This window comes from Motacilla alba, chromosome 3 (genome assembly GCF_015832195.1).
Source record: "Motacilla alba alba isolate MOTALB_02 chromosome 3, Motacilla_alba_V1.0_pri, whole genome shotgun sequence".
Taxonomy (NCBI): domain Eukaryota; kingdom Metazoa; phylum Chordata; class Aves; order Passeriformes; family Motacillidae; genus Motacilla; species Motacilla alba.
Window position 1 is genome coordinate 90,411,627 of NC_052018.1, and position 66,855 is coordinate 90,478,481.

General features: G+C 40.9%; 2 long non-coding RNA genes across 2 annotated transcripts; both read right to left on the reverse strand.

Moving 5' to 3' along the window:
* Positions 1–7,069: 7,069 nt before the first annotated feature.
* On the reverse strand, positions 7,070–21,842 carry LOC119699659. Its single transcript, XR_005256495.1, has 4 exons — positions 21,733–21,842; positions 20,918–21,013; positions 16,286–16,358; positions 7,070–15,932 (listed from the first exon to the last, which is right to left on the reverse strand). It is a non-coding gene; the product is annotated as an uncharacterized LOC119699659 (long non-coding RNA).
* Positions 21,843–22,814: 972 nt separating this feature from the next.
* LOC119699658 lies at positions 22,815–49,785 on the reverse strand. The gene is made up of 8 exons (XR_005256494.1): positions 47,908–49,785; positions 38,647–38,751; positions 37,998–38,122; positions 32,967–33,100; positions 31,025–31,123; positions 26,250–26,438; positions 25,365–25,458; positions 22,815–22,903 (listed from the first exon to the last, which is right to left on the reverse strand). It is a non-coding gene; the product is annotated as an uncharacterized LOC119699658 (long non-coding RNA).
* Between the last annotated feature and the right edge of the window lie 17,070 nt (positions 49,786–66,855).

Consider the following 66,855-nt stretch of genomic DNA (forward strand, 5'->3'; position numbering starts at 1 on the left):
GCACCAGACAAGCACACGAAAGGATGGTTCCAAACCCATATGCCCTAGAAATACAGCTCTAGGGCTTCAACAGCTGCTTGAAATCCAGTGGCATGGCAGAGATAAAGGTTGAGTAGGAAATGTCTGCATTGAGAAATACAACTGTTGTGCAGTCTATGTTGCTTTAATGGGAGCTCCTACTTTACTGGGTTTTATGTAGCAAAAGGCATCTACTGCAAAGCTTCTTGTATTCGGCATGACCTTTATAAAATATCTTTCTTCAAAATCAGGAAAGCTGAAGAGAAAATCTATTCCAGGAACAAGTAGAGCACATGTTCTACATTACCTGAAGGGCCAGGGTAAGGAGTGACCCTGATTGCATCTTAGTAGAAAATGTCAGAGATTTCTTTTGAAATGCCATAGATTTCTTTTGAAAATACATACATATCATTGGGACCAACACGCATTGGGGAACACTCAAGTTCCCCTTCAGAATGGATAACTGTAAGCAGTAATTTTTAATGCAGGCATTGGTGCTTTGTTCTAGTGAACCCATGATGACAAGAGAAAGTATCAGATATTACATCTGGTCCTACAGACTCCTCTCGTATATGCAAATCTCATTGCACTGGCAGGTCACACTCCTGTGCATAACTCCCAGAAGAAAAGGTGCATAAGTGAGAGCAGTTTCTGAGCCCCTCTAGAGTTGCCTTTGGTGGGGAGGAGAGAAGGGAAGAAATTGTGAATTTTTCAGAATTTTTCAGTTTATCCCTAATCCCTTAATTCTGTCATTCTGAGGGCAGAGACTTTTGCTTAATGGCAGTGCCAGAAACAACAAGCTAGAATTGCATGTTTATGAAATGGGGCCTTAGTTACTTATTAGGATCAACTGAGCTTGAATTAATGTTGGGTCACATTCAAGATCACTGAGTGGACTGAATAAGCATCACAGTTTTAAAACTCATTAATGGTTGTTTTTTGTGTATATTTAACATACTAGAAACATCAAGCACATTAGAACTATACTTTTCTTATAAACTTACAGTTGTAGAAAAATATGGCTAATACAGAATTACATTCTTTGGACTTGTAGCTCTACTTACACCAGTGGTTGATAGATGAAGGTAATCCTGAATTTGATAGGACACGTTATGTTCCCAAATCTGAGTTGGGCTGGGGTGGATAGACACATCACACTATTACCAACTGTGCTTTTATCTCAGAAGATGAGTACATATTTTACAGGTGATAAGGCAAAACAGGGAAAACATCAAGTGTGTGTAGAAATGCAGGTGCAATGCAAGTGGAAAAGAATCCAGGCCAGGTAAACCTGACACTGTAGATAGCATGGGGATGTGAAAAATTACTGCTGAAGGCTACTGAATACTCAAAAATAAATCCACATTTTGAACTGATGAAAATGCAAAATACTTGCTCCAGATGACCTGTATGTGATCTGAAACATGGGATGGACAACCATTCACACAGTTTTAATGTACTTTGCACATGAATTCCTAAAGTACTTAGGTTTTGATTTTGGGGGGGAGGGGGTTGTTTGTTTTGTTTTTGTTGTTGGGTTGGTTTGGGTTTTGGTTTTTTGGGGGGTTTTTAGATGTGTAAAGGTCAAAAATGTGTAAGTTTGCCTGAGACCACATGTGCATTTCTGAAGATTTAACCATGCAAAGGATAATCCCATAGAGGCCAATGTGTCAGATATCAGTGAGCACAAGAAATCAAGTTCAGCTCCACTCATTTTCTGTTTCAAATCAAGAGCAAGCTTTGGAAGCAAATGCCACCAGCATCCCACTTACCATCCTTTGGTTTGCACTTCAAAGAGCCTCAGGGCTCACAAACGGGGTATGAAACGAAACTGGAAGATCCACTCCAGTGGTGCATCTACTGCACTGTGACAAGTTAGAGGATGAGCCTCCAGGAGCAGACTGGAAACAGCTCAAGACAGGGAGCCTGAAATGTGCTCCATGCAGACATCAGCTCCACAGCTTCAATTGCTCTGCTCACACAAGCAGAATGTGGGACCAGAGGGAGGGGACACAAAGTGCAGCCTGACAAGTTAACCCTCTGGTTTAAGGCCAGTCCTAGAATCTGTGTCCTTGACACATTAATCAAGCCCCTCCTGAGTTCATTTCACCCCTACTGAAGGACAGTATTCTACCAAATCAGACCACAAAAAAAAAAAAAATCTATTTCAAATTATGGTCTCAAGGCAAAACATGCTTCTGAAAATAAAACCTAAACAAACTCAGAGATTTTATTGAAAACAATAGCACTAGCAACAACACATGGAAATAATAATAAAATAAACATTACAGGATGTGATTTTTCATCTAAATATTAGAAACAATTTAAAGCACTAATCTTGTCTAAGCACAAAGTTTTTCTAATTTTGCTTTGTTGGTTGGTTGGCTTTTGTGGGTTTTTTTTTTGTTTGGTCAAGCTTTTTGCTGGGGTTTTAGGGTTCTGTTTTTGAGAAAAAGAAGTCCCATTCTTTCATCCCCAAAGGAAAGGTAGGTAAGGCCAGACTTCCCTCAAGATGAGACACATGTAGAATTAATGTGTCCAAATAGGACACAGCCCTGTCATGCATACTCTTGACTATTTTCTACCAGAAGCAGAGGAAATTCTGCCTATTCTAGGCTGCATGGCCAGAAGCTTCAGGGAAAGCAGTGTCATCTTCCTCCTCTTCTGGAAAGAAGGGAAACCTGCTACAAAGATGGTTTCCTTAGCAAAGGCTTTCAGTCAGGATCAGAAATCAGAAAAGAAGAACAAAAACCTAGTTTAAAACACCAAATAAATTTACTCCTATACTACAGAAAATACTGACAGGCAATGAAAATCAGGAGTCCATGGTACCTTCCCAAACACAAGTAGTTGTATTATGATTTGAAGGCTTGCTGTCCCATTTTTCAGCACAAAGAATTTTCTTTTCTTCAAAGAAAGCAAAAGTTTCTTGTTCTCCCTGCTATTCTTCTGCGTGCTTCAGAACTATCACCTGAAGAGAGCTTCAGAATGAAGACATTGAGAATGGTGGGGAAATGGGAAAAGCATACATCAAATTATGAATATAAAAGAATATAGTATCTTTTAAACCAAAGCAGGTTTATCAAAGCAAGTAAAATAAAGGTTGGTGAAAAATTTGAAAAAGGTGATTCAGGTTGTTTTATGCAGCCAAAAAAAAAAAAAAAAACCAACCCAGCATCATTCAGATTTCTCATCAATTAAAAGACATGATGACAACAAAACTTAGATTTCTCATCAATTAAAAGACATGATGACAACAAAACTTAAGGGCATGCAGAAGACTGCACAGAACAATAAAAAAGGCAAACATCACCATCCTGAAAATCATTTAGAGACGTAAGGCTTTTTGGAATCAGAGTGGATGACTTATCCACTCTGCAACATCTGAGCAAAGAAGCAGATTTCTTGTGGTTAAAGGGTTTCAGAAAGGATTCATCAGACCCAGCATCATTTTGCAATCCCCCATAACATTGATTTCTTCATAAAGTCATTTTGATTCCCTCATGGTTCTGGCAGTAATAAATCACAGCAGTTTAAAAGAAGGTCATGTACACATTTTCATATTTCATACACGATCCTGTTGCACAAAAAAAATGATCTGGGGTAATTTGCTTGAGGGTTGTAAAGTCATCAGTTCACTTTGGATAGACTTTAATATGTCTCTATGGAATACTCTCATCCTTTTCTCCTTCAGAAGGACTCTGTACTCTCATTTGTTCCCTATCTGCTTTCAGTAAAGCCCAAAACTCCAAAATTTCACAGACCACAAAACTTTCTCTTGCATTAGATCACAGGGTCCACCTCACTGCTGGCTCTCAAGTGGCATCTCTAGCCCTCTTTTAGGTATCTCAGCTACCCATGTAGTTTGTGAGGAGGTGAAAGCACCCAGGAGTAGGACACAAATGCCTAATACCTGCACCTAGCTGGAATCCTCTGATCTCCAGTATTACCACCTGGGGGCTTTCATCCCACTGCTTCAGCATGATACAGCCCAGCAAATCCAGCCCTCAGGTGCTCAAAAAGGCTGCTCGGGTTATTATTATTTTATAAGACCAGCACAAGGCAGAGTAACAGGAAACATGGTATGCAGGGACCTCATAATCTCAATGTGACCAGGTTATGCTCAGCAGGGCTCGTGTTGGACAAGAGTTAAGAGTTTCAGCTGTATCAGACCTGGCTCCATGCTAAGTCAGCCCAATACTTTTGCTCCCCTCGTGCCCTAGGGAATCTCTGCTATTCTGGTTTTCCCATCAACCGTGGCACACCAGTGCTTTGTTAGGGAGAGCTGTGTGTGGTGCTGCACACACAGAAATGATGTCTGCTGTTGTAAGGCAGCTACACAAGATGACTCCAGCATAGAGCCCGAATGTGAGCGTTCTGCCCCTGAAGTATTTCCATTCCTTTTTGAGTTTAGTTTTAGCTTTTGATCTCCAGGTTCTGTAATTGATAATCAGAAGATATTATTACTCTGCGTCTGGCCATTTACTAAAAATTTTGTACAGTCTCTTACAATTACTACTGGCTTTGTTTGGAAATATGGCTGCATTTACTAATTTATTTATAAAGTATCAACTTCCACATAATATAAAATACAAACTAAATTTTTGCATTTCAGGAGCTTTTCCTTTTTTTATTTTTTTTTTTTATTTTATTATCATAGAAATACAGCTGCTTACATTTTTATTACATTTTTAGGCCCACAAGAAAATTAAAGTCAAAACAATACCAAAAATGAACACCACTACATAGGATAGATACTATTTTAAAACAGAGGTTTGGATTTCATAATTTAAGTGCCTTTTTTTTTTTTTTTTTTTTTTTTGCCAGACCAAAATATTTTACATGCTACTAACTTGAGCTACAATTTTTATTGTGGTTGAAATCCTGACCCCTCCTTGCAGCAAAACTGTCACGGTCCATGCTATAAACCCCAGAGCTAGCAAGAGATTAGGGGCCAAGGGGATTGCTCCAGACCCCATTTTCATGCTCCAGAGAAGAGTTATTGTACTATTTCTGCTACTGCTGTCTCCTTGCTTCACACATGGTCGAGAACCCTCCCTGCTCCCACTCTCTCACGCCTCCAGCCCGTCAACAACTTGTAATAAAAAGCTGATGCCAAAAATTAGAATCATAACCATATATTGAAACACTCCTCTGAAGTGCTTACATCCCCAAACCCATATGGACCCAGCAAAGGATGTCAGAGAGAGAGAGAGAGAGGGGAGGAGAGAGAGACGAGAGCGTCTAGCTGAGAAGCACGTGGATTCATGCTAGCAGCAGCCCAGCAAGCTGCTGGAACTGATTTACCACTAAAGCTGTTAAGCAATGACTGACTTCTTCCAATTATTGGTTTCACAAACAATAATCAGGTTAAAATTAGTCATCTGAATGTAAAACTTTGCTTGAAGGATAGGGAGTGCTGTCCTGTGGGAGTAAGGGAAGAGGGAACACTCAGAAAGGGGAGACATGAGAAAGCACCCTAGAGGTGGGAAATGTGTTTTGCATCAGGACAGAGCTGCAGGACACCATACAGCACACTTTCAGCTCACTCTCTCACCTCAGGGACTGCCAAACGCCACTGTCGTGACAGCAGGGATGAGCTGGATGCCAGAGTATGAGGTCTGGGGACATGTGCACACAAGAGAGGGAGAGAAAGAGACACAGAGAGATGGAAATTTAAAGGCAGACATTAAAGTCTCAAACATATACTCCTGTTTTGCATGAATTTTCCTACTCTAGTTTCAGTTTGCAATTACAAACCAAAATTAACAACCTACTTTACCATCTGCGCATTTATTTCTGTAGATTTTACCACTGCACTGCAAGCAGCCCAGTCTGTTTTAAGAAATATAGCATCATCGAGAGCTGATGGATCAAGAAACAGAGGTACAAAGGTATGGGATAACACTTTCAAAAGCAAGGGGGGGCAGGTCCTGACTCTGGGGTGACCATCTAGTTTATCACAAACCAGACACTTTTTTTCTAAGCTTTGGTTTTGGTGTCTGCAGCCAAATAACAAGAGAGAAAACTGGAGCCTGAGCACAAATTTCTGGCTCCTCTCCTTTTCTTGGACCACCATGCTGGATTACCACCACTGCTAACAGCACTTCCACTGAGAATTGGCAGCTGGGCCCCCCGACAAAATATGGAGATATGCCGATGGGCTTTGAGCTGAAAACACTGAAGTATTTGCTCCATTTAATAAAGAAAAGCATCTAAATCTTTTAGGTTGAAAGTTCTACTGGGAAATAAGCAATAGGCATTGCTGTGTTCCAAATGTCAAGACTTCCATCCTTCTATAAATCGTAGTCAGGGCTCAAGCACAAGAGGGAAAATTCCCAGCACAATCCTGCACACTGCACACACAACAACTCTGGAAAAGGACAGAACTGAGCAACTGTCCATACATACAGTTTTCCAGCCTTTTCACATGCCCAAAGAGAAAAAGCCCAACCAGGAAAGGAAGTGATTTTACTTAGCAAAGTAAAAATTAAGATACAAATTATGGGGAATACTTGTATAAGAATTCAGCTTCCAACACATGGAGAAATATGACTGACTGGGAAACAATAATAGTAGCTGTTCAGAGATTGCACCACCCCTCCTAATAATTCTGTGTTTGTTTCAGTCTGCATGATTCTGTATAATTTTGAAGCCTATTAGAGGTGAAGGAAGTGAGGACCACTGACTATAAAACACAAAGGTCAAGACACAACCCCTGCCCCGGGAAGTCTCTCCACTGCAGATTAACAGCTGTTTTGACAGTTTAACAACTAAAGCATTACTCCAACAGTGCTCTGATTTTACACATCTTCTCAGCACACCCACTATGGAGCACTGCATCCTGGACCAAAATAAAGGGCATCGCCATTTTTCTCAGCCATTCTTGAATTTTTGACCCATATGTGTTTTTGCTTCTAGTCATATTTTTTTTCCTTTTTCAGCAAGTAAAAAATTTTAAGCTGGCAAGCAACAAGAATTTCACAGCCCTTATTTAAAAAAGCATATAGGAAATGAGGTTTTAAAATCCACATTTATGTAATGACTCTTAATGAGGAAGAATGACACCTAATCAGAGGAAGTCCTAGTAAGATTCCCTGATGCGCTGACAGACAAAGATAAGCAGTACCAGGATTGCCCTATACTGATTTCAGACAAGAGATTTTCACATGAGGCTTCTTGCCCACAGTGTCACCACTTCCTGCCCCTCTTTGTTCCACGATATAGGAGACTTCATTAGATTTGCAACCTCAGGCTCATTTCCATGGCAACTCATGGCACAACAAAACACAAGACATTAAGCACGATACTCTGATTTCATCAGGAGAGAAGGAACTGGGCTGTGAGCTGTCAGAATCGTACAACTCAAAATAAGTAAGTGCAACAAAAGAAATCAAGAGTCACAGCATGCTAAAGTGCCCTGGGGATAAAGGGGATTCAATCCATGCTGCACAGATCCCCATCCAGATCAGGATCTTAGCTGCCCCACTGGTTGGCATTTTCAAGAGTCAGCGCTTCAACCTGTGGCATTGGGACTCAGGGGAGAATCTGTTCTCCAGAGAGAGTATCAGACCTAAGTCACACTGAGGCTCAGGGTCAACTCACTCAGAGTTCAACCAACCCAATTATTTCTCCTAATTGCACCTCTACTGGAAATGTTTCCTTATCTGAAGGCCCAGCTGAAAGATGTCTTTTGAGGGCATGTTAAAGAGACTGCTTATTCTTATGCTTCACTCATTTGAATGTTTTCATTTCCACTCATAATACAATTTTATTCCCTGGCTTTTCTCTCCCTCTGAGAGAAATCTGCATCAGCACTAGAATCTTACTGATGATGGTGGCCTGCTTTCAGGTGGACTTCTCTTTAAAACATTTTCAGAGTAAAAGACATTGCAAGACTCACATCTAAGTATTTTTTGCAAGGATTCAAGTTTTTAAACTTGCATCCACTGTTCTGGTTTCAAAAGAAAGTCATAAGCATTTTTTTGGATGACAGAATAAATGTCAAGACAGAAGCAGAGGAACAATACATATTTAGACATACCAGAAAGGTTTCAGACAGTGAACATTTGAATCAATTTTATACCTACAGCTTGAGCTAAGACTAAGAATTCAATCTGTGGGAAAAGCCCCAAAGCAGTCTTTGATAATAAAAAATTCACTGTGCTATATCCTTCGAGTAAGTGTAATTCATTCCCCTAGTTCAGATCTCCTCAGACCTGTATAGAAGTTCATTTTCTTTGATCTGCTGTATAAACACAATTGCACATTTGGGGTTAAACACATCTAGGAGCTATTCCTGCATCCTGCTGGCATGGACATTTCTAAGCCATTCCCTACAGAGGATTTGTTCATTGACACATTTCTCTCACTTAGTGTTCCACTGCATTGGCTTCAATAGGAAGAAAAAAAACCCAAATTTTTCCAATAGGATGTTCCTAGAAGCTGAATGAGGTTTAGACAGCGGTTTTTAAAAAGCATACTCTCCAGAAGGCAAAATTTTAGAAAGACTGAGTGCAATGTGAAACAAGGTAAGCCAGGCTGGAAGACTCCATTCACAAGGACTGGTGAAAATCAGTCCTTAAGTACAGCTTGCAGAACTTTATACCTATGAACCTCATGCCTGCATACTCAGAGAAAAACAGAAAGATAGCGAAATTTCAAAATCTGGAAATCCCATAAAATCACTGAATCCCACATAGCTTCTGTTCAAATGTATAAAGTTACTGCAATTTGTTTGAGAGTTCCGTCAAAAATCTGTGAACAAGTCTAGTCTGAACTTAGCAAGAGACACTTCCTGTGCCTGAAGGACCTAACAGCAATCCTTGAAGTTTGGAAAATATCACAGCAGGCAGCTGCTCCATGGAGAGAAGCTGATGAGAGCAGCATAGCCCTGCTGAACGCCAAGTCCTGTGGAAAACCCAGGAGCTCAAACACAGCACTGATGGTTTCCAAATTCCCTTGAAAAATGAAATGAGCTCTTCTGAATTTCCCCTGCAGTGACAGGCAACTCCAGAGCCATAAACGATTGCTGATGTGGTAAGAAAGTCACAGTGATTTCACAAGCACTGGAAGCATGGCTTGGGAAGGCATTTGGGAAGCAAGCTCTAGCATAAAGCACACTGCCTCTCCAGACTTCCAACCAGAGCACCTGTCTGCCAGCTTCCCAAATGAAATTTACTTGTGCACTTTTCTAGCAATTCATTCTCTTGCATCTGGAAGGACACTGTAATACTATATACACTCTGCTTTCACCACACCTGTGTGGCAGTGTGTGCAAGAGCACAGTTATACCTGATACAGTCTCACAAGGACAGAAGACATGAGAGCTAGACCAGTGCAGCACTTCTGTGTCTTTTCAGACTGGATATGTAATGCAAGTGTACAAATTTGACCCAGTGGTAATGGTTGAGGATGATGGGATATGTGTGGATAGTTTGACAAAGTGGAGGGAAATCCTGACTTCATTCCTCACTCTGCTGTGGATTTCCTACATTAACTTCTACTAAAAATAATCCTGCAGCAAGAAAAATCAGCTGGTGCCTTGCCTTTGACATCAGGAAAGGTATGATGTTATCTTTGGTGTAATAGAAAATTCTTTTCTGTAGAATAGAGATTATTATGAAGTGCTCCTCTGTTTCCCAGAGGTCTCCATAGATAAACATCAAGAAGTCAGATGCTGTGACTATACAGTCAGACAAGGAAAATGTTACTATAGTCACATCTTAAAACTTGACAGAATGAACACTACATGTTCACCTATGTGTTTTTTGAATCAGTTATTATTTTCTTTTTCTGGCTTTGCCAATTGCAGTCCAGTAATTTTGTTTCTAGCACTTTTTCCCTAAGTTATCTTCATGTGGCATGAAAGATATCACTAAAGACGATGCCAGGCTGGAAACAGTCATCTGTTTTCTAGCGAAATCCTCCTACAAAGACAGCAACCAGCAACTGGGATGTACAGCAGCTGAAACCGTAATGGTGCATGCAATGTTTAATTGTGCATATGTGATACACACTATTTAGCTTTCTCATTGTTCCATGCAGCACAAAGAAATTCTCAGGAGGATGAGAAGGGTCATATCCATGGCTGAATGAGAAAATAATCATTTAAAATTATCATTATAGGCCTTCCTCCCTCTGACTTAGCTGGGTGAACCCTAGAAGATTTAGAGTTCAGGTTCAGTTCAGATAAACATCCAAAAGTTCACAGGTTTACCCAGATTATCTGAATCTCTAGAGCACCGAAATAAGCTGGAAATCTCCAGAACTGCCTTTCTTGGGATTTCCTGCACTTCCAGTTTTGGACAAAAATCAGAAATGGGAAAAAAGCCCCACAAAGTGAACCAGATATTGCAGAATCTCAGCAAAACTCATGTTATACTTTGAAAGTCATTGTCTATTCAAATAGATCTATTGTCATTGTCTATTCAAATAGATCTATTAAGTGTTTTGATTATTTTTTTTAATATCAGCTTTTATGGCTAAATCAGAGTGTATTAACTTTTTCACCTGACTTCTTCAAGTCTATTCTACTCATTTTTACCATCAGATTTTTGTGAGTGGAACCCAGAGCAAATGGTAAAGGGAGGTTCTGTTCTACACATTTACAGTTCATCAACACAGCAGGTTTAGGTTCTTCAGAGAATATCTCTCCATCTAAAATATTTATTAAAGCAGCGACTAAGAGGTAAAGAGAAGAGACAAGGAGTATAGTGAAGAAGTTTACAAAGTACTGACATTGGTAACAGATATCCCTCCCATTGGCACATGAGCTGCTGGTTTTCCTCTTCGACACTGATATGGAAAAAACATCAGCAGCCCCACTATCAGCAAGAACATGACCCTCTGATCAGCTGTTGCTCACTTTCCCAGAGCAGACTTCCATCTCCCAAATTAGCTGTGGCCAGTCATTTTCTCTGGTGTAAAGATGTGGTTTGAATCACTTAAGGCAGATGATCAAACAAAGATCACATTGCTTGGCAGTACTTTCCATCATCCTCTCCACTTGCACAGCCAGAGAGGAGCATGGGCACCCCTGCCACATGCCTGGTTCCCCTGGCAGGCTGTACAGAGCCTTCCTCCTCACTGAACACCCTCTCCATTCACTCAGTGATGTGTTGTATCACTTGTACCAGGCCAACAAGAAGCAATTTTTTATCCTACCTAGTGGGGGAAAAAATATATCTCATAATTTGGCACTACCATCTGAACCAATCAAAGGCCTACAGAGTTCAGTTTAAAAATATCTACGAGAAAAAGGGGTATGTACAGAGTAATTCTTTCCCTGCTATATCCCTCCAGCTCCCAGGAAGGTACCAGCTTAGAGACTTCATGAACTGAGAGCTGGCACCTGCGCCATCATGTTTGATAGGTACTCACAAACCCATCTTCCTATAATTTGCCTGATCCCTTTCTGAACCTGCTAATGCTTTTTTTCCAGGACAAGATGTACCAATGAGATGCACAACTCCATTGCATTTCCTTTTGCTTGTTCATAGTCCTTGTTTAGCGAGGAGCAATGAATATAGAAATAGTTCCTTATTTAATTTCTCTATCCTTCATTCACTCTTATGAATCTTATTTTTAAAATAGCTATCATCTTTCCCCTACAGTCACTCTTTTCCAGCCTAGAAAATCCATTGAGCCCTTTGTCATGTAGAAGTCACTCCATACCATCCTTATGATCCATATCTTTGGGTTTTTTTCTGAAAATGCTTAGGATTTTTAAATTAAATCTTTCAAAACTTCACATAGAAGATTAGGTGTGAATGGTCTGTGGCAGGATGCTCTTGTTCTGTACTTTGATTTCTATTCCCCTTCTACCAAATCCTAGCATTTTAGATGACTCTGCCATCATTTTGTGGTGACACTCTCAGAGACAGCCATAATGACACCTGAGGTGTTTCCCCCCAGGGTGGGAGTAGCTATTTCCTGCTAGTCATGGCATATATGTAGTTTATGCTTGTTTCATCACTCTTCATTTATTAATATTAGAAATAAGCTGAGAAAAGAGATTCGGTCATTCAGCATCCTAATAGTATCTACAGTTCTCCAGAGCTGATTAAAGTTCAGGTTTTCCTGAATAGTTTTGTGTCATTAGCAAATCTTGTCCTTTTACTGCTTGTCCCCATTTTTAGATCAGGAATCATTTTAATAGCATGGAACAGATTTTTGTCACTAACCTTCCACTCCTGTTGTTGCCATTCCTTCTATTGCATCATTGTGATGTACTAGATAATTAGGGAAGTGTTTTCTACATTGTTTTCACCCATTTATTGGAGGCTTTCCATCCCCATGAAAGCATGAAATACCTCTTAACTGACATAAGTTATGAGTTAGAAGAGCAATTCCTTTCTCCTTCTTCCCTCTTGTCGGGTGTCCATCAATGCTGTGATAAATTAGCTCTTTTAAAAGGACCTGTTATAGGAAGCTCAGCTTCCTACATATATTTTATTTTTCTTTATTATTAATTTTTGTTTGGGTTTGGTTTTGGAGGGGTTTTTTTCAGACAAGTTCAGTGTTGATCTCAGGCTTGCCTCCTACCAGCATTGGCTCGACTGCCTGAAGTTGTCCAACATCCCAGAGATGTTCACAGATTTTTGGTCCTGTCTCTCTGCCTGCACAACAAACCTCGAGGCTCCTAAAATTTCACACCCTCCTGAAAAAACCTCCCAGTCAATCAGGCAGCTGAAGCTGCTGTTTGCTGCACCTCTCCAGAGAAATGTGTCTCACGGGGTCTGTGCAGCCACTGATGAAAGGCAGCAGGTTTAAGCATGAAATGCACTGTGGCTGTGGCAGCAGGTGGGAGTGGCTGTCCCGGTGTGCTGATGCTGGGGAGGAGGAGGGGCACACCACACATGAATAGCCAGGCACACACGGGACATCTTCTCACCAGATGGTGCATCAGACCTGCTGGAGCTCAACTCTTAATTAAACTAAGAACTAAGGGCCCCACTCAGTCACAGCATCAGTTTCCTCCCAACCAGATGTCGGCAAGCCACCACAAAAATTGCATTCAGTGCAAGCCCAAACCCAGGCTGAGGGTGGCCACTGCCCAGGCCTCATGTACCATCTCTGTCAGGATAAGAGGTTTTCTCCAGCAGGGAACTGACAGCCCCTTTGTTCTGGGTCATCGTGCCCTGAAAGCCCTCTTTCTCCTCCATGGCAAACCTGAAACCAGCACTCCTGCAGCACAGAACTGTTGCTAAGCAGGTATAGAAAACAGCCTGAAGCAGAGCAGGAAATTGTCTGTAGGGTTTACTCAAAGCTTCCCAAAGCATCCAGCTACATTAATTTTTCCTAGTAGATCATCACATTGACGAAGATAACCTATGTGCTGAAATCCCAGAGGTGCACCTGGCTAAGAGCAAACTGGCAACAGATGTCACAATGGATAACCTTACTAGGCATTTGGAAAACATGGATAAATCTGTGGAACCTTCAAAACCTTTGGATAGCATTTCAGTAGTGCATGGACAGAAATGAAAAGAGACCCAGGCCAAGATGCATGGCAGCCCTACATCTTTGCCTCTCAATTGCCTTCAATGCAATACAATGATTTTAGGGAAGTAAGGTCCATAAGCCCCAAAGAAGCAATAATTATTTAATTTATTTGGGTAAAACCTGAAGCCAGCAGCCTATATGTAATTTTATTTGTCAAGCAATGGTAACAGAGTAGTACGGATTTTTATATCCTGGGCAGTGACTCAGCATCAAATATTTAATGAAAAAAATACCAATAAAAATAAAAAGTAGCTGATCCAAGGACTGGCAGTGACTGTACTCAAGGATCCAATCCCTCTCTTACCTCCAGTCCCCTCCTCTCACTTCACCCCAACTTTTCCCTCCCCCTCAGCCTTTCTCACTTGGAAGATGTTATTGTTTAACATGGCACATTCCCAAGCTGCTAGACCAGGACAGTAAAATTATTCACTGACTTTACTGTACTCTTCCACCAGTCACTCATTTTTTAAGCTTTCAGCTCTCCTTCTCTCCACCCCCACCTCCTCCATCTCCCAATGAAATTTGCTTTTTCCCTTCTCTCCCTCCCTTTTTGCTAGGCAAAATCTGGAAAAAAGAAATCAAGGCCAAACTCAACAAAACTACCGCTGCGTAAGAGCAGTCCTTTTTCACACACAGATGGTCGGTCAGAAGAATGAGCGCTTTATAAGACAGACATCGTGCTGGTCTTTGGAATCCTGTTCCCCTGGACCTCAGCAGGAGTTTTTCATCACCAAAGTGGATAATAACTCTGTCAGACACCTCATACACACAGGTATTAATAAAAAAAAAAAAAAAAAAGAAAATACCGCAGTGACTGATTTTACAAGAAACTGGGAATCTTAATGTGATGGCCAAAAAACGCGCACCATGATTACGCACAACCAATAGCTCTGTCAACAGGAGTTTATGGCAGGTTGCTAATCAGCAGGGAATGCACTTATGTATACAGCCATGGTTTTGCACTTTATGGACAACATTTCTATGGCCAAAGTCCATGTACCGTTGCATGGCCATAAACATGCAGGCATTTTGTGCTTGTAAACACCCAAGTGGCCATAGGTTTCTCCAGGTTTGCATGTGGAAACCCCATTTTCACAGGTAACAGCAGCTTACAGCATCACTGCTGGATGTCCCACAAGGTGCCAGCAGGTACTCATGCCTTTATTTCTCAAATTTGGCCTAATCTAAAAATGGGGTAAACATATTATTTTACAGGAAGATTTAATTTTCCCCAGACTAAGATTTGATGACAAACAAGGTAGATTCCCATCATTGTTACTCAGCTTCCAGACCCTCAGCTTTTCTTGTAATAGATCCAGAGTGTCAAGACCATATCTGAAAAACACAGAGAGCACCAGCATTGGCTAACTCAGAAAAACAGCTCCCTTTGTTTAAAAAGAAAAAAAAATTTCAGAATCTCTACATTTCACTACAATAAAAGAAGCAATGCTAAAGAAAATCCCTGCAGGAAGTTTAAAGTAGGAGCTCTGTTCTAACAGTTATCTTTCTTCTACAAATGGAAATTCATAACATTTTTGTAACCCAGCATTTTCAAATTCAAATAGAATGAAATTATGCGTGAACTCTTGCACTCTCGCTTCATTAGTCATCCCCTTCATTAGTCAAATGAGAAGGGGCAGAAGGCTTTTGCTCATGACAGAAGTTCTAACAACAACATATTGGAGAGCTATTCTGACATTAAAGTTTAAAAATGTGCTCTGCATTTAATCTGATTCAATAAAGGCAGAGAAGAGAAATGCTGTCATCTCAGAAGCTTTAAGATGGTTGCGTTCCCAAACAGAAGTTAATGTGTGACATCCTTTTGTCACCAGCAGACCGCTGCTCAGGAAGCACTAAGCAGTTATGGTGTACATGGAAGCACAAATCCCTGCTAAGGACCTGTGCATTCCACAGGTTAAGCAGCACCTGGTCTTCAAGCTTCCAGCTCCATTTTTCCTTGAATACAGTGGTAGGAAATACCCTCTTTTCCTACTCTGAATAGCCTGTTTCTCCCATTGCTCCCTTCACCAGCCTCTGTTTCAGAACCATCTCTTTGCACTACTGAAGTTTCTGAGAAATAAACACCACGAACGACAACACGCTGATGATTTGTACTCTCCCCTGGGTGCAAAATTAAGTCAGGATTTTGTTCAGGAGCTGCCAAAGATCAGCACATTACTTACCATTAGAGAGATGCACAGACAAAGCTATGAGTGAAGATTGCCAAGAAATGGGCTTTGCTGTGCCCACTTCAGTTTGCTGCTGTCAAGCCTTCAGATTCATTTTCCAAACGTAATGAAACAAATTAAGTCAGCCTTTTCAGCATCAATCTCATCCATCATAAATTAATTTTTCGGGGCATTTTCCCATGGATTTAATCCAAGTGACCTGGATTCCATGCTTCTTGTCTACACCAATCATAAAAATTAACAATAAGTGTTCAAAATGAGATCTCATACATATGGAACATAGAATAAGATTTAGAAAAGTAAGGTTAAAAGTGTTTAGAAACTTGGGGAAAAAGTTTAAACAACAAGTCTCTCAAAGTAACACAGTTATTTGAAACGATTCTATATTAACACAGCACAAATAGATTAGGTATTAACTCTGAATGCACACAAATCACATGTAGTCTGTTTTCAATCAGTCTTTTCAAACATGTAGACACTATTTTTTTAATTAATATTAATGACAAGTGCTCAGACTGCACTGCAACAGCAAAGCTTTTATTAAAGAGGGTGAGAGGAAAGGAGAAACTTACCATAAAGACAGGTTTTTCAGAAACACATCTCAGTCACTCCCAAAACCTTCTCTGGCATGGATGGTGCTGACCTCTGTGAAATAGAAGGTAGGATTGGTCTGGGGAGGAGGTTAACAGGCCAGTTCCTACAGTAAACAAACAAACTTTTTAATTGAGGATCTTAAACAGGGCAAGAAAAAATAAAAATCAACCAAACAAAAATCCAGTAACAATTTTTCCTCAATAGGAAAATGTATGGTACAAAGGAAAAGTGTGTATTTCAATGTTCTCACTTTCTTTCTCCACATGCCTCAGTCTGACAATCTGAATTTCTCCCCCTAAGAGCATCAGCTGCAGTGATTACCACAGCAGCAATTTGTTGATAGCTAAAGGGGAGGAACGTCTAAAAACACATAGGGTGATGCATCCTCAGTCTCCCACGTCTATCAAGACAATTTTAGAGAATTTTATAATGCAAGATGAGCTCCAGAGTATTCAACAGGGACTTCTGTGTTTTCTTTGAGAATTTCACTTCTGCTGGGTTGTGTTTCAAAATGTTTCCATCTTAGCACGAAAACAGGGCAGGGTATAAACCAACCCTGCAGTGCTCTGGCAACCTTGTGCAAGTCAGAAACATACGTCTGTGAATGATCTGACAGGGGCTGAAACCCCAGGCTTGTAAAACCAACCAACAGACTTCAGTGCTCTCAGCGGAGGCAGGATTGATCCCTGGCAATCCAGGATTATTAGGGCTGTATTTTTTTAAGCAGAACAGGGAGTGTATTTCAGCTGGATTTTAACTCAAGAAAACTCTTCTGATTGTAATGGCATTACTACCTTTCTAGCTTCCCCCTTGCTCCCTCCCTGCTTAGTTCCCCTGCCAGCAGCTCCCCACCTTGTCCTCCAACACACAAAGCTGTTTCTGCCTCTCAGCCTCAGTCACATAAGTTGCTCTGAAAGGCAGAATCCCCAGGCTCTCACGAAGCTCCTGCTGAAATTAATGAGACTTGGCACCAGATCATCTTATAGAGAATGATTTGCAAGAGCAACACCTTGCTTACTATTGGAGACAACACGAAAAATCACTCTCCACTGACAGTTTTCGTCCTCAGCTTTAACTTTTACCCAAGTCAGGAATATTTTTTGCTTTATATCTGACTTGACAGTTACTAATACTACTGTGAGAACACACCACCTGATTTTATATGATTTAGGAAGAGGAGAGAGAGCAAAGATAATAGTTTCATTATAAGTTTTAAGTCTCTGTAAATCTCTCTACATTGAACCATTCCTGATCTCCCAAGAGGGACTCTCCAAACACTGAAGCCATGCCTATTTGGCAAGAACTACAGACAGGGATTTCTTTTTTAGTCTCCTTCGTCTCTACAGAGGGCAAAAAATCTTGGACAGAAAATTTTGGCCCAGGAGCCTTTTTCTTTACTTGCAGCAGTTAGAAGCACAGTGATGGTTTTAATAGAGTTCTGTAATGACTCTATTGCTACTTTTTATGACTATTACTTGGAGCAATAAAGTGGCAGAGGCAATGATATTGAATCACTAACTTTTCTGCAGTGAAGAAGAGAGCATAATTAGTCCATGAAGTCATTTTCATTCAAAGAGCAAATGCATTTCTACCTCCCTCAAAACACAGTAAAAATTCTTTCTCACCTGTGTGCTCCCCTAGCCAACATCAGAAGGTGAACTTACGTTGCCCAGATACTTTAGGAGTAACTTGAAATGTTACTCCTAAAGTTACAAACCCTTGACTTCTATTTTGTGATATTCCTGCAACTATTCCTCAGAGTGCCTGTTCCAAAGCCTAGCAATGCTCCCTAGAGCACCCCAGGATCTCATGCTCCCCAGGGAATCTCAGCATCAATGGGCAGCTCCACAGCCCCATTTCTCCCACCTGGGCAAGTACAGAGCAGCTCCCTCCTGAACCACATCCAGAGGACAAACCGGGTTCCAGGTGGGATAAATTGCCCCCTCTCTCTCTTCACTGGCCTTGGAAAGGGTTAAATTCCTGAGTTAGGTACTTTTATTTAATGACAAAAGCAAGAGAGGATGTTCTGCTCACACATTAGTTTTTCTAATGACATGGACTTCGCAACATAAAGGGAATACTTTTTCACCGTGTATCTTTATAAAGACATAGTCTGAGACTGAGAGACCCTCACAAGGGCTGCAGGGTAAAACTCGAGTTCCAGTGAAGGAAACTGACAGTTTTTTCTTTGAAACAAAGATTTCAATGGCACTGGAATTTCTCCTGCTCGTGCCCAAACAGCTAGGTTTATTAGCATGAGATCCCCCTATCTACTCAATAGAACATTTATTAACTTCACTTTTAGTGTATCTAAAATCACTAAACCATCTAAACGAATCACAGCTGAATACATGATCTTCATTAACCAAAACCAAATGAGTTTCCACTACAGTTCAGCTCTTGCTACAGCTGTAGCTGTGACGTGGTTCTGTGTTATGCTGTTCTCTAGTAAGGCATGTCAAAAACACAAACCAAAGGGGAAAATTATTTCATTTCCAAAATAAATAAATGCCTTTGATCAGTACTAATACATGAAAGGCAGGTATTAAAAGTTAAGGGACATGTGGGAAATTGGTTCCTCACAAAGCTTCAATTAGCTTTCAAATTATCTCTCACACAGTGTGTACAAATACTCCTAACCAAACTTTACTGAAAAATGGATTCTCAATACATTTATTTACCTAATAGTTAACACAAGGATAACAACACACATGCAAATGTAAAATAAAAACATATGTGGGGATCTTTTGCCCCAAATAAAAATTTGAAACACATGTGCTCTTTTAACTGTATTTCTTCACCCAGTGCTTTTCTCTTCACTGTTTGTATCTTTAATGTATTTGTTTCAAAGGTACATAATAATTTATTCCCCCTTTTATCTGACAAGCATGGTTTTCAAATAACATATTCTATCTTTATTTCTTGCTGGCATAACTCATCCATATCAATTGGTGTTTTGCACAAAGGGAGCTGACTGCAGTTCAACTGTAAGCTGGGATACTATTTTCATTAGAACTGCATTTAAAAATCAACATAACAATGTTGTAGGATGAAAACATTATGATATTCAACATTGTTTCTGCAAGTTCTGTATTCTTAAATCTTCCATTAAACTCATGTTTTTATTGGACACTTCTATTCCACTTCTCTCTGCATGTTTTCAATAGCAGTGTGTAACGTTTAGAGGGATAAATTAGCTGCAGCAGCTTTTCAGTCCCAGAACCAGAAAATATTGGAAAATATATCCGATGTCTCTTTTTTCCTCAAAACTTTAATTGTAGCTTTAGCAGAAAAGCATTAAAAATTCAGTAAAGCAAAATTCCCATGAGCACGAAACACAAGAATCAGCTCTCTACCCAGTGGACCAAATGTGAATGAGCTCTGCCTGACTCAGATTTCAGGCTATGCTCACCTACACTGAAAGTTAGGAAATGCTCCTAAATTTCTGCTGGACCTAAATGGCCGGGTGTGGGTAGCCAGGGAATGCAGGGACTCCTTTTGAAGGAGGTCCAGGGCTGGTCTCCACAAGGTCCTGCTTACTCCAGCATCGCTATTGAGCACCTCAAAACTGAAGGTTACTGGTAGAGCGCCACAATCGAACCAGTAATTAAAATTTTGTGTTAATTTGCCATAAATTAATATAACCAAAATCCCCTGCGTCAAGCTGGTTTACCCATGACAAACCCATTTAGCAAAATCCTTATCTGTTCTTTTTCAGTGTTTTCACTCAGTCTTTCCAGTGTACTTGTTACATGATGGGACCATCAACCGCACGGCTGCCAGCATGTTTCACCACTGGACCCTGCCACATCCACCATGAGTCATCTAACCATGAGTGAAGAGAAAGTGTCTTCATGTGACACACAGCTTCTTTTCTTTTCTTTTCCCTTCTTTTTTACCATCTTTACTTAAAATCTTTCAGATATCAGAACTGGGAGTTGACTTCTTCGTATTTTCAACAGTAATGGTAGCTTCAAAATAGGATATCCAAAAGGATTTTAAAACATAGTATCAAAGAAGACATCACCTTGGTAACAGCTGAGCAAAACAGACACTTCCAGCACCCAGAAAATGTCAATGCTTCATATAGCTGAGACTTTATAAGCTAAAACATTTTAAAATAATTCCATTTAGATTTCCCAAAAAGGTGATAATTTCATCAGATAAGGTAAGATTCTTCAAGGTGGTTGTCAAAAGACATATTTCTGGCCCAATTGCTCAAACCTCTGGGTTTGTCAGGTATCTGATTCAAAGCATGTGGTTATAAATACTTTTTATTTTTTTAATACTTAAGAATTAAAATATAAATGAAACAGGGTGCATTTTTTCCTTTTCATTGCTGAAAAATGTTTGAATATGGTGCTGTTTTTGTCCAAGCAAACACATTCTGCTTGATGCAGACACCTGACAAAATTTAAAGCCACCATTTAAAGTCCTGCAAACTGACTAAAAAGGGGGTCTTATTTAACAGTGTCTTATAAAAATAGTTTTATGATAGTGGAGAGAAGAGACAGGCAAATTTAGTAACAGGAACTTACAAGGACCATGATTACCAAAGAGTAAATTAGGATATTTTGGGAGCTTTGGCATACTTGAATAAATGCACTTACACAACAATCAGACAGAAGAGGAAAAAAGTATTACCATCCTGCAGACCTGGCACATCTCACTGAAAGCTCACGAGAGAAAACCAAGCAGCAATGGCCCTACACCAATCAAAAAAACATACAAAGACTGAGACAGGGAGATGGCACTATAAAAATCATAATCAGACTCAGGAACCAGACTGAGTGAATTACATGTTGGCCTTTGAGAAGCAAATCAAAACAATCAGCAGAGAAATCCAAGCAGCATTTGGACATTGACCATTGGAAACTAAGAGCAGTGGCAAGTCTCCGAGATTTTTCCTTTTTTTTTAAAGTGAACTCAAGCAAAGCTAGTAAAACTTAGCAATTGTTAACATACCACCATAACTACAGGTTTAATAATGTCCCATAAACTTTAAGAATTTCAAATTCATTGCTACAGAGCAGCTTATACATTCATTTTGCAACACACCCATTTTCACACTCAAAGACATCAGAAAAGCAGATTAAAGTTTATTTTTCTTTTGATAAAGAAGTTAAGCAGATTTTGGCAGCTTGCCATCAATTTGACCCCATCTCCCAACTTCCCCTCTGCCCAACTACTATAAATTAATCTTACACTGGTTGAGGGGGAAAAAAAACTGAAAAACTTCTAACATTCAAGTCCTTTGGCTGAACCTCTCAGGGGCAAATCCCGTGGTGACAATCGTTAGTCTTGACTATCTCAGCTGGCCTCTTCCCCAAAACTATGCTTATAGCACAAATTTCCATTTTCTTCTCTTGGTCTAGATGTTACCATGATCCACAATTTCTTTTTCATGTTCTCCAGAAATACCTACCGTGACACTCTTCTCCTGGACTAGCTGCTGGTCTCACACAGGGACATTTGCAGAGTAACCTCACTCATCTGAAGTCAGTCCAGATTTCCACTATGAAGCCTAAGAGCAGAGTATGGGCTTACAAAGATAGCCCCACAAATCAGCAATTAAATCCCAAAATTATTCAAGGAGGGAAAAGTTTTAGTTGATTTTGACTGCAAGGCAGATTAGATGAAGGTTTTTTAACGTGTATATATAACTTTTATAACTGCCTAGCAGTGAATATACAAAAGAGTGAACAAATCATACAAGGGGACTACCACTTTACAGACAGTTCAGTGAAGTGTACACAGGTCTTCCTAGGCCACTTTTTAACATAATGCTAAGAACATTGACATCCTGATCTTCCTTCAGAAAATTTAACCACTTATTTTCTGGTAGCATCTCTGCAGTAGTTTTCTACAATGCTAAATCCCCAGCTTCTTCACTTAGATAAGCGACCAACTGAAATGATTTTTCAGAACTTTCCTCCAAAAATGGAGGAAAGTTTCAGAGCTCTTAACAAGTCTGAATTTCATGAATCAGAAAGTTACATCACTCTATGAAAAAATATTTATATTGGCTCTGGCTTTAAGGCTACATTTCTCAGTTCATGCAAGCGGCAGGAAACACACAGAATCTAATCAAGAGATAGTCCACAAGGCTTCTTAAATGAAATGTTAAATAAAGAGCTCTTATGAAAACAAAAAGATGCAGCTCAGGAAATGAGCTTGGTCATCTCACAACTCTCTGTTGTTCCACAGCCAAGCATTGGCTAAACATTAGATTATCATTGTAAACAATACACAGGGGAAAAAAAATACTAGCAGGATTTACCCTAAAAGCAAGTCTGAAGAGCACCTAAGTGACTTATGAGGCTCAGCTTTATTTTTGAATCTGACTTAAAAGACTAATTCAGATCTTAATGAAAACGAGGGAATGTAGGTTTTCAAGTAATGCACTTTAAAAGAATTTACTTAAAACATAAAATACAGTTTTATGCACAAGCCCGAAAAACCAGTGAGAAAATATATTTACAAAATGTGAACTGAAGAAAAATCCTTTCACGTAGGAGAGTCCTTCGGTGCAGAAGGTCGGTGTTACTAGAAAATAAATAACATGAAAGAGGCGGAAGAGGACAGGGGAAATTGCTCTGCAGAAGAAAAACAAAGAACAGCAGTCACAAACTTCTCATGAACTCCTGAACTACCAAGTTAACCAAGGTAATCTATCGCTCTCCTCCATATTCTAGTCCAGCCCTTCTTTCATCTCTTTGGCCTCGAAGCCGTAACTTGTGTGCATTTGTAAGGGTGAGCTATGAGTTAGCACAGTGAATGTGTCTCTGAGTTTCCAGTGGGGTTCTCAGACTGGTACACATCAGCCTCAGACAAAGCATTTTTTCCAGATTTTACAAGTGTGACAGCAGTGTCTTGTATTAATAGCGTTGCCTCTGTTTTTATTTGACAGCATGACCGCATTTACATTTCAGGGAAAGCCTGTACAAAGGGATGGCTTTGGAGCTTGACTCCCGTGTGCGCTCCTAGCTCATAACACAGTGAAATTAATAGCTGTTTTTATTTCATCTGGCAGGGAGTTTTGCAGCCGATGTAGGATTGCATCTCCTGTGACCACAGGGTTTCTCAGATTTCCCAACAGTTTAATTGCTCTATGCTACGTAAGGTTGCATTTTCTGAGGAAGAAGGAGCTATCTCATACAGCAAAGCAGCCTGCATTCCTGAAACAGTCTTTGTTCAGTGACTACTAGGAAAAGAAAATTAGTAAAATCTCAGTGGATGAAGAACCACAATCAAATAAAGGGCTTATGCTTAAAAATTATTATCAGATAAACTAATGAAGGACAAGAAGTTTAAAGAAAAAACTTCAGTATGGAATGATTTAAGTATCTTCATTTCTGATATTAAAATTCTATAATTCCTTTATTTCTAGAAGGGGAAATGTTGCCACATTTCTCCTCATGGAGAAAAGCAAGGCACATTTTTTCCTAAGAATATTTCTGGGATTCACATTCTCTGAGAGGAAACACAGTTCTTATCTTGCTTGCTGTGCCTGTGTTGAGCCAAAGTAGAATGCAATTTGGAGATTGTTTACCCAAAGTGGGGATGTTTTGTTCCCTTGGCCTATCAGGGCCAAGAGCGTGTCTGTGTTGGGACTGTCTGCTGACAGTCACGAGACAGTCATGGAAGAATCAGAGGATGAAGAATCAAGAATCAGTTGTGTGCAGATGTGAGCATGAGTGAGTGCATGGCAGATTCAGTTTTAAATGTATAGAATCATACAGTGTAATAAAGTATTTAATTAGCCTCCTGATAAGACAGAGTCAGATGCATCATTTTCTCTCCCCTTGTCGGATTTGATCTTGATTTACAATTGGGAAAAGTGGGGGAGGGGCAAAAGAAAGAGACAACCAAGTGAGTTGGATGTCTGGACAAGCTATGAAACATGGACAATCAATGAAAATACATGTTTTTACTTTCCTCTCTTCCTGAAGGAATTAACGAAACTCTTGAACTTTGGCCTCTTTTTTAGGCTAGAGCAGCAAAGAGACTGCCTGACAACCCACAGCAATGCCGACAGAAGATTTTAGTGTGAGAACACTGTGTGCTCACTTGGCATTGCATTCCCTAGAGGGAATATTGTAGACAGCATATAGATTAAATTTAGCTAGATTTGGACATTAAGACACATACTTGGTTCCTTGATAGAAAAGATCAAGAGAGGTCATTCTGCATGTGGTTTTCTTTGTAGGTTTATCATGCTTTTGCCTTTCTCATTCCTTTTTATGGCATTATTGTTGCACAACAGACAACCATTCCATCTTTCTTAGTGATGCTGGCTACACAATATAGGAAGCATGTGTCAGGAGAATAATCATGATTCTCTGAAGAGCTCAAAGTCTTTTCAGCATGCTTCAAAATTGATTTCAAGTGCCTGATGAAAAGTCCCTGTGACACAACAAATTCCTGCCATAGGAAAACCAAAACTTCAAGTCTTAAATGAGAGTTTTCTGGGATTTTCTAGTTTTACATGAAATGACACTATTCAGTAGGAATCCTCAGCACTGCACCAGCTAATAACAACACAGCTATAGTTGTCTGTAGCCACTGCCTTGCAGACAATAAAAAGACTCACTTTTAAAGAACAGTGCAAAAACAGTTTCAGATAATTTCCCCACTGGCTTTTCTGGTCTGGAATGCCTTTCAGAGTTTTGGCTCTGTTGACACTGCAGGTTAAATGAAATAAAAAATCCAAACAGAAGCCCCAAAACACAGCAACTCAGTCTTTTTGATCTACCTAAGTGTTTTTATGCCTGCTCATCGCCAAGGGATCCATGTGCCCCTTTTCACATTTCAGTGTTTCTAAAAGGATCAAGTCATGGTAAGACTATAATACTTGAGTGGCTGCTGCAAGGAAAGATTGCTTTAGAGAAGAAACAAGTCCTCTTCCCTAGAAATAACCCTAAACAAGACAAAATATGGGTAGAATAGGAGAGAAAGTAACAGGGCAAAAAGATTTTTTTGGCAAAAAGATTAGTAGAGTTGGCAATATATAGAAGCAGAGTTGTAAAGAGTTGGAAGAAAATGCTTTCCTCTAACCTTCAAGTGCAAAGAGGCCACAGTTCTTTCAAAGAGCTTCCCTTGGGATAATGTGAAAATGACTTGTCCCATACTTCATGGATTGAATAACCATCTGAAAGGAGAATAATTTGAGATAAACTGAGATTAGTTTCTTGCATCGACATCTGCTTGGAAAATCTAGTGCAAGGGTCATTTGGCTTGCTATGTTAACGATGATACTGCCAACAACAAGTATCAAAACACTGAGAAATTTGTACAGATCTGGCACATTACATCCTGCTTAATAAATTCAGAGATTTGAACATGACAGCATATTGTAATGTAGTAATATAATACAGTAAATGTGCAGAACCAGATTCAACCCATGAGGAGACCCAACACTGATTTCAATACACATGCTTACTGCAGTCTGAATGAATTATTTGAATACATACTTAGCTGAATACATACTAACAACACTACATATGGAATGAAGAAAAATTGTGCTCTTTTTTTCTGTATTATATGCAATTAGAGGAAAAATTTATTTTTTCATACATATTTGTTTCAATATTTCTGCAATAAGAAAAGTATACTTTTAAATTCAGGGCAAGATTAGGACCTGGCTGACATGTTTTAGTTAACGTTGAGTTAACAAAAGCACAGCCATTCCAAAAGAGGTACAGTAAGCTTTTTGATGAGGGGAAAACAGTGAATCAAAGAGAAGATCTGCTTGAGTCACCCAACAAAGACAAACCAGTCAGGGGACAATGAAGAAAGGGACAATATAACCACCAAACATCAGCCTGGGAGAGGCAAATTACTACTGGTGTCTTGATTTCCCCCCATCCCCCAGCAAAGGATGAGACTGATCACGCACTGGAGTGCCTGAAAAACAGTTCCCTGGCTGTCTTGCACTATTACCTGGGGTGTCAAAATAAGCATCCAGGATAAAAATCTTCATTCTGGAAGTTCCATTGGGAAAGTTTCATCATACATCTTCCCAGAAAGAGGAAAGTTTTCGATTATCAGAGATTAGTCATGGTATTTCCGCTGGGACGGGCTAACCACCACGATCATCTTTTCACTCCTACAGAACACCTGATGAGAAGACTGGACAGAGCAGGAATACATCTGTAAGGGCCAAGGCATTGGACAATCCCTATGCTTCCACAAGATAGAAGTGGAGAGGCATAAAAGTAACGGACATAGACTAACAGATCCTGTTCTTGTTCCAAAAATGGAGCTGTGTGAAGAGTGAAAGTTTTCTCTAAGTTCCTCTGTTAGTAGCAAACGTGCGAGAAGTGACCCAAAGCTATTTGATTATCCAAGACACAAGCACACCTCTTTGGCCACATGGAGAGAGCTGGTGGAGGCGGAGGGGAAGCTGGACAGTGTGGAGAGATGGCTCGCTAATCCTGTCAGGGGAAAAAGTGTTTCGTGTCACTCAACAGCATCTCCACAGGGCAGTTACCGGAGGAGCGCTGACAGCCCCTGAAGGGAATCACCTCAGTCGTCCTCCAGCAGGAAGAGGTCGGCTTTGACACGAAGCTTATAGGGTGGGGGAGATGAAAGTGTGGTGGAGGGACATCTGGGCTCCATGTAGGATTTCACCTTCCTCTGCCCCACGAGCAGTCCTGCCTGCTGCCAGCTAGCCTGTCCTTTCTGACCCCTTCACGAATCAGTTCCGTCGCTCTCTCATTCCCCGACTCTTAAAATTTAAACTTGCCAACCCTGCTGCCAAAAGTAAAGACAGAAATAACATTGGATTTAAAAGCATTTTCAACATAAGGAAGAGATGCAGGGACAGAACAGGGATTCTTGCCACATATGGCACAGAGTATCCACCATACCACAGCACACGCTGATAAGTACATTTCGTAGCCTAATGTTACAGACTTATCCTGCTTTTCTTTAGAAAATGTTTAGTCAGGCACTTTCAGTCAGGGGTGCACTTGAATGATTCTCAGCAGAAGAAGCAGTAAATAAGTGTAGACAAAGAGGTGAAACATCTGCAGAAGGGATGAAGTCACCCAAGACATGAACAGGGTTAAATAGGGTTAAATAAGAAGGCACCTTAATCACATCATAAATGCCTATATTGGCACAGAGTTACCACCTCCAATGTACAAATCAGAAATCATACAAAATAAATGTAATCTACATTCCAACTGAGAGCCACAAATCCTCCCTGAGTTCATGGAATTCATCATCCCCACAGATGCATTCTGAGGGACAGGGCGTTCAGCTGTGGCCAAGGACCTAAATCTTCCCCCCGGAAGACACTTCATGTTTTAAAAACACAAAGGTATCTGGGTAATAGATGAGCATTTGGGGTTTGTACACAAGATATTCCTTACCATCTAGAAGGCTTATACAGCATTTTTACTGCAGCACACTGCTTCCTATGTGCCACTGTCTCAGAGGCAGCAGCCACACATCCTTCTCCTTGTCCTTCTCTCCTAGGCCCTGAGAACCCCTTGAAAAAGAGACAATTTTTGCCTCAAAAAGCAAGTAAAAACTGCTTTTTTGATAGATTACTTCATATAGGGCAGCCCCTTATCCATCAGTGGGGAAATAAAATTCAGAGGTCTGGCGGCTCCTTTGCCTCAGTTGCACTTCAACATCACATTTTCCCTGCTTTGGTGGATTAAAGCTGAAAGGCTTTTACAGGAGATATGTCTGTTACAGGGATGTAAACAATAAATAATTGTAGGAAAGAGAAAGAAAGACTGATTTATGGAAGACTATTCACTTCTAGAAACTAAATAACTGAACTTTCAATTTAAATGGACATTTTTACTGCCAAATAAATCTGCTTCCATAGATATGAGAAGAGACTTCATGTAGTACACAGAAAAGGAAAAGTTAGGGAAATTCAGAGAGTGTCAGTGAGCAGACAGGGCCAAACTCTTGATAGATGTTGTTGGTTTAGACCAACCTAGGATTGTTTATATACTCATCTGCTGTTGAATGAATATAGTGAGATATAGCAGACGTAAACAAATTGCTGTTGAGTAAGGAAAAAGGAGCCACACGCCTATCCAGCAGCCAAAACTGCAAAGACCTTGATATTTGCTTTGCCCAAATATGGGCTACCAGGACTTTTGAGATAAGCTCCTGAAGTTAGGTACTGCATCTATTTCTATGTTTTTAAATGTCTTCCTTTGAAAAACATTGAGTACCCAGCAATCCTCCTGGACCACAAAGAGAAGTGGCAACTTTTAGAACTACATCACTGATGTACCTTTGTGGATTCTGATGGAGATGTGTCTGTGGACTGATATGCATATCCAGAACTAGAGTTCAGGAATGCTCAGTACTGGCCACTACCTGCCTTGTTGTGAAAGCTCTCCCAAAGCACCAGAGGTCAAATTATGGTTACCAGCCAGAGAACCCCGCTGTAAATGAGAATGGACTGATGGATCTGATGAGCCACCACAAGAATAGTAATTGCACCTGGCTTATTACCTGAATCAAGTGCTACATCTGACACGTCAAGAGCTACATTTGGACATATCCAGTTTCCCATGAAGATGAATTTGACCTGAGTTTCTTACCACTTCTGAGAAATGTTCAGGCCAAAACCTGAGGTCTTAATATCCTTTGCCGATTTCTACTCTGCAGTTTCTGTACAGTGCAATGCTAGAAATAACACCATTTTTTTGGTGTGCATGGATTATTTCAACAGCCTAGAGAATTTAAAACCTACCCTCCTTAATTTTCACCAGCTACTCCCTCTAACTGTCCCTTTTTCAATGAACCAAATATTATTTCTTTTTGATCTAATTTCCCACAAAATCAAAGTACAGTTGACACTCCCTGAAGTAACATAACAGATACGGGTATATCTAAAACATGTGAACTCAGGAGAGATTTGGAAAGTTTTATGTATGTGAAATAATTGAATTCACACACCACTGACTTTTATCTCAAAGGACGGCCACACAAAATGCTGAGTGTGACTCCTAAGTGGTGAGATATTAGATTTCCATCCAATCTGATGGACAGTCTCAACAATTTTATGGAATGTGATCTGTCCCTCAGGCTTAGAGTGAACTCTGACAGGTCATAATTTTAAAGCTTCAAAACATTAATTTGTGGGTGAGATTTGCAAATCTAAAAAGTTTTTGTATGAATAAAACCACAGAATAAGACAAAATATGGGAGAAAGACAGGGAAAAGAAAGAAATACATCCTGCATGGTTTTTTATATTTGTTTCACTCTTATACTTCACTTAATTTTCAATTAGTCTACCTCTGAGGCTTCTTCTATTTGTTTCCTTAAAAATTAGTAATCCTCACTTCAACAGTAAAGAGCTGGGTAAGATTATTCTTCATCCAGGTGCAAATACAATGGATCTTCCCAAACACATAGAATTTTTTTAGTCATGGCTGGTGAATTTCAAGAGCTGCCCCTGTTTTGTAACCACATACAAGAAATCCACATTTCTATGGCCAAATTGAGTACATTGCAAACTTTTCTCTAGACTTGGAGCAGGCTTTGAAGTCAGAGACTCAGAGTGATGAAATTAAAATGCAATAGGACATTAGTTCACTGAGTTCATGTACCAGCAAAAATCTGCTTTAAGATTTTAAACTTGAAGTTAAAAGCACAATAAAGATACAAATTCCTGCTAATCTGAAACTTTCTCTTTCTCACCTTGTCATAAAAACCCTTTGTGCCTGTAGCCACAGTCCCTTATCTATCCTGCAGACTCTGCCAAAAGGAAGCTGACACCTCATCAGAAGATATCTGGGGAGAATGGTACTGCTTGAATCCTGCCTGTATCTTCAGAATGATATTTTAGTCTATAAGGCATGGCAAAGGATTTCCACAGGAGATGAATCATCAGAAAATGTAAGCGAACAGCTCATAAAGAACATGTCCTCCTCATAACCAGACAGCTGGTTTTCAGTTTCATGTTCTAACTTTTAAAAATTAAAAATTCAACTGGGACTGCATCTTTGCCTAATGCCTCTGAATTCCATTTCCCTAAATGCTACCCTGGAATTAGAACCAATTTCATAATCATTGTAAATGCAAATAGGTTTTTTTCATTCACTGCCAATACTACTCTGGTTGTTGCATAACTTTACAGTATTAAATGTTAGCCATCCCCCTTAGCAGAAGCTGAGCACTACAGTTTTTCTAAGAGATCAGAGTGGGCAAAAGCAGCCAGGGCTGTGTGACAGAGTTGAGCCTGCTCAGCTATGTGTGGTGTCTGCAGTGCCCATAGGACCTTGCAGGGCAAGACTTAGCAGGCACCAGTTAAGCTGCAGTAAAAAGATACCCTTTAGCAGTAAAAATATACACAGAGCCACTTCATTCCTCCTTTCTTATTCGTTAGCAATATTTCTTTTTTCTTTTTTCCATGTATTTACACAGAATTTCCGCAAAAAAATAATCTTGGATGCCTAAGATTTTTTGCTCAGCCATTGTTTCTGACCACTTGTGTATCAAAGTGCAACTCTACACAGTTGCCCCTCTACAGCAACATTTCATTCCAGGTAAAGAAGTCAGCAGAAACACAGATAATGGTGACTATAGAATAATGGAAAATGCATGACAGGTAATACTGATCTTTATTCAGAAGCATCTTTTATTGTGCATGGCACAGTCATTAAAAATATTGTTCTCCTAAATACTCAGGAAAAACAAAACTTGCAGTTAGCAAACCCTTTAAGTGTGTGCTTACCTTTAAGCCTGTAGAAAGTCTTCCAAATATTTGCTAGAGTAGTCATGTGCCTGGAGTTAAGCATGCTTAGAAATACTTCACTGGACTCAGAGCCAAAATCTGTTTGCATTATGGTTTGGGAATAGCAAAGGACAGAGAACAAAAGGAACAGTTATTCAGAATTTGGACAAATAGCTGTAAATACATTTTTTGGTGTTATTAAGTCAGTATTGGCTCTGCTCAGGATGCACTGACTGAACACACAATCCTAACAATCAGAGCTGAAAAACACAGACCATGGACATTTATTGATTTAGACAAGATCACTCCTCACAGGAGAGTGAGCCTCTAGTTTTACAGACCTTTTAATTCCCTGTACACCATTCCTTTCCCTTTTACAAATCTCCTGCTGTGAAACTCTAAAGCACTCTTGAGACACTAGAAATCATGGAACTAGCTCTGCAAATTGTCCGTCAGCCAAAAGAGGAAGCAACTCCCAAGACCAAGGAGTTTAGTTGTTGCTATCCATGCTGGTTTTGTCCAAAAATAAAGGAACAGTCACCACACACCAAAAACTGAAATGTTGTTGCAAAAGATATAATAGCTGCATATAATTGGGGTTTTTTTAGTGTTACCCTCTAGCCACCTCCCAACACCCCAAAAAAGGTACCAAATGACTGGGGTGTCTACTGGCAAAAAACATAATTTCTTACTTTAGGCAAATCCAACATTCCATGGAAATGGAAGTAATTTCTGCAATACAAAAAGTCCTTTCAGAAAATGCTGAACTGATTAGTATTATGGAAAAGTGGAACTAATTACTCTAGTGATATAGAAAAAAAAAAGTTAAAAATTAAAACCATTCAATTCTTGCAAAAAATAATGGCGTATTTCCCACATATGCAGCCTCTGTGGAACTCAGTTAAAGGTACAAGCAAAATAACCACGAATGTCCCTAACCCATAAATGCAGGTCTCTCTGTAAATCCTGAAGGACCAGGAGTGTATCAAAAGCCCACACAAATGTTCATGCCTAGGCTCAATTACTCTTCAGGAACTTCCCAAAAGGCCAGTTTGCTCCCTAAAAATGAGGTTCACCAGCACAAACCTTATCTGTTCTTCCAATCCCATGTGAGCTCAAGGCAGAGACCTTTCGCTGGCCCTTCACTCCATGGTAAATTTCACTTTTGGAAAACAGAGGCCATGGGCTTGCCTGAACAACACGTGCCCCTTTTTTTTTGAAAGACTGTCAAGGCTACAGAGCCAACTCATTAACCTGTCCCCTAGCAGTTCCATCTGGATGGTCTTATCTGTAGGAATCTGGCCTTTCATTTATTTTTTCAACCACCATTTGTGACAGAGTTTCTTAAAAAACAGACTCATGACTTATTATTAGCACATGGGCAGGTCAGCACACAGGTTTATTTGCTGTTAACCAACATCCTAACATGCTGTGTTTAAAACTTCCAAAGGGACTATGAATAGCCTGTAAAAGTAGGAGGTTGAATTCCTGAAGATAAGAGCTTGTGATGGGACCACTGTCAAAGCAACTCATGTTTTCCTCTGATAACCCTTGAAAATCACTATGCAAAGACATATAGTTCAAACATATGTGAGTCCCTGACAATTCCCTTTTTAAAGGCACTTTGATGACTGGCCTGTAACACTTCAGCCATGCCACTTAGGGAATAATGGGAAAAAAATTAAGTGTTAAACTTTGAAAATGTACAGCCCATCCAGAAAAGGTAAAAGAAGGGGAAAAGCCAGGATCAAGAGAGAAAGGAAGGGAAAGAGGTAAGAGAAAAAGAAAATATTCCCACTAAAGCATATGCAGCACAATGCCTGCAGGCTATTATGGAGAATAAATACTCCCATTTCTCTTGTCAGGGGCAAGCCCTAAGAATAGGGGTGTGACCAGAAGGACATTGGGGACAATGCCTGGAAGGCAAGATCCCATTTCCTACCTGGGATGTCTATCAGATCTCAGGCCATTCAGAGCTTCTCCACTGGAAACTCTCTCCAAAGTAGCCGTATCCCTTATTTTCGGTATATCACAAATACACGCAGCTGGACACCACATCCCAGGAAATTATTCCTACTGGAAGAAAAAATACAGCATCACCTCCAGAAAAAATTATCCACTCACTGGCTTTCATCTTGTGCAGAGCACTGAAAAGTCTGGAGAGAGATAAATGTCTGTTATACAGGGATTTACACATTTCATCCAGACAATTGACTTAAATTTCAAGCATGAGGCCAGAATTGATCGTTTATCAAGTTAATCTTTGTGATATATTTAGTGTCTAACCATAATACCTTCAATTACTTTCACAGTCAGCAGAGACTGGGCAGGAGGAGAGCACCTGTTAAGAATCAAGAACTGAAAAAGAGCTATGTAGTAGATTGGAATTATAAATACTGGCCTCAATCCTGCAAACCCTTGGCATCCACAGAGAACCAGTGTGAATAAGGCTACAACTGGCTGCCTTAGTGGTCTGATAATTGTCTATCTATTTTAAGCAGGGACCACCTTCTTAATTCATTGTGGGGCAGAGAAAAGGATTAGAGAAAAGGAAGAATGTTCAGCTATGCTCCTCTGTTCCTAGCCTCATGAAATGAAGCAGCAAAAGAAGGTAACTTGATTACAGCAGTGACTTAAATCATTAGGATATCCAGTAGCTTCCTTTCACCACTAGTGTCTCGATGCTTAATCATCGCTAAGAAACTTTGGGTTTGAGTCTCAATTAATGTATTGCTCCCGCCAAAAGCAACTATTAAAATATATTTATACAACTTTTGATTATCCATTATTCATTAATTAATCCTGCCACTCTCATTTACAAGATAATTTCTAAACATGAGCTTTTTCAGCCTATTAAGGGTCAGAAACTTATTTTCTTTCTTGAAGGAATGAAAGCATAGTTTTGCAAGTAACGTCTGAAGATCACCAGCTAAAACTGGAAACCTCTGATCAAAACTGAGGATTTAGTAATTAAACATCTTTAAAATTAAATTGGTCATTTCCTAAAGTTCTGCATCTTAAAATTCAAAACTAAACATTTTAAATTATTTTTATCTTTGCTAGACTGAAGCATAAATACCAGAGAAAATACTACAAATGCTATACGGGGCTTAGAATTTAAATCCTGCTGACTTTTGATAAAACCTATGCTCCTGAATCTCTTGGATATATTTTCAACAAAGATTTGTCCTTTTTGTAAATGACCACTGCCAGTTTTTAACATTTGCTTTGTTTTTCAGGCTATCCTTCCTGTATGTGTAATTTAATTTTATTTTCATTAAATTGTTCCTCTAGATCAGTTTAGCTGTAAAAAAGAGGGTAAACTATTCATTCTTGAAATCAAAGGGTCCTGTGTCTGCCATCATAAGTCTAGGAGAGTGTGTGTAGGCCAGTTTCTTGGCTGTCTGTAATCATCACACATCAATAAGTGCTGAGTTACAACAATACTACATGCTGGGGGAAAAAAAATGACCCCTTAGATCTCTAATTAAATCACCCTCTTCCCTCCCTCTAGCTCTACCCTTTCATTTGATGACCACTTCCAGAACCAGTGGGAGGGGAAATGCAGCTACTGGGGATTGAGCAGAGGAATGGAGGAGGCTTCGTGGGTTGTTTTCCAACCTACACATCATAAAAGGTGGTTTTTCATTCTGATTTTGTACAACACCTCAGCATCACAGAACCCTGGAAAAAGAGGGCTCCCAGCACTCCTGTAATTCAATTAATGGACTTGGAGGCTACTGAAGTTATTATTTGGCATCACCAAGTGAAGAGTTGGGGGGGGCTGTGCCTCTACAGTCAGGATGCAGAGTAATATAATTACTTCCATTCCAGAGTTAAATATTGGCATTCATATAGTGGCCAATTGTAAGGGAATGTTTCAACTACCCAGATGAATGAGAAGATCACATTCAAAATCATTGTTGCATGGATTGTCCAAACTGTACTTTTATATTATATTTGGCCTTCTGTTCAGTAAGCCCAAGCACAGATCACTAACATGTGAAAGTCAGGCATTGCAGAGAGACTAAACCTGTGAATTTGCATTTGCACATTTTTTAACTCTCTGGGGTTAGTTCTGGATTACCTCTGATATGCGCAAAAAAAAAAAAAAAAAGATGTCAGGGTGAAAATTCACACATGTGGGTAGCAGGGAAACAATGCTGTTTTGTCCATTTATACTCAAGAATAGATTTCATTTCAAAATGGGGGAAAAAATACGGTATCTGCATTAACGACGAGCAATTTGAAAAACAGCAAGAAGTACAAGTGAGGCTATCCAAGGTAGATGAAAGCTACTTTGGTCTGACTTTTGCTTTCTTTTCTGAACTGCTGCTTCCCTAAGTGGCAAGCAGTGGAGGTCAGAGGCCAAACGAAAAGGATAAGCGTCAATGGGAGGCCCTGTGGTGTGACACAAGTGCATAGTGGTATATTGTCCACAGCCCATGAAGAACTTGTCAACAGCTCAGTGAGAATCCCTCAAAGGAGCGTCTACAGTTTCATTGCATCCTGCTCCCTGGAGGCAGTGGCAGATACCCAGGGAAGCTGCAGCTATATAAGCAAGATGGCTCTCTAGGAGCTCTGCTGTCTTCCAGTATTTGTTTTTATATATTGGCAGAAAAGATTATTAGCAGTAAAGGCTTCCAAATAACTGGGAAGTTCTACACAAGCAAGAGCGGCTAGCTTTAAAATTAATTATGCCTTAGAAAGCTAGGTGTCAAAAGTACAAATAATATTTGCTAAAATGGATCCTGTTTAAGCCCCTTCAAAATCCTCTTGTGACACCCCAATGCCCAGACTTTCAGTCCACTGTGAATCATGAACTTACCTAAGTGGGACATCAGGTTTTGATGAACCCAGATTTGCTACAAGGGAAATAACTAAGACATGAAAAGTGTCCTTTACATGAAAAATTGAATATCAAGTTATCCTCTGAAGTGCAACCTCTCATAACAGGCAAGCTCTAATTCCTTCTCCCCAGTGCAGTTATCAAGGACAGCATGAAGAGCATCTATGATTAAATTGTAATGGTCAGATTTTTCAGTCCTGGTATACAGCTAATGGAGTTGTGCAGAAGAGAATTTGTCTCACAGTTAAGGAGAAATTCTGCCTTTCTAGAAGAATCAGTTTATAAGTATGCAATAGCACACACATTGCCTTTGTTCTGGTTTTATACAGCTCCTGGAACAGCTGAGTAAGAGCCCAGGAAAGGGGCTAACATCATACAAGTAATAAATCATCATCCTGATTCTATTTTGAAAAGAAACCAGGAAAAAAGCTTGAATTGAATTCTGTCTGTAACAATACAGACAATAAAGAAGTTCACCAGGAAAAGAAATCAGAAGAAATTAAACAGCATCTGTTTGGTGGATGAGCTCCAGAAGTGTTGAGAATGGATATGTAGTCAGGTTTGTTCATAAAGAAACAACAGGGCTAATCAGAGAGTGAAAGTATGGGGGCAGTAAAAAGTGAAAGAAAACAACATTTTGTCCTCTTGGCAGTGGATTTTAAAGAAACTGCAGCTTGTGTTTCTGTAGAATGGGTAAGAAATGGGTTTGGGGCTGCAAAGCACATTTTAATGAATCTCTTCTGTCTCTTAATGATTCAAGCATTCTGTATTTTCTGCCTTACTCTCCAACTCTCCCTTAATCATCATTTTAAACACAATAAAATATGCAAGAAATGAAGACAGATCCCAGTATCCCAGTCACATAACTTTAATGCAGTCAAGGAGTTTTTGCCACCCGACAGGCTGAGTCAGATTTTTGTATTACTTTTTACCATTTGTAATGGCCTGCAGGCATTTTGGCCAACTTCTTTGACTTCCAGCTGCATTACTGCAGATCAGCTGTGTTGAAATAAATGGGGTTATGGCAGCATAACCTGAAACACAGAAATGAACCAGACCCTGGCACTGTAAAAATGATGCCATTTGTGAGATGAAATGTCACATGTTTACATCCACTGCTTCCAAAGCCAGAAGAGCTCAGACTGTCTCACTGAGCAAAGTAAGATTGAGAGCAACTAGTTTTTGGAAAATTGACTGGCAAGGAACCAAACTATAACTCATAAATATTAGAAGATGAGTTGAGCTTCTCTGAATGAAATACTGCCCAAGTCATAATAAAGTAAATACCATATGATTGTTAATAACAACTGTAATGTACAGTTGTTTAAACTTCTGAGGGGTCTTGAAAATGCTGGAAAATATCAGCCAGCCAAGCCTGACAGCACCCCACACCTTCAAGAGACACTGAGAGACAATAGAAACAGCATTTTTGACTGCAAGTAGAAGCCAGGAGTATCCAACTTGGATTGAGTCTTGCTATTCACAACACTGGCACCTGCATCTCCTGTTGATCCTAGCAGGAGCTGTGGCTGCTTCAAACTTATGAAATTTTGGGTTCCAGACCCAGGCCAAAAGCTGCCATTGGAGGATAGCCCCTTTTGCTCCAAGCAAGATGTCAAGCATGCTTATGTCAGAGCTCAGTAGACAATGTCCAACAGGAGTCCCAGCCCCTGGACTGATGGGTCAGAACTTCTGCCTTTGGAGCCTGCTACAACTTAGCATTACAAGCACTCAAAAAAACCTTGGCACTTCATTCCACATAGCTATAATGCAATCCCACTCTTAACACTAAGCTTCCCTAAAAGCAGCCTGGCCAGAGAGCAGCTGAGAGCTGCATGTTCGTTCAGGGAAGAGGAGCGCTGTGGGGAGCAGGCTCACCGGGAAGCACCGGCCTGCACTCAGCCATGCTGCTGCTGCTGCCACAGGGGAGCAACTGCATTTGGGCACAAGTGTATTGTGCTCTCTGCACAATGCCACGCTTTGATCAGCTGCCTTTAGGAACCTGGAGGACGCCCCTTTTAAACACAGTATTTAAGCCTTTGGCAATAGGAGGCCTTTTAGGTTTTTTTGTCTGAGACTTTCCCAGTAGGATATAAATGCTTAGGAAATCACAGCTATACTCACCCTCAGAGGCCACATTTACTGGTTTTGTCTCATGAGCTCATTCTCCAATTATATCAACAGGAGATGGATGGGGAAGCTGAAGACCTTAAAGAATCACTCTACTTCTCATCTCTTCAGGCTACAAGCTGTATAACAGAAGGGCATCCAAATTATCTAGACACAGCTTTCAAATCCACTTTTAAAACTGACTGGTCCTGTTCCCTCCACCCCCTTTGAAGTCAAAATTGGCTTCAGCTTGTACAAGGAGAATCAGGCTGTTTGTCCATCCCCACAAGGCTAGGATCAGCCCTAAACATGAATTTTGTCCCCTGGCTGCCACAACACACCAGCACGTGATCATTTCTTACAGGTTGTGGTTCTGAACAGAGCTGTATTCACTCCCTGGGTTATTCAGAGTTAATGGAAGGAAGGAGAAGGAAATCAGAAACTTGCCTCTGCAAATCCCACAAAGTATTCCATAGGATTTTCAGAAATGATGGCAAAAGTCACTCACAAACCTCACCAATTGTTAAGGGATCACAATACAAAAACAATAAACTCTTCAGAGTTCTTTGTGGAACATGGATGAGAAGAGTCTTTTGAACAAAAGCATAATAATTTGGCCTCTGAACATGGGAGGTTGGCTGACTTGAGAGAAAAACCACACAACCTTAAGAGGTTGCTAAACTTCTGCTCCTCTGTCCAGCCAAGACTATCCTGCAAAAAGTCAATCCTGCATTACAACAGGCAACTTGACTTCACTGGATGAAGGACACTGTAAGGAGATGCAGAGAGAGAGAAAATAAGCAGAAAGAAAACAAAATTTACATGAGTTCTATTCACAAACCCACCAATCCCTGGAAAATCATAGTGTAGAATATGCCCTGACCTCTAAGAATGAAAACTATGTTGAAAGGACTAAATGTAGAGTTAAAAGATAAACAGAATCCTTCCCTTGAACGGTACTGGTACTATGTGACTTTTAATAAATTACGTGAAAACAGATTTACTGGCTCATGCCCTAAACTTATGCCTCCTTTGATAAGAAAACATGCAAACATAATGATCTAGAGAAGCAAATTAAATTCCCAGGACTGGATCATATTCAGAATAAAAACAAAGAGGTTCTTCAAAAGCTAATCTCTCAGAAGTCTCAGCACAACATGATACTCTCTCAAGGTGCAGATTTCTCTACCTTGCTGCTTAAGTATGCTTTACTATGCAGAGCATAACAATAAAGAGCTTTTTTTTAAATTCAGTTAAAAAGTAACAAATTATCTTAAATGACAAAAGAAGAGAAACAAGACCCTAAACCCTGAAATTAGAAGTTGTAGGAATCAGATTCTCACACAGAGATGTCACTTTGCTTATTGGCTATTAGACTCATTTATTTTACTAAAATCTCTCATAGTGTTTTCTTTATCAGCTATGTCAGGCATTTCTGAATAAATATATTGGGATATCCAAAGCAACACCTGCAATGAAAGGAAGTGAACTTTCTCATTACACTGACCTGTAAACAAAGCCAAATGCCAAGGGTGTTCCAGGGAGCATCACCCTAATGAAACTGGAGCTGGCAGTTGCCTTCCTAATTTCTCAAAACTAATTTCTCAAAACCCAAAATATGAACCTAGAGGATTTACAGACCCCCCCCCCCCGCCCAAAGCCTTCCCACTCTCACCCTTTCCCAAACACTTTGCCTGTAGAAAGGACCAGCACCAAAACGAGAAGCACAGCCCATTGCAAGAGGGTGCCTGTGGAGTCTGAGGTCTGATCCAGTTGAAGTTGCCATCATGGAAATGCTGTACAGGAGTCCCACCGGCAACAAATTTACTGACTGGTGTTCAGTCAGATTGGGACTTTAGGGCTGGTAGTGAAGACAGAGCTGTAGATGTCTTATGTTCAAAGAAACCAAAGGAGTTTCAATTTCATATCCCTCTGTGGCGGTTAACTTGCGTGGCACAGCAAGTGAGCGTGAGAGCTGCTATGGAGCAGAGGAGGTCTCTAGGATTACATGATGCTGAGCCCCCTTCCTGACTGTTGTCAGAAATGCAGACCCAACACTTCAGGGCAGCAAGGAGTCCCCATTTCTTCCATAATTTTGGTTTGTAATTTGTACTCCTGTATTGACAGGATCAAGGACAGAGCCAAGAGCCCTGGTTCCAAATCTGCAGCTTCACAATGATGCCTTTTCTTTCTACATTTATCTTTCTGATAGTCAATCTGACAATGCAACACCACCCTAACCACTGTTCTCTAAGCACAGCTGATGAAAAGATGGAGCACAGCATCCTTCAAATCTCTTCCATGGGGTCTAGCTTGACAAATGATGAAGACACAGCCAGACAGCACTGCCTGTGCATGGACCAGTCCCCACTCTGGTGGCTCGTGCTGATGGAAGGTCCTGCACACAGCTGATGTCAGAGCAGGCAGGCAGCTCCCTCAGCCAGAGCTGGACACTCAAGGCTGACACAGCAGTGAGGTACAAACTTCAATTGATGGCTCCTTCCCTCCTATGATGACCACCTCTTCAAAATTCCTGCAGAGCTACAACTCCAGACAACTCTTCGAAGAGGGATGGGAGGAGTAACATATTACATATTTACTATACCACTTCTGTGACCTTTGGTGGAAATTTTGCCCACCCCTCTACCTTTTGCCTCTCAGCTACCACCCATCACAGTTAAGGACCAACCCTATGAAGAGCTGAGATTATTATATGCCTTTCAGCTTGGTTCATCAAGCATTCATTGACTAAAAGGATTGTCCTGGAAGCCTCTTGAATCAAGATCTAAATACATAGTTTATTTCCTTGCCCACAGTGTTTCTTTGAATCATCTAATATTGTCTCCAAAAGGCCACAACAGAAGATTTAAAAAAGAAAATATTAAACACCTGGTTCTCAGACTACCTTCTTCCTAAAAGCTTTTCTGCAGAGCAATTTCAATTTTTGAATCAGCAAGGAAGATTTATACAGGCATATCTTGCATTCTAGAGGCATCAGGTCAAGCACATGACTGATCTTACTCCAGCTGGTCACTTCAGAACAGTTACAAAAGTACTGACAAAATTTACTTTAATGAGTAAGAATTTCTACAGATTAGAAGCACATATCTTTATCACACTCATATTCTCTTTGGTTGAACCTGAGGAAAAGTTAAGGATATGTAAAATACCCATAGGCTGATATCCCAATAGCCCACACAGCTCCTGGCTTTTCCATGTTCAGATTGGTCTTCAGGCTGTAATCACTAATAATTGAGTGTTCATATTACCAGGGTAATTGGTTAAAAGCACAAATCTAAAAATTGTTAAATTCTTTACTGTGTTCTGTTATTTGTATAGATATGGGGCTACAGAGTGGGACACTTAGGTTTACTTTATTTACTTTATTATTTACTTTTTTTTTATGAAAGATCATTTTCTCGCATCAAGTCCCTTATATGTGCATGTCCCAAAACTTTGTCTGCCTGGGAGGACACCGAGGACTGTTTTTCAACTCACCTGCAAAACTTAAAACTGGGGTTTGGCATTTTTGTATTTAACTAGGGCATTCAGTGGTAATAGTGCTGCATTGTTCTGAGGAATATCTCAAATAATTAAACATGACTGAAAAAAAGACTAACATTGCTTTTATTGCTTTAAAATTAAACTTGCATACGCATGATGCAAAAACTATATTAAGTAATCCAGAGTAATCTGGATAATTATTTTAAATGCATACTCTAAACCCCCTAATGTGTCAGCCTACAAGTCCACTTCCTATGTTTTTCTATCTGCAAGATCTGCAAGTAATTTAGTCTTGTTTTCACAAAGCGCAAAGACATTCCATTTGTTTACACTAGAGACAAATTTTACTCAATTGACGCAATTCCATTGATTAAATAATGGCTTTCTTCCTCATTTTAGACAATTTTAGCCTTATATCATGACATAAAAGAGGTAAGTGATTGTCATCTGTGCTCATATTATGTGACGGGCAGATGATCAGGTATGAGGCTCACTGCCCAGTGACAGGACCCTTTCAGGAACTGATTTCAGTCTGAATGCTCATACCCTGTTCTGAAAGTCAGCAGATGATTAAATAAGTCAACAAAGGGTCAACTATAGGCCAACTGTGGGTGATTTAACTGGAGGGACCTCTGGTAGGTCAAGTGAAATAAAGCAGATATAATTTGTCCAACTTCTGCATTAAAAATACTGTTGAAGGCCAGCTTCTGTGTATCTGCTGTCTTTGTGACAACCCTTTTTTAACAATATTATTGGACATTCCGGTCCTCTTTACAGACAAAAGTCTGTATAAGCCGTATCAGCATGGAGTTTTGCCTCAGAATCAAATGCAGAATTATCTGTTGCCTTTGAAAGATAAGGAAAATAGTGAATAGAGCAGTGTTGAAATACTGTCACAAAGAGAAATCTGAGAAATGTGCACATTTTGTCCAAGTGTGCATGCACGGTGCTCATCCCAAAAGCATTCCTGTACCTGTCCACAAGCTCTTCAAAACCTCAGCATATAACACAGTCCAGTTTTCAAGCCTTAAGCTTGTGAGAGGAATTAGACAGGACACCACAAGCCCAGGATCGCTCTGTTCCTTGGGTCAACACAGGATGCCCCGTGGAGTGGGAGGCATCACAGCCCTTGCACAGGAGTGGAGCCGAGAAGGGTACAAGCACAGAGATGATGCCCGCTTGTACTTCATCTCTTTTTTGCTACCTACCAGAAAAGGCTGTTTAAATCCTATTTCAGCGAAGTACCAGTGACATCTAGTGGGCAGCTCTTCTACAGTCGCACATCTAATGGGGCAAATCCGGTTACTTTTCCAATTTCTTTGAGGAAGGCTACAGAGCAAAGCTCAGACTGAGAATGGTAGATTTTAAAGGAAACTTCAAAGTTTTCCCACTCATTTTCTCTGCTCTAATGCAGAACCAGCTACAGTATAAGATAGGGATAAGTCAAGGAGCTTTACATTGAAAGAGGGTAGGTTTAGATTAGAGATTAGGAAGAAGCTCATCATTATGAGGGTAGCAAGATGCTGGAACAGTGCCCATCCCTGGACATGTTCAAGGCCAGGTTGGATGGGGCTTTGAGCAACCTGGTCTAGTGAAAGATGTCCCTGCCCATGGCAGGGGGTTGAAACTAAATCCTTAAGGTTCCTTTCAACCCAGGCCACTCTGCGATTCTCTAATACTTGCTTTGGTCTTAACAAAAACTCACACAAACAGATCTTAAAACTTTCCTATGATGTAGCCATAGCCACACTGACCACATTTCCTCCTGAGCACTCCAGCAACAAGCTGGTCAGTAAATCACTTGCTGCACTATGGCACTCTTTCTTTCCCCTCTTGCCCTACTCATGACAGACATGAAGAACAAGTGCTTATAGACAGACAAGACAGACAAGTGCTTGACAGACAAGAAGGAAGTGCTTATAACTCATCTGTTTACCTGGATGAGCAATTGCAGTAGCAAGATACATGAATGCCCAGACAGGTTAGTCACATGCCTAGCCAGTCACCTCTGCAACACACACATCCTCACTTTCTCACAAATGCATCGTGGCTTGTCCAAAACTGGGTGGAATTTCACAGATGCAACAAACAAACAAAGAAACAAACAAGGGCATACCTAATGCCCAATCAAATTGCAATACTTCATTCCAAAAGGAAAAGCACGACCCCTCATTTCTCATTTTCAGCAACAGTTTCAAAAGCAGCCTACTCAAAGTGCTCTGCTCACACTGAAGATTTTGGGTCCACAAGCTAGGGTTTAGCAAGAGCAGCAGGGATTTTAGAAAGGACAAAACCAGGCAGCTGTAGGTCTAAGTAGGACTCACCTGCATTTGCCTATATATAATGTATCAGCAGCCAATCCTTTCCTAAATAACACTGCCCGAATGATATTTCATTTCTTAAAACATGGTACAGACTTGTGAGGTTTCAGCAGGAATTCCAAACACTAAAACCAGCTAAAAGCTATAAAAACAACAGTAATTTATTTTCTGAATAAGATTCTACATAAGCACTTTATGGACACCCCTGAAACTTGCTTGAACAACACAAGGATTTTTTCCTCCTGAGCCCATATCCAGACCTTGCCGGTTTCAGCTGCTGTGTGTGCTTCACACCACACAGCAACATCTGCTAGCAGTTAATTCGGAAAATGGGAGACTGTCACCACAAAATGTAGACCTTTTAAAATAAACACAAGAAAAATATTACCAAGCAAAAATAGAAGTACATAATAAATATAAGTGGGTGGTAGCTACACACTGGTAGAGAGGATTTTATAATAGATCAAACAAATCACCAGATTGAAACTGCCCTTCAAAGTGCCAGTTTCAAGAGACTGATGTTGTCAGGCTGAGATCTGGAACTCTCTCTCATCTTTCCTTGCCATTTCTCCCCTGGGGGAAAAAAAAGTCCTAATCATCTATTTACTTTCAAGTTATGGTACTATTAAAAATATAACCTCCAAACCTAAATTTCCAAAGCACTCTCTCAGCAAGAAAAGCTTAGTCTTTCTTCTTTATGAGCTCTAACTTACAGAGGAGCAATGGAGTACACTCTCTCCCAACATCAGATGAAATATGGCTTAAAAACAAAGTCAGAGCTCAGTTACTAGACCTTGGTGAATGTGTTGTTCTCAAATGGACAAAACTCTTTTTATTAAATAATGGATGTTGGGGAAAAAGCAACGGGTTTTTTTCTTATGTCTTTATATTCTTTAGTACTAACAAAATTAAAATAATTCTGCAATCTTCATAAAGAAAAAAATACTGTAAATATTTAATTTTAAAATGTAGGGAGAAAAAATTTAGTGGTCCAGATGGTATCAACTGTCAGAGGTCATTTTGTGAGCCTTTCCACGTGAGGCTTAGTAGATTTTTCTGTCAGGGTCATAATGAAAGAAATGTCCTTCTCTCCTATGCCACTAACCCTCAGTCAGGAGGCACAAGCCCTCCTTTTTGCCATTTAACTGGGAAGCCCTTTGGCAAAAGGAAATTTTCAGCTACTGCTATTGATGGAATGTCCTGTACCGGCTTTTCTCCCAGTTTGGTGCTCTTAGGGAGACTCCCCCGAGTTCTCATAAAGACTGCAGCATCTTTTGTCACAGAGTACATTGTCTCACACGAGAGAGGCTTGTGCTTGGCTCCAGCACTTCAGAGCTGTTGAATGATCACAGGGGGGTCTTACACTCAAATGCTTAGGGAGAAGGGCTTTGTGCAAAACTTCCCAGGAATCACACCAAAAGGTATCATGGTTAAAAATAAAGCTGGAGCATTAAGGCTCTCAGCTGGGGCACTTGGAGTGTTTTAGTGTACAAGATTATTTGGATTTGGCCAGTAGGTTTGATAAAGCTGCAGCTCAAGATACTGGGGGGAAAAAATACTTGTACTATCATCAGTGGGGCAGAATTCAATCTCTGTTGAACATCAACACTGCTGGGAGTGGGGGGTGAAATTAAGACAAAGAAGCAAACAAAACCCACAGAGATCAACTACCTATTTCCCATGCACAGATATTTACACCTCTGTTGCTTTTTTCCTCATTCCGCCCTTTTTTTCTAGGAAGATTGTTAGGCAAAGAATGAGTACAGGGAGAGCCACTTCCATGGCTCCCACATGAATGCTGCTCTCAGCAATTCAAGTTTACTCTTGCAAAGGGCAACACTTCCAGGGAGCTCCAGCCAGCTCAGGCAGTGCCAGCTCCCCACACATGTCACCAGCTCTGGGAGTCTCACCTGCAGGTGAGAGTCTAAACTAGATTTTTCTACAGTGCTAATCTCTCACAAAACCAGCTGAAATTTTTTTGAGACTCTCGACATCCCTGCCGCAGTCTAAAATCCCATCTACCATTGGTTTGGGCCATTTTCACCTCTCACAGGGGCAGAGTAAAAACTAACTCATTGATGTGAAAGTCTCAGGTAACTTCACAATCAGCACCATAAAAAGTCCACAAAAAAAGAGAGCTTTATAAGTAAAGGATACCTTTGGAAACATATAGGACCTAAAAGAGCTGGCAAAAAACACAGAATAATGAAGGGAGGTTCTGAATAATTGTCCATTCATGGAGCGCTGTCCATCCTGTCCCCTGTGCAAAGCTGAGCAGTCCCTAAGGTACAAGCTATGTACAAGTGGAGAGGGCCTCTTCTACAGTGAAAAAAGGCATTTTGGAGAGTCTCGAGGGGAGAGTGCTGCACAGTGATTTTTCTGGCCCCTCCGGTCTGCCAGGAGCTACAGGAAATGGTATTCCCTACAGCAAAAAGCTGGCTTTTGTAGACAACTGGATGTGCTGCAACTGATAGTACTCAGGTCAGATGTCAGAGGAGTTGTGGTGCCAGAAGGGTGATATATGGCTGGCATGAAGGGGATGGGGCGTCACCAGCACCTTCTATCTGAAGATATCAAAGACACAGTTGGACGTGAACAGATAACATCCACTCACACTTGGGGAAACAGGAATTCCAGTGCTTCCAAATATTTCTGTCCCCAAGGTAGTCCCAATGAGTTAACCCCTGTAAAACTTGTAAGTATGCAAGGATACATGGTTATCAAGATAGAAAGAGAAACAGGAAGAAAATATTTCAACAAGCAATTTCAGGTGGGCCAAGTGACTGATTTCACTGTTTGATCTGAAGACGTGTACTAGCCTAGGGTTCCTCTTCCTTCAGGATGGATATATCCAGTGGACAAAGCCATATTTGCTGTGGGGAGTGAAAGCTGTTATTGCCACCCTGAGGCTGTCTCAACACCCCAGACAGCCCTTGGCTAGCCAAGCCTGGTTAACCACGTTAGGTCTAGGCTGTTTCTCCCCCTCTTCTGTTGCCACGAGTCCAGCTACTCATTCATCTCCATCCTTTTGCTCTCAGTGGGGTGAGGTCAGCACACAGCACCCTTGGACCGCACAGCACTGGAAATGGTTCCATGCAGGAATCAATCTCTGCTGTCAAAGCAAACTGACTCGAGCTCACCTGTCTGAGAGTCCTGTGTTTCACAGTCGTGATTGTGAAACTAGACCTGTTCACATGGGAAATATGCTGTGTGCTGGCTGTGACTTTGCCCATAAGCCATAGGAATCACAGATTGGGAATAGCACATCATCTGACACTTTTACTGGAGGTTCTCACTACCCTGTTATTATTGCAATATAAAGATACAGTCTGGCATTTAACTTTAATGACCTAATTATAATTGTCTGAAGGGCTCAGCTCTTTCTCACTGCATGTCTCACATCTGTACTGAGGACTAGGAATCTTCCCAGTATGGTACAAGCAAATCCCTGGTGGCTTATCTGCCTTACAGGCTTTTACAGCTGAGATCTCCATATCCCTGTGTTGCAATCATTGTTTCTCCAGGAACTGCACTACTCATTTCAGAGTTGTAAGTTATGGTTCTTCAGAGCAGCCAATTCTCCCAAGAAGCTTTTACAGTTCTCCACTGACACAGCCTGGTTTGAAACTGGCAGGCGATCGTGAAGACGCACACAAGTCAGAGCAGCCTTTGCTCACATGCTGGATTTGCTGTTGGGATTCCAGAGCTGGTTTTTACGTCTGTCACAGGGTGTCTGTCATCACTTCTCTTCAGAAGCCCAGCAGGGTGTCCCAAACAATACCAGCTTTGCAATGGGGAAAAAGGTTCCTTTCTTCCCAAGGTTTTAGTGGTAAGCAGAGTGAAACAGTGTGTGTCAGAGCCCAAACTGGAAAAATAAAACCAAACCAAGTGGAAAAAAAAAAAAAAAAAAAAAAAAGCTTTTCCACCCACCCATCCTTCCCAAACTCTCCCTGACTTATGGCAAGCACCCTGGAAAATATAAGATTTTTCCAAATTAGAAGAACATATGTCCCGACCACAGTTCCTTTTCCAGGGAAAATCATAGAAAGTCCTCTTGCATTCACAGTCTTCTCCAGTGGGAAGCAGAAAGCCTTGCTTACCCTTTCTCCTGGGATCCTCTGGGAAGAATGAACAAGGAGTGGTTTCAAGGAGGACTTTGTGGTACTAAGATCCAGACATCATCAGAACCACTAATTTGTAAACAGATGCCTTGGAATTGGTTACACTCTGCTACCTTCTCTCTGAAAAAAGAAAAGAAAACAAAAGTTTTTCTTGGTTTCAGCTCAGGACATGCACCACCACACTTTTGGTGACCTGTCCATCTGATGCTCTAGTCCCAGCTGTGACCCCTTTGTTACAGCCATCCCAGCATCCCAAGAACCAGAGGGCCACAGGCGCCCATATCCTCAACATGCAGCTGTGGGCACAGGAGCAGTCGAACATCAGCTGAGCCTGCACATCAACCACTTTCTTCAGCCTTCTTTCATCCATCAGATCCTACTGGTGGGACCTGTCCCAACACAAAAATAAAAACAAGAGTGCAGTCGTCAAAAGGCCACCACTGCAGAGGCCACCACATGGGCCAGAGGACACGAGCCACAAGCAGGTGGATCCCCAGGCCACCAGAACCATGCTGAGATCTCTTCTCTGAGAGCCACAGCACACCTTCACCACCTCTGCTGCAACTCTGGGAGTAAGATACAGGTAATTGCTAAAAGCTGCTCTCCTCCTCCCAAAAACCTGACCCAGATGCAAGACCCTTCCCAAAAGCTTTTCCAATCAGCTCCCCATGTAAGGTCCCTTTAAAGTCCCCTTTTACCATTCCTTAATCACACCAAATATGTGCTGCATTGCGCCTGGGAATTGTATTCTGAATTTTAATTATTTCTTTGCAGTGATTTGAGGCTGCCCTGGCAAAGACTTTTTTTTTTCCAGGGAGATTGAGGAACATCATATTCATCTGTGGGCTCCTAATCCCTTCAGACTAAAGACTGCTTTAAAAAGTTCTTTTCAAATTACTTTCAGCTTCTTTGGTTAGATCTTACAGGAAAGAATCCACAGAAGATCTTATCTGAACCCTGGCATGCAATGACCTCTTTGCTCCATTTCATCACTGGTTCTACAGTCGTGTTATTAGGGATAATACTGGGAATTATAGGATTATCTCAGTCTTTCAGATACATTTTACATTGACTAATTTATTCTGTCTGTCCTTTCATGATTGTCTGATGTAATATCTGAGACAGAGGGTTCATAAGACTAAAGGTATTTGGCTTTCACCTTATCTCCACTGTTTGTGGTCGTATGGAACCTCAGCCTGATCTGCAGCTGGGTGCAACCAGTGTCTGACCCCAGACATGTGATGGTACGTTAGAAGTGCAATTAAAGTATCTGGTTAGCATATCCATGGATGGAAAGTTAATAACTGGTGCTCTGTGTACGCCGTTGTGCGTGTAAGCCATATCTGGCTGCCATGTGTGCCCAGAAGCCCTTCTTTCTCAGGGTATGCTGAAAAGCTCTGTCACCACAAGTCAGGCGCACCCTTGATACTTTTCATAAGGCTCCAGAGGAAATGAACGTTGGTTCTTCCAGGTTATAGCATTTATAAGATTAAAAATCCTACACCAACTGTATCATATGGAAAACAGAAACGGATCACAACACAGACAGGTAACATAATCCACATGAAACTGAGAATTCAAGTACCAGTCTTATGTTCAGCTTCTGACAGAACAAAGGATGAGACCAGAGTTGTTTCCTTCCTTACAACATGCAGTATCAGTGGGAGAAACGAAAGCAACACCAAAATGTGCAGCCTGATTGTGACAGAAGGTGAGCTGTAAAAAGGGAATAATTGTTATTGAAGGTGACCTTTCAGTCTGTAGTAACTCCCCAGTTGTGGGAACCCAGGACATCCCTCTGGGTGCCCTGGATGGCCAGAGCTGCTGGCAGGGGGCTCCGAGACCCTGGCATGCAGCCAAAGACACATGTGGGGTTTTGATCTTAGCCCATGGAGCAAATTACCAACTCCGTATGAAGAATTACAAGCCACACACACAAGTTTAGGTATTGTAGCAGAAGTAGTCACAAAGTGAAATGAAGGATTTTTGAGTGCTGTACAGGGGGGTTTAAGCCTTGTACGCAGGGGTCCAAGTTTTGTACATGGGGGTCAGGAGTTCTAAGATGGAGGGATTTGGGTGTGCCCTGTCCTCCTTCTTTCTCCTTCCTAGCCTCCATGTCTTTGGTGATGTTGTCACTCACAGATTGGTTTAGAGTAGAAAGTCACCATTCAATATAGATAGTAGGCATTAGGGAAAAGGTATAAACATGTAGTACATAATATATGATATAAAAGATGGCACCAGCCCCCTGGGAGGGCAGTGTGCCTTTGCCTGACCTGCTGAACGGGCCACAGCAGTTCAGGAGAAGAATCTTTTAGATAAACAACAATAAACAACCTTGAGACTGGACAACAGAAGACTGCTGAGTCTTTCTTTGAAAGCACGGGTTGGAGCAGAGACTTTTCCATCTTTCGGGGGTCACCCCAATCCAGGGCACGAAACCCCGCACCCAGTAACTTCAGCATGCTTTGTGCTAGGACATATGTGACCAACCTGCAGGTATCAGGAGATTTTCTGGATTCCACCAAGCTCTGAATGATTTGGTTCTGAAGATGGAGCAGATACGCAGTTGCAACACACACACTGCCCTTATTAGAGTTTCCAGTCTTATGCCCAGGACCAAAGGCACTCAGTTTATAAGGAGACTGGACGCTTAATAAACGTCTTGATGAAACACAGAGATAAAAAGTTCAGAGGTCACTCCCATGGTGATACATCAGTATAAAACAGGAATAATGCAGCAGTGAGTCAAGCCAAGGACGTACCTATCAACCAATTTGAGGGCTCATTTCCTCACACGCTGCACGTGAGATATGGGAGAGCTTCAAAGCAAACCCTACAGACAGCATTTTGGGTGAACTGTCCCTTCTCCCGTTTAGTTACTCATTTGCAGGTCCTTTTTGCAGAATTAGGCAAGACCATTTATACATACAGAGACAGGCTGTGTTTTACGGGAACAGAGGACGTGTGCTCATAGTGAAACGCATCTTGTGCCAAAACACAGCACCAAATTTTTCAGTAATTATCTGCACTAGTAGCTTGCGAATGCACCCTTTAAATCTTAGCTCAAATCTTGAAAATATGTGAGTACAGCTGCACAGAATGTGACATTGTCCACACAAAAATTCCTCTTCAGAATCCATAAGTACTCCTGGATCCTAATTTGCTGCTTTCACTATCTCTGGATTTGCCTCATCAGGAAAATTCTTCTTTTAACCTGGTTCCATATCAAAGCAAAGTCTATCTTTGCTAACACACAATTCATCACAGAGAGGATAAAGATTTACATCATCTCTGCCTGAAACATGAACTAGTCTACCAATGCAGCTCAGCATGTCTGCAGCTGCAAAGTCACTGGAGCTCACTGCCCACTGGCAGGAGATCTTGGTTACAAAGAGGGTTCCCACACTTTGCCAAATTTATAAACCTTAGAAGTCTTATTTTTGCATGGCTGAGCTGCTTCACCCATACAAAACTCAGGCCTTGAACCGGGGCTCCACCACTGCAAACAATGACTGAATTGTAGTTCTTAGATACCGCAGCAACAAGCGCGGTAGACACACCAGGCTTGCTATGTAGAAGGCAGGTAACAAAATTTAAATCCCCATTCTTTTGATTTTGGGTGTTAGCTGTCACTCAATGCACTCCAGCTTGAACCTTCTTCCACAGGCATGACACAAATAACACAACTTAGGTCAAAGGAGACCCAGACAAACAGCATTTGCCCTTCACCGGATTGCTGTACAGGCAAGTCCTCAGTGCCAAAGCAGAAACCAGTTCCTTTTTCTTTCCTATTCCTATTCCTTTCTCTGCTAAGCAAAAGAAAAGAACAGGTTAGAAAGGTTTAGAACACTAAAAAAAAAATCCGATTTATGCCTGGCCTGATGCATGCTTTCCTAGCTTGTAAATGCATTACATGTGGCATCTAGGAATAAAGTGTTCAGCCTCAAAAAGGAAGGGGAAACACATAGGAAAGAAACCCTGTGTGGGAACAGTCAGTGCTGTTCTGCCCTGCTTAGCAGGCTGAAAGTGCCCTGCTTCAGCTGGGGCTATGTTTTCTCAACTTTCACTGCACTATGACCTCAGATGACCCAGCCTGCTGCGGATCTGGCCACCGTACATTTGATCCAGAACACTGAACAACTGGTGCCATTTTCAGTCAGTGCTAAATCCAATCTGACCTAGATTGAAAAGCCCTTACATCCCACCTCTAATCCCTTCAGTTCCATCCAAGCAGTAAGGCCTATAAACTAACACAGCCCATGAACTTTAAGAAAAGCAGGCAAACAAATCAAGTTTCACAGAAATCTAAAAACCCAGACTTCAGGAAATCAACCTCAGTAAAACTCTCCATATTCTGCAGAATAATATTTGTCTGTATTGCTCACTTTCAGACGATCCTGTGACAGTAAACAGATTTTATCTTTCTTCAGCCTCTCTCTCTGTAAGACCACAATAGCAACACAATATTACCTCTTTCTGGCCTTCTATAAAGGTACATCTTGCAGGAAGCTAAAAAAAATAGTTACAACTTTAAAACATTTTTGCTTCAACATGCCAAACATTCCATTTCACATTTTTTCCTGTAAAATCACAATTCTCAGCCACAGCCACTTCATCAGTATAGAAATAGCTGATTTTCCCACAGTCTCTCCAACAAGTCAGACAGCAAACCTGCACTAAGATGGTTCAATTTCATTGGAGTCAGCACCTACTGAGCAATGTGGTTTTGGTTTCTTTTAAGCATTCAAGAACTTTTCTCATAACAATGCCAGATGGCCTTGCAATCAAAACCTTTCCTTCAGCCTGTCACCCCCAAACTCACTGTTGATAGTCTATGGACTTGAATTTGAATACGAATACACAGAAGCTGTTTCAGATTTTTTTTTTAAATTTAAAAAAAAAAAAAAAAAAACAAATTACCTCTGGAATGACAAACCTTCCAACTGCATTATCTGTTCTCTGGCTTTCACATGCCTTTCCAAACATTAAGTGAAAAAATGAGAAAGCGGGAACTGAAAGAAAAAATTCTCGACTACCACCACAAAAGAAATTGTTCCTTAATTACAACCAGGACACCCTTAAGCTGAGAAGTGAAGAGAAGGGCAATCTATATGACCTTTCCCCATCATTTCTCTTTGAAATATGGGGTAGGCAGAACCAATTGATGTGAGCAGATTCAGCAAGGTAAACACCAGTGGCAACTTTTTATATTTAACAACATCAGGCCTTCTCCAGGACAAAGAGTAAGAATGAGAACACTCGTTATGTACTCTTGCAAAATGTAGTGTGTATTTTAAAAGAAAATATTTTCTTATCAGTTGTTGCTGTATAATGTCAAACATGCGGTAGCTACATGATATTTTAACCTTACCCCCAAGCTACAAGGAAATTGAGTAGATAGTTGGTTTTCTAGTGTCTTTAAAGTAACTAAACATGAAAGGTCAGACTTAGAGAGAACAGTGGATAAGCTGCCCAACAAGGCCAGCAGAGCTGAGGAAACATGCTCATGTGCAATGGATATCCCAATGTTTGCTTAGAAACATGTCAAAAATGTAACATTTAGCGATGGTTTACAGCACCCCACATGAATAAATAGTGGAATTTACACAGGAAAAGAAAGGACATCAAAGACCTGATTCAGAGAGTAGGAAGAGGGCTGTGTTAACACTCTTAGACCAATTTTATAAACCTTATGATATACTACCATAGTTCCTGGTCTTGTGATCATGCACCATAATTAATCATACTTCCCACAGATGCCCTGCACTGACACTCAGACTCAGAGCAGTGTCTTGTACGTATTTTTTGCCACAGTGTATTAGCCCGCTGTGATGACAAAATGATAAAATGAAAAAAATGTGCCTGGACCTGGCTGGGAATGAGCCTGTCCCCAGTCACGCTCCAAAGTTTCCCTGACACTTTTCCATGTGCCATCTCAGTCAGACATCATTCACAGGGACACAGGAATGGGATTCATGGCACAGAAACATCATATGCCTGCTTTGGCCATCATCCTGAGCTAAAGCTTGGGCTACACTTCAAACAAACTGGTGAATGGATGCTGGAAAATCGCTACCTTAAAGGAGGTGCAAGTGCCAATTTGAACGAACTCTGTGTCATCTGATATTCCCCCACTGCAGACTTGTGATATACTTTGCCCTAATTGTTATGAAATTTTATTTAACTGAAGTTCTGAGTGTTCCCCCTGACTTCCATAAGTTTGGGGTTTATTGTACACCAGTCAGTTCTCTCACATGCAGCGTACAGTGCCCGAAAATTTCAGGTTAATTAACTCACATCTGGTTTTCCACAAACAGAAACACTATGTTCTGCTGCCAACTACTATTGCTAGCTAAAGTGCTTTGTGCTCTCTCTTGTTTGGGGATGAAACCAGTGCATCTTTGATTTTTAAATCTATATTCTGCACGTCTGATACCTTGTTAGAAAGCCAAGGGTTATTAATTTCAAAAACAGAAGGTAGAGTTTAATGAATAATGAATAGCAGCTGTTGGAAGCAAACCTTTGTAGCCCTGGGACCGTCTTTCCCTATGTTACAATTACACTTTGATTGACCTCAACAATAACTAACAAGCATGCCCAGCTGGATCATAAACCAAGTATATACTATGTCCAGATACAGTGTAAAATTTCACATCAATGAAACACTCACTGTCAGTCTAGCTTCATCCCATCATATGTCAATCAGACTTCCAAATAAACTTACTAGAGCTGGGACATGGCATTTTCCTAGGGGAAAAAACAGGGTTCTTTCCTGGCAATGAATGAACAGTTTAGAAAAATCACAATTACATCGGGATGGCTCGACAGCTGAAGAAAAGCCTTTTTTCATGACAGACGTGTGGGGCTTGTTCACTGTGCAAATATTTAGGGGCTTTAAGGAGAGGCAGGTTTCCAGGCTGCCTGAAAGAGCTATATCCCCATAGCTGGGAGGCTGAAAGCAGAAAAAGGTGAAGTTTGGGCTGATCAAGCAGCTGGAATATTTTCTCTATGAAGGAATGAGCTGCACTGGGACCTGGTGCTTCCAGGGGTCTGTGGGTGGGAGGCCCACGGGGTTCACTGGGGATACAGAACCTCTCACCCGTGGATAACCACATAGTGCTACACCTAAATTTGGGGTCTGTCTAAACAAATGGGAATATAAATCCAGGGACAAACTGTTTACGCACAAAACCAGAAAAATCTGGCCTGTGCTGTTTGGTGGATGAATTACGCAGAGTTTTACATCCTGTCTTGTCAGATAGGAACTTTGGTCTATAGCCAAGCAATATTAGGGATGAGCCACTGGTGAATAAAACACTGCAGCCTCTGGATTTATATATACTCTCAGCTTTTTAACACTTTTTCCTCCCTCTCCTGATAGTTCCTGGTGAAGTGGAAAAACAACAGATCTTTCTCTCATTAAGTCATTGGATTCTCCACTTAGAACAGTTATATATTATTAGAATATATTATTATTTGTATTATTTATACAGCAAAACCAAAAAAAAATTGTCATAATTTCTTCCTGTCCATGAACTATGTTATTACAGACACAAAAATCTTGTTACAGGCACTTTCTCAGAGGGCACAGCACAGCCATGCAAAATTACTCAGATACCCAAATATCCCAGGTTTGGTTTCCCATTTTAATTTCCTTAATGCACTCTCTGAGACCCTATCATGGCAGCTCATACAATCTGCATGAAGGAAGAGTCAGCTAAGCTTGCACGTGGTCTTTTCTGTACTGCAGAGCTGAAACAAATGCACATCCTGCCTCTCTTCATCAGAAATCAAGGTCAAGCACATCCCACCCTCTTGCAGCTTCCCCTCTTCTGCACCTGGTTTCACCAGCTGAGAGTAAAGCAGATCCCATAACGAACACCAACACGGATTTTGCCTCTCCTTACACTGTGGCTTGTCTTTCCTTTGCATTCTCCAGCTGACATTTCTGCTCAATAATGCCTCATCACTGCTCTCAGTCTTAAAGAGAAGCCCTATTATCAGGGTCTCCTCATCTCATCCATCTTGATATAGAATTTCTTCATAGATTCATATCTGACTTCAAATATTTTGCCCAGGGCAATAAATCCTACTATACCAGGTATAGGTTGCATATGCCCACTGATTTTGGTGGAACAGAAATGTAATTAATTGAAAGGCAGCTGGCAATGCCTTGGTTCCAGCCTTAGGGTATAAAGTGTAGCTATGGTTTCATTTCAAAAAGCAATATATGGGGTTTTGGCAGAAGAGAAAGGAAACAAAAAACCAGAACAAAGTACTCACCAGTAGGTAAAATTACACACCACCACCAGGAGAAAGCAAATTCCCAGTACCTCACACCATCCCCTACCAGGTCATCAGGCACAACAGGCTGAGCTTGCAGCACACACTAAGTTAGGACAGACCCCAGCCCAGGGAGGGTGGATGTGGGAAGTGAATTCCAAAGCCCAGCTCAGGTGTCTCTGGCTGATTCCAGCCAGGAGTGCTGTGCTGCAGGAAGGGAAGCAGCCTCCTGGGTAACCATTTGGGGCTTTACAGGTTCCAGCTAACACCTTGAATTCTTCCCAGCAACTTGTTAACAGCAAGCAAGGCTGATCTCAAGTGTTCCTGGCATGGAGCTCCACACTGTGCACCAGCTCCAGTTTCCCCGGATCTCAGCACACGGCTCCATGTGGAGTGCACGGCGATAACATAATCCAGTGTCGAGGTGTCAGAGGCATGGAGAGCTGGGACAAGGTTTCTCCACCGGACATAAAAGACCCATTTTTCTTAAAAGTAGCATAAGGGCAGTAAAGACATGGATATTTTGTCAAAGACTTTTCTCAGAGTGTTTTTATGCCCTGGACACCGCTAATTTTGGAGCCCTTATAAAAGATTGATTATCGACCTGATCTGTGCTTTGAGAATTTCCTGACCTCATCCTGGCAAAATTAATGAAGTTACCTATGTGTGAAAGCAACATGGGGGGGTCACAGCAGCCCCAAAACTCCTCAGGTGCGAAGATTAACTAGGATATACTTGGGAAATTTTAGTGGATAAAACATCTGTCTCTGTTCTCCATGAGCTTGTTTCTGCCATGCCCCACTGAAGGTTTAGTCAGTTAATTTCTTCACATTCTCAATTCAGCTTCTTCGGTTTTTTTTTTAATCTATTTAAAGTCATGTATAGCTGAGCTGATTTTCTCCACATTCCTTATTTTGTTACTTGCTTTCTGACTGTAATTACACAAACAATTCAAAGTACTTTAGGACTGGAGGAAAATCTAAATACTTCCCTTGGTTCTAAAAGACTTGTTGGACCAAAAGCAGAAATAAAAAAAAATACTGCTGAGTAGATTCCTACACAGATAATGGCAATTTGGATTTCAGATAGTTCAGCTACAAATATGCAGCACAAGACTGGGGACAAAGGCACTGTCACACAGAGATTTTCTCTGTCACCAATTTCATAGCAATAACATGCAGCAGGAGTGCAAATTACTCTGGAGCAAATTAGTCAATTAAATAAAACTACTAGACATGCAAAGCAAAGAATTATTTTAGTTTCTCGCCCAGTCTGGAGATGTATAACAACTTCCTCTATGATTGAACTGGTACAGCACCTTATAGGCTCTGTGCAGAATTACCAAGGATGCATCAGGGTATTTGCAGTTAATTATCTTCCTCATAAATGATGAGTCAACAACACAAGGCTCCCGGGCCAAGAAACAAAGCTGGCTGAAAACTAGACATCAAAAGACCACTTCAGTTAAAAAGCTTTCTAAGAGAAAGGGGTCACAGAAGCTATCTAGGGAGACACACTGACAGAAGGAGTGAGTGAAAGATTAGGGAGTGGGAAAGATTCCTTCTCCACAATATTATGAACAGCAAGTATTAAGGAAAATCCAAGCATTCTGGTACATTAAAAAAAAATCCAACTTGTTGCTGAAGCAAGAGAATTTTAAACTAACCATATCTTCAAAAATATATCTTTAAATGCCATTTACTCTACACTACTTGGCTAGAAGAGAGCTTCAGGTCATTTTCCTTCTCTTGGAAAGAAGAAAAATTAAAGTTCTGAACTGTTCCCACAGAAATGGTTGTACTTATAACTAGATACACAACAAGGAGATGATCTGAATGCCAGAAAAATGCATTATTAGGGGGTTCTCCCATTATTTTTCCCTTGCCTGGTAAGCAATATGAGTTGGAGTCCATCTTCAAGCCCTTGTTTTCTCTGAATTTTCAATCTGAAGAGAAATTCTGTACAAGGAGAACTGTGAAATGAGAGTGTGCAAGGCAAAAGTAAAAGCCAATATGTTCATTTAGAACTGGCAATTTCAAACCATATCAATCATATTCACAAGTCTCCAGAGTCTCAACTCAGAGGCTTTGGAGGCCTGAGGATGGGAACAGAGAAACTGCCACAAAATAGCATAATTCAAAGATAGTTTTGCTGAAATATCATGCTTCATGAGGTATAAACATTATTCCAGGCAGAAAACCTGCAGACAGATGATCCTTAAAAAGGTGAATGCTCAGATTCTACTAAAGTGAGCTCCAGCTCTATGAAAATTATACTCAGAGTACTGAAGTCAGAGTACTGAAGAACTTTAAAAAGCTCACCACTATCTACTCTCAAAATCTCTGCACAGAGGTAACCATTTATTTAGGGCTTCACTCTGAGACAAATAATTTTACTACATCACCTGAAAACCCTACGAATATAGAAAAGCAAAGCTTCTCTCATGTTGCTGTTCATCACCGAGGCAGAATAGACACAGATACTGGGGAAACAAGAGGTGCCTACACCCATCACAACCAGACCTTACAAAACACACACAGAACTTATATTAAATACATCTATGAATCTGAATGTCCTTATCTTGAGACTAATTTCACTTCTATTGTGACAGGAAAGAACTTGTTCTGGAGTTTATTATTACTTTGGGGTTTTCTAAACCACAGGACCCCTCATCTTTGTCAACAAATGTTGAGACAACCTAAATAAAAATCCTCTATCCTGTAAATTGTAATGTGTCTTGTATGCTGCACCAATTGTACCAGAACATACTCTACCTCCATTATAGGAAGAAAACATACAGCTATTTGGATTGGATTTGGCAGGACTGAAAATAAACTATAAAAATACTACAGAGATTAACCAGTCACACACACAGCACTGGAATCCAGAAACAGAAAAGTTTCCATTTGACAAAAAAGAATTCCCTGTATCTAACCCTGTTGAGATGGACCTTACAGATACAGTCACAGCAAAAATGCACATGGATGTTAATTTTGTAATTACAGCTCCACTTCAGACAGACCCTGATTTTAACTGGGACTGACAGAAGCCCAGAACAGGGAGGTGTAAGAAATACTTGCTATGAAGTTGAAATCTTTCCTCCAGTCCAACAGCAAAAAATTTTTTATATTAGGTCACCACTTCAGACTGTTTGAGCACCAAATCAAATCAGGCTTTTCTTTTGCAGAGGTGTTAGATAACCTATCTTTAAAGTATCAAAAGACAACATACAGAATTTGAGAAGGTGCTTTCAGTATTCATGGACTTTTCAAAAATACTAGTATTTACTCCAGTCACTAGAAAAAAATCTTAAAAAACTGCAGGAAACACAACATCAAATTACTAAAATATCTTGAAAGTATTCTTTAAATTTAAAAAAAAATCGAAACTCCTACCAACTATCTCCATGTTAAAAGAAATCAGAGGTCAGAAGTGAATCTAAAGAATAGCAAGTTAATAAAGTGTCCTCCTCTGAGCTTCCAGGAGAAGAAAAACAGAAGGGGGTGTTAAATCTTTGAATAAATCTCCAGTAAAGACAGCCAGAAATTATGCTGCCTTTAGCCACATGAAAGAGAATGGAAGGATTTCTCTTTTTAAATTACTCTTTATTGTCTGCTTCGTAAATCGTGATCACATGTGGTATTTATTACAACGAAATTTTCTTGTTGCTGTAGCCCTCTTGCTTGCATTCGGTGCTTTCTGTTTATTTTAAAAAGAAAAATGTCCAGAAATCCTTCAGTTCTGTGACTGAAATTTTCTGGTGGTGCACAAGCCAGAGGGTCACAGTGACAACCAAGGAGCCTGTGTAAAATCTAACACACACATTTTTAAGTTGAGATTCAAAGCAGTAGGAAAGAGTCTAGATCCCATTACCCCATCTCTCCATTTCATCCTCACACAGTCAGCTTTTTATAGGTAGGATGGGAATTGAAGCCTAACAAGATTTTTCTGTGCCTGTGTAACTCCAGGGCTTGCACTCCTTATTCTAAAGCCCACCAGAACCATCCCATTAGGAACAATTATTTAAGACCTTCTACAACTGACTTTACAAACTTGCCAAACAGGCAAAGCCAATTCACGGATTGACACAAATTCACCTCCCCACCGAGGCCATGAATCACCACATATATTAAACTAAAGAGAGACACTGATATGACCACGGATAAACACATTCCTCGCATTTTTTTTTCCACTTGGAAATTGACCCACGTTTGGTTTGAATTAAAGATTCATCGCACTGAAACAAATAACTAAATGGAAAGATATGAGTCCCTTTGAAGAGCGTGCAAATCAAATTTAGGTGATAATTAGCAGCAGACAATTGAAACCTACTGTTTATTTGCACAGAACCTGATGTTACTGAAACGCGGCTTGAATTCAGGCACACTGTGAACCGAGCGACTGAGTTTTCAGGAATTAATTTAACAGTTTGTATCTGAGGTAGAAACAACCATGCTTTGAACAAAAAGAGACAAGGTGACATGTGCTCAGACCCCTCACTCCAGCTACTGTCCCTTCCTGTTCAATTACTGTGCTTCCAAGGTTTTATATGCTGTAATTTGTTTTTCCCCAGAATACTCCTCCTCTCGGGAAAGCCATGCATGGGGATGCCATAATTGGGAAGAAGAATAAGCAGCTCATAGCTGAGCTATAATGAAGTATTACCTCCTATAATGTCTGCCCAACTTAGTCCCTGTTTGTTTAACTTCGTTTGCCAGGGAGCATAAATATACGTGTCATCAGCTGCATGTTTGGCAAACCAAGCAGTTTTTTCTCAGGATGTGCTTGGCCTCAGTGTAAGAGGAAGCACAGTTTTGCAGCACAAGTGAAGAAGAGAAAAATGTCTCTCCAGCACAGAGCAGGCTGGAGTAGCAACTCCCATAAGATAGATTTGGCCAGAGCATTGAAGTGAAATTTTGGTGTATTTTTCACTTCACCACATGTTTTATGGATTGGTTCTTTTCCAGTGGGCCTGAGCTACCAGTGAATAGAAGGAGGCTGATAAAGATTTTTAAAATATCAGAAATTATAGAAATTTTGTGATAAAGGGAAACAGTTATCAGATTAATGAATTCCACAGGAAAAAAAAAAAACAAACCTCTGCAATTCTCAAGACAGAGATCTCCCTGTATCAGGAAACTGGTCCCAGTTTGAGCTACTAAATCCTTCTTTTCAAAACAAAGTGACCGTGTTCCTTCCACACTCACTTGTATCTGCTGGAGGTAAGACCTGTGACAGTAGAATTTGATTCCTATAGATTGTTATTGCCTCCTTTTTTAGCAATTCTCCCTGCCAACAGGGGTGGAGGGATGGCCATGAGTGGGCAGAGAAGGGAACCCCTCTCCCTTGCAAGCCCAGCAGTATGGGAGCACAAGCAGCCCCCCAGGCTGAGCATGCTGCAGGCTGCTGGCTCATTTCAGGGAGCAGCAAGGGCACCTCCTGAGAGACTGTGCTGTTGTTTCCAGCCCTGAGCATGGATCAGCAAGAGGCCATCCCTCACCTGGGAGAGCCCCTTGCTCCAACCTGAACCAGTAAGGAAGCCACAGAGCTTTCTCTGCAGCTACTGGCTGGGTTTTGCTCTGAATCTGCTGTTGCTAGAGAATTTAAGGCAGTCCCTCTTCTCATGGCTCAGAGAGAAAACTCTTCAGCTTAAGAGTGAAGCTTTAAGGAAACTGCTGTCCCATCCTTCTTCCCATAGAGGTATTGCCCAACATGAGTCCTGTATCAAAAAGAAAATAGCAAAGCCAACATGCTTTCAGGACTCAGGAGGTAAGTTTTGCTTCTTTGGGAACAGATAGCTCACATAATTTCAAACAGCTCCAGAGATCAGCTATCTCTGGCCAAGTTTACGTACTTCAGAATAAATGTGGGTTTTCTTCGAGTAATTTAGAGGGCGCTCCCATACACTTACCCCTCCACCCAGAGAAAGTATATTACCATTAAATTTCCATATTACCAAAGCAGAATTATTTCTATTATAGCTAAGATTCTACTAATCATAAGTGTGCCCACCTGAATTTTAAGCTTCTCAAGAGGAATTGGGGCCTGGTCATCTGACTGCTTTACCACATGAACAGATTGCCACTAAATCCATTGAGTCCCCAGTAACAAAACACATTCTTTTAGCTGTCACAGAAGCCGGCAAAGCTTGATCCTGTAAACCTTTTTCAGAGGTTTATGTTAAGATTATTCATCTTGTCATAAGGTAACATATATAAAGGAAGAGGGACCAAACTTCACCTGAAGTACAGATCATATATCCAAATTTGTTAGAAATTTCCAAGTCCCGCCTGTGAGCTAGATGAGTTTCTATCAAAGGTGCATCAGTCAGAAACAAGAAGAAATTATGGCTCTAACAGGCAAAGCTATGCCAGAAGAAGCCCCCATGTATTTTGGCTAAAAGAAAAAAAAATCTGTATTTCCTTTAAGGAAGTGTCACAAATAATACCAGTAAAGGAAAAAGAAAAGAAAAAAGAAAAAAAAAAAAAAAAAGAACCAACCAACAATTTGTCCTTCCCTCTGGAAAATAAAAGCTTTGGGACATAATAGGATAAACTCCTTCCCACATTTAATAAAATCTTCATGGATATTTCCCCTGATACAGCACTATTTATGAAGTCCATGCCTTCCTCACATCCCAGTTCTTTTTAACCTCACACTGCAGTTTTCAGATGCTTCATTTATGGCAACACAATGCTTGCAGGAACACAGAGGCAAGCAGCTGGTAGAAAATGTTTGGGCTAAAAGGAGGCAAAAGGAGCTTTTGTGCAAGCTCACAAGAGCAATCTTCAACAGGCTTCTGCCAAGAACAGCATAGGCTCAGGGGATCAGGTATGGAGCATGAAATTGCTCCTCAACACCCCCTTTTCCAGCCTTCTTTCCAAGCGATCCACCATCTCAGTCTGCATCTTGTAATCTTGTAGTGATCTTGTGATCACTAACTGCAAATCACCTTGATAATGACTTTCAAGTCACCCTTTCCTGTGACTTTTTGTCTGGATACAACTGAGTTAGGCCTGAAATGCTGAAACAACCTTAGCACGGCTGCAAACACATTTTAATGCCTTGAAAAGTAAGTCCAGTGATCTGCCATAAGATGATCAGGTAAAACACAAGCATTATTGTGTCATTCACATAAGAGCATTAACATATCTTTTTCCAACAGAAATCCACTGAATCAAATTTTAAAGCTAGTATTTTCTATTTTGGGCTTGACATGCTTCATCACAGGCAAAAATAAAAATCAGTTGGGTGAGGGCTTCAGACTGGGAAAGGAAATTACAAATTGAATGGAGTTTGATTTTTAGGGGCTGCAGAGACTGCAAACACAGGACTCTGCAACAGACAAGTTCAGGGATAACTGTGCAAGGTAAGTCTTTCCAAATCTCACCACAGTCAACAGAAAATCTGAAACACTGCTCATAAATTAGAGCCCTTAGCAGAAATCTAGTATAAGTTACAACATTTTTCATTACAAACGCCAGCTGTTATTTTCCCTACTTGTGCTTTATCCATAAAGAAGAGCAGTTTTCCAGGTAAGCAGCCCTGTAGCACTGAGCACACTGCAGCACAGCAAATCTCAGAGATGGATTATCCACCAGCCCTGGCAGTACGACCACGGACAGGCAGCACACAGCTGTGGCACCCGCTTCTCCCATCACACTCGGCACCCTCCTCCATGCCCGGCAAGGCTGGCAGGCACATCCCTGGGGATGCCCTGTGCAGGGCCGCGAGCTGGATTTCACAGATCCTGCGGGTCCCTTCCAACTCGGCACATCCAGTGACTCGGTGCAGCCCTTCCGGACCTCCTGATGGATCGTAATACTGAAATCCCCGTTGTGGTTTTTAGAAGGAGCAAACCAGCAAGGAACGCTTCCGAGCCCTTCCTGGCGTCCTCCCTCCGCGGAGCGGGGCTGTGGGGCTGGCAGCGGGCAAGGAGCGCAGCGGGAGCCTGCGCCGCCGCCCGCAGCCCCGTCCCGCACCGCGGCACGAAGCGCAAGCTGCTTCCTCCACCTCGTGGAGAACCGTGAGAATGATCTGCGAACCACAGACACCAAAAAATGATAAAATACACAATATTAAAACAAACAAAAAAAATTATTTCCCGGGTCCAGAGTGTCCCAGAATTTTTGGAAATAGTTTCCTCTTCCATCTAATCTATCATAGGTGCTTAAAAGCTTCTTTTTTTCTTATTAGTGAAGAACATCATTAAATAAACAAGAGATTCAGAGAAGCAACTAGAGATCACTACTGAGAAGGAATGGTCACATCTTAAGCTACTTGGAAAGTTTTAACATTTATGAATTGCTTCATCATTGGGAAGTGGGGACAATCTCTTCAATCAGGGTGAGTTTCTTCATCTCACCGTGCTCAAAAGTTTGCACCAGTACAAACACATATCTACTACACAAGACAGCAACTCTGTTAGTACTATCCTAGAACTGTTATATTCTTAGTAAAAGTGGATTTATTTCATTGGTGCTTATCTTTGTTTCATCAGCTGTCTTATTCTCCCTCATTTCAAGTTTACATGGCAGTATCAGATCCATATTCTCCTGATCACCCCATTTGTCAGGTCCTACTTTACTTGATACCTTTAAAAATGCTTTTGTGGATTTAAAATTTCCTCTATCTCAACTCTATTTTTTGCTGGGTTTTTGTTTGTTTGTTTGGGTTGTTTTGGGGGCAGGGCTTAGGGGAGGTTGATGGGGCCTTTTTGAGGGGCTTTTTTTTTTTTGTATAAGAATAATTAACACTTCATTCAAATATATTTTGATAGAATTTAAAGATCACCAGTTTTCCTGGCATATTCTTGCTTTCATTGCCTCAAATTTTGTTTGGTCTTTGACTGCTCGCTTACCTAAAAAAGATGTTTTGATTGAAGCATCCATAAGGACACCCACCCCAACACAAAGTACAGGACCACACAGCTGAACTAACCCAATGTATTCAGTGTGTGCTAATTGCATAGCAAGCAGCAGTGAAATTAGGTTTTAAAATCAACACTCCATTAAGACAGCTGGAAGAAATACACACTTTGCAGTGCTATTGTGTCTGTCTGCCTACAGAATCTATACATACTATTCTTTCTAAAAGGCAGTCAAAATGTAGAATAAAAATACTCTGCAGAGCAAATTCCAGCTTTTACGCAGATTCTAGTGCTTGCCAGCCCTCTATTCCTTCTTCCGAGAAAAAAAGGAAAGTTGAAAAAACCTCAACAAAACAAACCAAACCCCACACTCTCAAAAGCTCTTCATCCAGGGATACTAGTGATTTCAGCCTAAACCCACTCACCTGGCTGAGGGCAAAGGAGGTCAGAGCCCTGTGTTAGGCTCAGTGCAGCCAGGGCAGGCTCTGACATCCACACCCAGCCAGTGCTGCATGTCCCTGGTTTGTGAGGGCTCTGTCCTGGACGGTCTATCCATTCCCACATGCAGGAGAGGAAACAGGAGTGCACAATCCCAAATACAATTTTTAGTGAGTACATGTACCCAAACTCCCTGCCCCTGTAAATGGCTGTTACCAACTACCAGGGCAGCAACACTTTCACTGCCACCTTTATAGGCAGCAGCTCCCAGCTGCATTTACCCTCTTCCCTGCTGTGGCTGCTCCATGCCCAGCCAGCTGCATGGCACATTGCCCCCTGGCTACATCCATTACACCACAAAGGCACTAAATAAGTAATAATGTTTTTATCACAAGGGACAGATTCCAAAGGACAGAAAAAGCAGAGGCTCAAGTGTCTGAACAAGAACTGGCTACGTTTGCCATCTGTGCTCAGAGGGCAGCTGCCAGCTCTGCTTTCACCATAGCTGAAGGAAGAGCTTGAGACTGGAGAGGGGAGCTGGCAGCTACTGCAGCAGTGGGTAACAGACCAGGCAAAAGAGACTGTGGATGAGGATGGACATAGAATACTTTTAATGGTGAAAAGAGACAAGACACGTTAAAATGAAGAGCATTCACTGTATCCAGTGAACATTTATGAATAACTGCCTGGAGTTAAAGCTACAGCATGTAGGAGACTCCCCAGCAAAGCAACAGTAGCTGCTGGCATTTGGTGAATGTTCGTTCACAAGACAGCTCTGCTGAAGATGATGCCTACTTTTCTGACAGTAAAATATTAACCATTTGACTGGCAACAATCTTTTAACATCTTTCTCACAGTAAATTCTCTTTCTAGGTCATAAAAAGCAAAAATTAATGCATTTTTCAATATACACCATCACTCGTGTAATCCCATAAAGTTCAATTGAAAACTGCAGCCAGTACTGCACACTTAAATAACCTTCCTCCACAATGTTACCTGAATATTGTTAGCATAGAGTTGTTAAGAATGAATAGGATGAATGGAGGTCACCCTGTCTGGGGCCCCTGCTCAAGCAGGGTCACCTGGAGCATGTTTCCCAGGACAGTGTCCACCTGACACAGTACTACAGGGTTTCCACAGCACTGCTTGATGTCTTAGTCAATTGCTCCATCAGACATGTCTTAAATTACCCAATTTCTTCCCTAGGCTTAAAGTTTTTAGTAGGTGCTTTTGGTGAAGGAAAGGGATGAGACCAGTGTTCCAACACCATCAGAGACTGTTGGCTGCACCTCTACAGACAGAGGAATAAATTCAGTCTGCCTATAAAGATTAAA